The sequence below is a fragment of the Haliotis rufescens genome, unplaced genomic scaffold, assembly GCF_023055435.1.
Source record: "Haliotis rufescens isolate VD_foot unplaced genomic scaffold, xgHalRufe1.0.p SCAF_8, whole genome shotgun sequence".
In the NCBI taxonomy this organism is placed as follows: Eukaryota; Metazoa; Mollusca; class Gastropoda; order Lepetellida; family Haliotidae; genus Haliotis; species Haliotis rufescens.
In genome coordinates, this window is record NW_025964372.1 from 34,516,788 (window position 1) to 34,588,876 (window position 72,089).

The following is a 72,089-nucleotide window of genomic DNA, read 5'->3' on the forward strand; positions in this document are numbered from 1 at the left end:
GTTGTTTAACACCGCATTCAACAATATTTAGCCATATGAAGTGGTCTGTACATAACCGAGCCTGGACCAGACAATCCAGTGACATCATGAGCATCGATCTTCGCAATTCGGATAAGATGAAATACACAAACCAAGTCAGGTTGCCTGACACCCGATTCCTTCTGTCGCCTCTTACGAAAAGCATGGGTTGCTGAAGACATATTCTAACCCGGATCTATGAAATATCCATTTTGCTGGTGATACATATCTTCATTCAGTTTTGATCACAATCCCGGTAGGAAATGACCGGTTTTAGAAATAATCTAGCAACATCACGTGGTTGACCCGTTGGCTTGTCACACACAACTAGTTATGTTATCCATGTCTTGAGTTAACTCTTGTACCCCGCCTTGATATTGGTGGAAGGCTGGTATTCAGGTACAACAGCCCACTGATCGGGTGGTTAGGTTCGCGGACTTGGTTGATGGATGTCACCGTATTCCAATTGCGTGGATCGATGCTCAAGCTGTCAATCACCGGATTTCCTGGTCCAGACTCGATGAATTACAGACTTATGGACTATCAGAATTTACTTAAATACTCACTCACTATACATGTTTACAGTTCTCTCCCCGCTTACAAAATACATCGAAATAGTTAAACATGCACTGAACTGTGTGAATCCCCAGTTCGATACGTTCAAAAGGAAAATAGTTTATTTTTATATGAAATTGGTGTGTGAAGAGTATTGTTTTTCAAACAATAGCCTGTTGACCACATGTACTACTGGGGACGGTGAATCTGTGGATTTCTGCAGGATTAAAGGACTATCAAAAAGTAAACTGTGAGTGTATGTTGAGTGTGATACGGGAAATGTTTGAATAGCTTGTTTGTTTGAATTGTGCTGAAATAGGTTCACAATTGTCTAACTGTAATTTTAAATGTTTCTATTAAGTATAAACTTTTGAAGATTTACAGATACGATTAATATGTTTCTATAGTAGGTGTTTGTATATTCTTGCAGAAGTAGATACGTGTGTATGTTGTGTACGTAATAGATGTACTCACCCTGGTGTTTTTATTGCCTGTTTTTACATATGTTAACGAAATTCTCCTTGCACTTCAGGTGTCGTTACGAAGGACCAAGTCGCGTTTCTAAGGAAAAGGCGACGATAGCCAGGTCATCGACCCCCGTCACAAGCCTCGGGTGCCGTCCACCCCCGGCTGCCATTGGTCTTACCATCAACAGGCCAGCAGTCAACAAATAATCCATCCTAGTGTTACCTCTCCAATGCAGTAAGTGAAACGTGAGTGTGAGTGAGTTGGGTTAAACGCCGCTTTAACAGTATTCCAGTTATATGGCGGCGTGTCAGCTTAATGTGGGAGGAAAGCCCGAAGTTATGCAGGTCTAAGACGTTTCCCACTTCGGTGAAACCCACGAGCACGGGTATGGTGCTGACAAACCTAGAAACATAATTGGGGCGAACTGTGATTCGAACCCACAATCATTGGATCGTCATATTTATTTATAAAATTGATTGAATAATTCTGAAATTAACACCAAAATATGTATTCTTAAGGTGTGGTGACAGTCTACATTCTCAACACCTCTGCCAATTACACCGCTTCATGTGCAGGAATTGATACCTTCTGATATAATATGATCTTATCACCTAAATTCTACAAAGTAATTTGCAAATATTAACATGTTAGTGTCATCTGGATCTGGAAATACGTTTAAACCTTGGCACAACGTCCTGATCTTGACACATTCGTCCATTTCAAGTCCCTGATGGTCTCCGTGTGTACTTCCCGATAACTCGGCAGCTCTGAGGTGTTGAGGGATGTTTTATGTTTCATGGTTCATATTCCAACCTGAAACACCCGCTAACACGTCCTAGTTGAACGGTGACTCGGTTTTATTCACAAACATCTTCTCGGTTACATTTATTTGGAGAAGTACCTCTGGTTAAAACTTCACCACAACAAAATATTTCATTTCGTCCTTGATATTTACGAGTTAAAGAGGAACGTTCCTGATCATGTGCGGTGCTATGGCAGGATGTTGGCAGAATCAGTCTACCATTCAACAGAACAGAGTGACAAGGTACGTTTCATACTGTTTGCTTAGTTGATGGTTAAAAGGGTATAGACTCACTACATTTCTTTGGTCTCCACTCTCAATATGTTTTAAAACACGGTACACAGTTGATAGTGGCATGTCTGTACTCTCTGTAATGACCTTTCAAAAGCTGTCATTTCCACAGTGGTCTTGTTTGCCGTCTGCTAGCTTGTTTACCAAGGGAGACAATTCTGGTTGTACTTTCTAAATGTGACACGCGAAGTTGTCTCCCTTGACTCAATGTACGAATAAGTTCTACTTACACCTTTGATATTATAAATATTAATGGTCAAAATGGTATGAAAAATGCACCATTAAATGTTTAGATGAAGATAGTGCAGATATATGTGCAGAGTTGCGTTCCTTGGGCACGCCAGAAACCTATGATTGTGGGTTAGAATCCCGGTTCGCCCCGATTATGTTCCTAGGTTGGTCAGCACCATACCCGTGCTCGTGGGTTTCACCGAAGTGGTAAACGTCTGAGACCTAGATTAATATAAATCTTATGCATTTTTCTCCAACAGGCATTTCCTAGGAATACCAATGGACGAGTTTGGACTCGCCAAACTTCTTTCATCCACGATGTATATGAACTCTCAATTATTGGAGTGACCGAAAAGCTATGCTGCTCCAACCTGTGATTGATAAGTTAAAACTGTCTTTTAGTTTTAGTACAACGTTATCCTTTCGTTAGATCATGGGTGGGTTCAATAGGACGCCAACCTTATTGTTACTGTATCGTAACGCCATCACCACATACCATGTAATCCGCTCAGGAACATTCATCATCCATATGACCCGGGTTGAGCCATGCTATCCTGGGTGTATACATTCGTCTGCCATTCTAAACAAGCATAGAGCAAGCGTTAATGTTTTGCCATAGTTTTGAAATCTAAAGCCACAAAGATCAAAGGTTATTGTTGGGGTACACACTGGTTTCCGTCATGCTTCAAATCCTGTCTGCATTTGTCATTCATTTTGAAACTTTATTTCGGCCTGTCAGAATGAATATATACAGATGTGGTTGAGCCATGCCGCTCTAAATCTGGGTGTATTCATTTGATGCAGGGGTACAAAACCATAAGTTCATTGTGTCTAAATGATTGTATACCTGATTGTAATAATATCATTGTTTACGCAAATCTGACTGTAAAATCTTGTAAGAACACGTGGCTGTGTAAATATGTGATTGGTGCTTTCAATCATAAGACTTGTAAATTTGATTTAAATAAAGTTTTAAAAATAGCTGTCATGATCTATCATGTTGTCAACTTGTTACCTGATGGCGCCGCAAATTGCTGTCATGTCCTTTGATTTGGCTGGATCCGCTGATTCGAGATTTCAGTTTGTAAGCACCACATCCGTGCTAACCGGGTTACATCAAGTGCACGCTTCATTCAATATAAGTCCCGTGAAGATTCCGTGTTAGAATTGGTCTTCAGCAGCCCATGCTTGTCGTAAGAGGCGACTTACGGGATCGGGTGGTCATGCTCGCTTACTTGGTTGATACATGTCATCGTATCCCTATTACGTGGATTGATGCTCATGTCAATCACTTGAATGTGTGGTCCAGACTCGATTATTTACAGAGCACCGTCATGTAGCTGGCATATTGCTGACTTGGTTGGTGCATATCATCGTATCCCAATTGTGTGGATCGGTGCGCATGATGTCAATCACTGGATTATTTGCAGACCGCCGTCATATACCTGGAATATTGCCGAGTGCGGCGTTAAACAACAAATCATTCAGTGTAACTATTCTAATAATCTCTTAGAAGGATTGCACAGACATTCAAACTCCAGAATGAACTCGGTCCATCTTCAGCTTCCTTGATATCCTCAAATCCTATTCCGGGGGCACGGGTGGCCTAGTCGTCTAAGGCGCTGCGATTCGCTGTGCAGGGTTGCGTCCCTTGGGCACGCCAGAAACCTATGATTGTGGGTTCGAATCCCGGTTAACCCCGATTATGTTTCTAGGTGTGTCATTACCATACCCGTACTCGTGGGTTTCACCGAATTGGTAAACGTCTGAAACCTGCATCACCTCGGGCTTTCCTCCCACATTAAGCTGACACGCCGCGATATAACTGGAATACTGTTAAAAGCGGCGTAAAACCCAACTCACTCACTCACTCAAATCCTATGCCAACACAGGGCACCTTGCCCAGCTGACACATGGAGACACGAAGTAAGAAAACAGCATGTGCACGCTCCATTCAGTGTAACTGTCTGGGCCCACAATTACAAATTTCGTATAAGGAAAAATAAACACTTAGAAGGATGACACAGACATTTAAATTCCAATATGAAATCGGTCCATCTTCATTGATGTCCTCAAATCCTTTTCCTAACACAAGGCACCTTGCCCAGTTGACCCATGGAGACAAGCTCCAACCACCAAGACGGACGAATACAGCATGTGATTGCTATCATCAAGCGGTTACCACTTAATCCACAACGTGTGAACCATTGAGGTGTAGACAATAACAACTGGATTCAAAACCAGTAATATAGAACCAAGAGCTACCAAAATGTATGACCGTGTGAAAACGTTAAATCTGTAACAGAAGACATCCACTTGATCACAACTAAATGCTTAGTACAATCTGAACATGCTGTATTGTCTGTGAAACCTGCAAAATGTTGTTCTACTAGCAATAAAACTGAGTGTTTGCTCCGCCGATTCAGTATGCTTACTCCGACGAGGGTAGTCGTTTGCACCCACTCTCAGCATACGCAGTTGCAAATTAATACCACCACCAAATTGTAACTAGATAAAACATACCTTTCTAAACGTATCTTGTGTGATGTCGATGCGAGGATATTGTTTATGAAAGATTTATGATAATAATAAAATAGTATGTATCTGTTAAACCCAAGCTGTAGTAATAAATACGGAAATTGTACTTGAAGAGCGAAAGTAAGGAAATTTGCACTCCAAGTAAAACTTGATTGTACAATATCTTCACGTTATTTGGTCGGAGATGCTCAGAAATGGGACCGCCTTCGTGGTCTAGTGGATAGAGCGTCTGCCCGGAGAGCGGAAGGTCGTCGCTTCGATCTCCGGCCGCGACAAACCAAAAGACGTTAAAATATGGTACTTGTTGTTACCCTGTCTGGCGCTCGGGATTAAGGGCTTAAAACAAGGACTTATCGGCTCGGAGTGTGTGTATACTGTGTCTGAATGGGGTATTCATGTTAAACTGTGGCATGGTATCTCTGTGGACTAGCACTATAAAGGGACCAGCTATAGTACAAGCAAGCAGGCTAACACACACAGAGAGCAGCTGATTCTGTGCTCAGAAATATTTCACCTATATGACGGATGATGCAGCAATAAGATGTGTTTTAGCTATATGACAGCTGATTCTGTGCTCAGAAATATTCCACCTTTATGACAGCTGATGCTGTGTTCAGAAATATTCCACCTATATGACAGCTGATGCTGTGTTCAGAAATATTCCACCTATATGACAGCTGATGCTGTGTTCAGAAATATTCCAACTATATGACGGCTGATTCTGCGTTCAGAAATATTCCACCTTTATGACAGCTGATGCTGTGTTCAGAAATATTCCACCTATATGACGGATGATGCAGCAATAAGATGTGTTTTAGCTATATGACAGCTGATTCTGTGCTCAGAAATATTCCACCTTTATGACAGCTGATGCTGTGTTCAGAAATATTCCACCTATATGACAGCTGATGCTGTGTTCAGAAATATTCCACCTATATGACAGCTGATGCTGTGTTCAGAAATATTCCAACTATATGACGGCTGATTCTGCGTTCAGAAATATTCCACCTTTATGACAGCTGATGCTGTGTTCAGAAATATTCCACCTCTATGACAGCTGATTCTGCGCTCAGAAATATTTCACCTACATGACGGATGATGCTGTACTCCGATATAGTCCACCTTTATGACAGCTGATGCTGCGTTCATAAATATTCCGGCACTCGTGAAGAGCAACCTCCCCGTGGTGAGTGCTGGGTAGCGCTCATCGCTCTTCCCCCGTGTGGAACCGGGGTAGAATATTTCCACAGCACCCCATTGCTGGTCGTAAAAGGCGACCAAAGTGGGCAGCCCGTTTGCCGTTGGTTGCGCCCCTGTGTCGGGGGAGGACGGTAGTCTGGTGGTTGAGGGCACTGGTTCCAGGAATAGCGTTCCTTTGCCCAATACACCACTTCGACCCTTACTTCGCCTAGACGGGTGGTAGAATGGGCCCGGTCCTATCAATCGGCTGGTCATGCCGAGCTCTGTGCATTAACGTTGTATTGCACAAATTTGGAAAAAACTTAAAATATATAAACATTTGCTTTGAATCTGTTTTTATCTTTGACAAATTCATTGAATTTGAAACGTTTCATTTACAATGTAAACGCAATTTGTTTTGCACAAATATGTTATATTGTATATTTTTGGGTCTTGGTCACTCACTCAATCATTGATATTCACTACCTGTTGAAATAAAATGATTAAAATTTATTGCCTAGACACAAATATGCCCAGAAGGCGGTGGCTCATGGGCCAATCTGGTAGATTAATTAATTTTCAATTAATTCTTCTCTTTATTATACCACCTCAGTATCCTGGAGGCCCACTGGTGTTAAGCATTGTCTTTATGACACTCCGTGGTGGGTGGGGAGCCAAATCAACATGGCACAAACCAAAAAAACCAACGTGCACTAGATGATTCCTCTGATGAGGAAAATACTTTTTTGAAGAATTCTTCGAGCAGCTGGTCTAGATTTTTAGTGGTTACTGCTGCTGATGGTACGCCATTGAAGCTTAACCCGTTTGCCATTTCTAAGGCGATGTACGGCATTGCAGGCGATGTTCAGGATTTGAAAAAAATTCGTTCAGGATTTCTACTAATTGACTGTAAACATGGTAAAAGTGCAAAACAATCTACTTTATTGCAAGCTGTCAAACATTTGGTTTCTGTTCCTGTGGTAATTTCCCCACACAAGACTCTCAATTACAGCAAAGGGATTGTAAGAGACAGGGAACGTTGTCTCTGCGATATGACAGAGACTGAAATTGCAGATGAGCTACATGATCAAGGAGTTACAAACGTCAAACGTTTCACGTATGAAAGAGATAATCAGATCTTCAAATCAAACACCTATCTCATGACTTTCTCAAAACCAGCTCCTCCTAAAAATATCAAAGCAGGATATTTCAACATCGAAGTGGACAAATTCATTCCCAACCCACTTCGATGTTACAAATGTCAGCAGTTTGGGCATGGTGCACAATCACGCAAAAATCGCAAACTATGCCATCAATGTGGAGAAAATGACCATGACACAGATGACAAATGTACGAAAACCCCTCACTGTGCAAATTGTTCTGGCGATCATGTAGCCTCTTCAAAGACATGTCCCAAGTTCCAACTTCAGCTTCAGATTGTTAAGCTGAAACACGAGAGAAACAATACCTTTCCTGAAGCGAAACGTTTGGTTCTACAATCTGCCTCGACTACCACAGCTGTGTCATACTCGGCAGCTGTGACTCGCACATCCCCTAGATCTGTCACGTCTGCCCATTGCCAGACAAATGTTACTTGGATTTCAGCAGAAAAGTATTCCCTGTTACGGTCAGGTACTTCTTCACAAACAAATGATGCACCACAATCAGCGCCTGTGTCAACATCGTCAATGGCAAGTGCAACAACTCCAACACCTTCCCCTGTTGTCAAAAATGCCAGCAAAAAAATTATTATTCAAAACAATCAGATCGTGTGCCAAAGGGTCACCGCGACCCCATACAGATTTATAATCGTTTTGACACATTGGAGGACATGGATGTCTCTCCTCATCCTGGGCGCAACAGAAGTAAGTCGCCGTGAAATGGGAGACGTAGATCTCCTGCTTATATGTAGAAGCTGATGAACCATCGTTGAAGCAGCGGCGTATCAAATTATTGCTTCAATATATTGCAAAATTACGTTCTAACCTGTTTAACCCTGCATATAACTGTATATTTCAACCCCTTTACGAAGACATTTTTCATAGTAAGCCTAAGCTGGTCCCACCACTAGGCATTCGGATTAAACCACACATTACAGCTGCACATATTGATTTAGATAATATTTCTCCTTTCAGGCTTCTGTCTTCCCCTCCTTGGCAGCTTATCAGACCGGAGATGGACTTCACTCTCACACAATTTAAAAAACAAGACACAAATCAATTAGTTTATCAGCAAGAATATTTACAAGTTAGAGCTAAATACGAATCCCACCGTTCCATTTTTACAGATGGATCCAAGGACGGCAGCACAGTCTTCAGTGCTGCTGTCATTGGATCCAAAACCGTCTCATCTCGCTTACCAGACCATAGCTCAATTTTCACCGCTGAAGCCAAAGCAATATTAACTGCTTTGGAATATATCCAAAAACAGTACAGTTGTAAACGGTTCATCATCTTTTCAGATTCATTATCGTGTCTACAGGCGATCAAATCTAGCTCTTTACATCATCCATTCATTTTACATATTTTAGAATTGTAAAATGACCTTGCTACTGGCCAATACGACATCGTCTTTTGCTGGTTGCCCAGTCATGTTGGAATCACGGGAACACTATGGCTGATGCTGCAGCAAAGGCAGCTCTCAACAAACCTGTGACACCACTTCTGATACCATACAGTGACTATAAACCTGTTATTAGATCCTATATCAAAGACCTAATGCAGAAGAAGTGGGACACTCAAGTGGGTATAAATAAATTACATGCAATTAAAGCAGATATCGGTTATACCTACTTGGGCTGTCAGTCCAGATTTGAAGAAGTCGTATTAAGACCATGTCGTATTGACCATTCTCGTTATACTCATGAATATTTGTAAAAAGGTGAAGATCCTCCATTCTGTATCCCTTGTGATGAAAGAATCACGGTCAAGCATGTCCTGCTTGACTGTTGATTTTTCCATCACAAGGGACAATTATTTCCAGGTTTCATCTATGAAGGATCTTTTTAAGGTATGTTCTCATTTAATTATTGCTTTTTTAAAATAAAGATAATTGATTGATAAATATTGGTGTATTGTAAAAAGTATGTGCTTTTAATTTGGTAAAATGATTATATAACTGTGATTGTTAGTGGCTGTACCTTCAAAGGGGGTTGAAGTAGCGTAAAATAATCGTCCCCTGAGAGGGTACATACGTCCTATTTCATTCAAAGTATTTTTCATTTTCAATGTTTTTAATCGTAGAATTCTTGTTGTTTTTAACTGATTTGGCTTAAACTTGCTGACAATCACCAGTAGCCAGAGCGATGGTGTAAATCCTGCTGGGTTACCAAGTAGGTACCTAGTATGGTGACCTACGTTTGGCTAATGGTGATCTATAGCCCATTTTTATTGTGTACTGTTATGAATTGTTACGAATTTTATTATGATATGCTAGTTTTACAATCTACATCTGTGATAGTCTAGTGTTTTTACTGTCCTTTGTCGACAGATTTTAATGTCTATATTTATGTATTATTAATGTCCAACTTGATTTAGTCACGATATGGCTGAAATATTGCCGATGTGACTATAAATCTTCACTCACTCACTCACTCATTCAGAATCGTCTGTGAACGATCACATTTCTTCTCTGTATCAAGTTTCTATTTTCTATCCCAGAATGCAATATATTTTTCCCCGGGGATGCTCAGTACTACGGGTGTGACGTCATTTTGTTTTTCTATATTAACAACAAGAGCTTTAATGTCGTTCCGCTTGTTTCCATTGTTCTCTCAGCTGTCATTACGACCCTCCATCCATCCCCATCTCCACCAAGGGGCTGGCTCGGAAGGGGCTTTGCAAGCCAATCATTCTGTAAACTATCATTATATGGCTTGCGGCCCCCAAAGCATTTTCATTTTCACTCATACCCGCAGGGTATCACCCTTTCTACATATTTTCATTTTATCTTTTTAGATCTACCCGCAGGGTTCTAAGTCATTTTCATATATATTTCAAAATTACTTATGCAACCCGCAGGGCTGCCTTTTTATACTACTTACCCGCAGCGTAAGTTACCTTTCCAACACCGAGTCAGCCCCCAAATCTTATGCCAAGTATTGTATATAATAAACATTTGATCGTACTCAATTGTTTTGTTGTCACTGCACAAATTCAATATTCACAGCAGAAGCGCACGCAATTTTAACAGCTCTAAAATATGTCAAGAACCAATCAAAATATAAACAAGTCATTTTTCAGATAAACTCTTGTGCCTTCAGGGTATTAAAAATGTCTTGTAAACATCCATTTTTTATTGAAATTCTTGAGATATTTAATGATCTTGCTACTGGCCAATATGACATCGTCTTTTGTTGGTTACCAAGCCATGTTGGGATCGATGGTAACACAATGGCTGCTGCTGCAAAGGCAGCACTCAACAAATCTGTGACACCACTTCTGATACCATACAGTGATTATGAACCTGTTATTAAATGTTTCATCAGAGATCTAATGCAGAAGACGTGGGGCACCCAAGTGGGTATAAATAAATTATATGCAATAAAAGCAAATATCGGTTATACCTGCTTTGGTTGTCAGTCCAGATTTGAAGAGGTCGTATTAAGACAATGTCGTATTGGCCATTCTCGGTATACTCATGAACATTTATTGAAAGGTGAGGATCCTCCATTCTGCATCCCTTGTGATGAAAGAATCACGGTCAAGCATGTCCTGCTTGACTGCATTGATTTCTCCGTCACAAGGGATCAATATTTTAAAGTTTCAGGAATCAAGGAATTTTTTTACACTGGTAAGTACTCGTTTAATTCTTGTTTTTTTAAAGGAAATTCAATTGATTAATAAATTTTGATTATGTTTTTTAAATAAATAAATTCATTTTTATAAATTGGTTGAATAAATCAGTAACTGAGATTGTTAGTGGCTATAGCCTCGAAGGGGGTTAAAGTAGTGTCCCCCTGAGAGGGTATGTAAGACCACGTCTTTCAAAGTATATTTATTTCTTCCACGTTTTTATTCGCAGCATATGTGTTATTTTAATGTTTGGCTAAATTTGTCAGCCATCGCCAACAGCTGAAGGGATGATGTAAATGTCAGATTTTGTTTCGTCACGATATGGCTGAAATATTGCCGATGTGACGTTAAATTTAACTCACACACTCACATAAGAAATTCCAGTTAATGTGACCAATTATTTTAAACTAGACCAGATCCACCAGATACAAGTTTAAAAATTATAAAAGGTGTTTTTTATTCATTTGGGAGTTAAAGTCAAATTATATTTGATACATGAGATAATGGTATAAAATGTCATAAAATACTGGCACTTCAACTCAAAGATATTATCTAAGATGATCATATAATTTTGGAGAAAGGCATGTAAGAAAGAATGCGTACAGGAATAATTTTAAAACTAGGTAATATGTGACAATTTGGACACTGGCTGGCATTACCTTACGTTTGAGTTTACGATTTTGAACATTTGTTCATGTAAAATTCACCTTCTAATTCGTAATCTTAAGAACAGTATCTTCTCAATACTCTATCCGTCTACGATCGACATGACACTGAAGAAATAAAGACGCGTTTCAGTGACTTGGGTCGTTTTCGTTTCTTTAAGTAACACGTGCGATAATGGGCATTACTGGGTCCCCATGCTGCATCTGGTTCTAAGGACGTCTTTATCCTCTGAAATACAATAATCAGTATTATGAATTTGCATGCATAAAATAAAAGACACTGCACTCGGTGGAAACCCAGTAGAGTAGATCTCCAGCACACTATAGCTTGTCGTAGGATGCGACTAAATTCCCCCACACATATATGGAGATTAAAATCTCGACGCGTGTTATATTGATTTTATGAAACGCGTGTCATATTGATTTTATGAAACGAGTGTCATAAAGATTATGATACGGTGCCATTACAATCAACTGCATGCACACTTGAATCTTCTGAATCTTTATCATTAGGTGTAGATAAATTGTAGATTATTATATTGAAACCCTGTCAAGAAGTTAACACTATCGAAATTACATCGATCATCATTTTTATGTCAGTATCAATGCCATTATGCTCGTGAAATGATTATTATAAGTGCTCTTTGTTTGGTTTTTATATCAACTATCTAGTATTCAACCATATTTGAGAAAACATAAAAACACGTTGTGAAAATACTGTGCTAGTTACCTGCCGAATGTCCCCCTTTCCCTGGGCAATAGCGACAACCATCATCAAGCAGACTGGCATCATTGGTATGGCTGCTATACACCAACCAATGGCTGAAGCGTAGTCCGGGAAGACATACTTCCCATATGTTGGAGGTTTGTACTGAGTCAAGGTGACAATTAGGGTTGTCTGAAAATATAAATAATTTCTTGAAATATAAGTTCTTCTGCTTTCATAATTTCAGGTATTACAGTATGCTTTAAATAATCAATGAGTCTGAGCTTGACTGTTAACATCGTTTGCAGAAAGAGACTTAGGACTAAGCTTAGGACTATGTGATACATGTGATGAAGGTAATCCTTCTCGTTGGTAATATTTCAGTCACAAACAATTTGCTAACAAGGACAAGGGTTTTTGTTCATGCTTCATTTATCATGTGGCATCATGACGTTATCAAACTGGCAAAATCTAACCAGGAGCATGGCTGGTGTAACATAACACCACGTGATCTTGAAGAACAGAGGCGCTGGTCTGCCAATCATCATCTGAATGTCATCGCTGAAGCGATCCACACCTTGAATATGAACCGTATATCATACACCCAGCTATCACGTCACACACGGTTTAGAAATGTTATGAATATTACATCTGTGCCTGGAAATTTAGACTAAGAGATTAGACATGGAGAAGGGTCATATTAAGCTGATCTGGTTGTAATGAACATATGCAGAGATGCCTCTTTAAATCAACAATGATAGGGAATCTTTCATATCACGGAATATCCTTTAGAAGGGGTCTTAACGTAGCTTTAAAACTATGTGTTGGTTGCAAACCAGTGTTCGTTATATTCATAAATAAAGTGTGTATTGTTACATTAGACATTAATGCAATTTTCTAGATGTTTCAGTTCATAATGTTTGAGGAACGCGTTACCAGCGGTGCACTGAAGGCGAGAGTCTGACAGTATCGCTGTCTAGAGATGGCATATATTAAGCATTGATGAATTCATTTTACATACTTTTAAGTCCGCAGCACTTACCATAGATCCAGGAAACTACTACACACTCCATAAAACCACAGAATATGAGGAAAATAGAGAAGAGGTACCAGTCTAATAACTGAAAAACGTATACACCTCCCTGAAAGTAAGGGAAAAAGAACCATGACAATAGTGTACCATCTCATGAAAGTTATCATATATCAAATAAAGGGCTTCAGACATTGTATTCATGTCTCAAGTAAAGTGTTTGAAGTAACATTTAAGTTAAGCTACCCAACCGCCCCAAAAATTAAAGGTAGGTTTTCCCCTCAATTGATCATATTAAGTAGAATATATCATACCATGCGTCGTTAGCGTAAACATTCAGATAGGTTTGTATACTATACTAGTAACAAACCTCAGTCGTCAAAACAAGGCCAGCTAGGAAGGACACTGAACAATAGACGGCTGTCACCAACATTCTCCACTTCAACAAGAAACGGAACTCATCTACGATAGCGGTTATCACAGTTTCAGCTGCAGAGAACTGGAAATAAGATAACATGCGATATAAGACTGGTGACATCTGGAATCCCAAAACGCCATGATACAATGCTTCCGTGATATTGACCCCGTCTGGTAAATATAATGAGGAAAAAGAGAACTCAGCCGTCAATATTTAATTGGTGTGGTGTCAATGTCACGAATTTTTAAGTTTGGGATTGACATAAAAATGATATGCATCAAGACATTTCCGGGATCCAGCCCAATTACAAATGCCAATCAGATTGCAGAGCACAGTTACTTTACAATGCAGTTTAGTAATAGTTGAAATGTCAGTCTCAGACAACTGGTATCGAAGCCATGGTTTTGAGTCTAGGCTTAGTGGGTATTTTTGTAATTCTGTCTATTTGGAAACTTCCTTGGATTGAGTATATACCTGCTAACACAGTTCTGGTCAATGTTTGCAATATCACAACAAAAGGAAACATATCTATTCTCGTCAATTATGTGCACAAGACTCTCTTTACTTTTCCCTAAACTAGAGCTAGCAAAACTACGCTCCTAGCACAGCATAAAAAGTATGTCTAGTGATTATAACAAAAATACTCACAATGGAATCCAGTGCCAGCATGATGAGCATGATAAAGAAGATGAAACTCCACAGCTGAGGAAGCGGGAGTTGTGCAAGGACTTCTGGGTAGATCACAAAGCCCAATCCAGGTCCTAGAACATGCAACATGTTTTAGCGTGGATAACCTTGCTATTCCACCACTGCATAATTCTTGATTCTGATTGGTCAAAATACAGTCTAAATGAGTTATCTAATTCCAACAGATAACTTAAAAGTCACACAAAACCATTGCGTATGAATACATAAATGTATAAATGTAAATAGCCTATCACACTATGCTACGGCAGTATTCATGGGTGGTTTGTTTGTTTGTTTGTTGTTTTACGCCGCACTCAGCAATATTCCAGCTCTATGACGGCGGTCTGTAGATTAGAGTGAGTGAGTGAGTTAAGATTTAACGTCACAACGGCAATATTTCAGCCATAAAGTGACGAGATCAATTTATACATCAATAATAAAGACATTTTGACAATATATAAACCTGTCAACAAAGGACAGTAAAACAAACTAGACTATCACAGATATAAAAAGATGTAACGATACACAATACATGATAAAAACAGGCCATTGATCGCTAATTGCAACCACTGAAGGTAGATCACCACGCTAGGGTCCATGGGGACTTTACAGTACTTTTGCTACCTGCATGGGCCCTAGCAGGATTTACACCATCCCTTCAGCTGCTAGCGATTGTATGCAGGTTTAGCCATAAATTAAATCTAACAAATATACTACGATTAAAATCATGGTAGGCCTAAATCTACTTTGAATGATGTGAAACTTACTTATCCTCTCAGGGAGACAATAATTTACAGTACCTTAACCCCCTACAAGGATACTGCCACTAACAATTACAGTTGCTAATTTAATCTACCAAGTTTAAAACATTCATATCTTTTTACATAAGAAGCACATTTTTTCAAACAACTCAATTTCCTTTAAAAAATCAATAATTACAGGGGCGCAACCGACGGCAAACAGGTTGCCCAATGTAGTCGCCGCGCAGTACATTATAGAGTCTGGGCGAGACAATCCAGTGATTGATATCATGAGCATCGACCTTCGCAATTGGGATCGATGACATGCTTCAACCAGGTCAGCGAACCTGACCACCTGATCCCGTTAGTCGCCTCACACGACAAGCATAGTCGCTTTTATGGCAAGCATGGGTTGATGAAGACCTCGTTGGCAATGTTTCAGTTTCAGTTTCATGTTGTTTACCGTCGCACTCAGCAATATTACAGCTATATGACGACGGTCTGTAAATAGTCGAGTCTGGACTAGACAGTCCAGTGCTTGACATCATCAGCATCGAACCACGCAGTTGAGATACGATGACGTGCATCAACCAAGTCAGCAAGCTTACGACTAGCATAGTCGTCTTTTACGACAAGCATGGGTTGCTGGAGACCTATTCTACACCGGATCTTCACGGGTCTCGTTGGCAATGAGGTTGTGTCAGCGGGTCCATTTTCAATAGACAACCGCGAGGTTAAAGCTGAACACAATTACAAATCGGGGTCGTCCTATGGATACATTTATTCGAAAATAGGATCGTTGTGTATCTAGTAAACTAGTTACACAAATATTCTAGAGCATCGTTGTATAAGCATCAGTGGAGGGGACAGAGAATGTAACATATACTCTGACGAACTGGAAGTCAGTGTAGTGAGTGAGTGAGTGAGTGAGTGAGTGAGTGAGTGAGTTGGTTTTAACGCCGCTTTTAACAGTATTACGGTTATATAACAGCGTGTCAGCAAAATGTCGGAAGAAAGCTCGAAGTGATGCAAGTCTCAGACGTTTACCTCTTCAGGTGAAACCCACGAACACGGGTATGGTGCTGACAAACCTAGAAACAGGACCCACGATCCTAGGTTTCTGGCGTGCCCCAGTGAAGCAACTCTGCACAGCGAAACACGGCCCCTTAGACGACTGTGCCACCCGTGCCACCGGAAGCCAGTGTAAGTAGTAAAGGACTGGGGTGATGTGATGATACTTGCTACAGTATGAGACAATCCTAGCAGCTGTGTTTTGAACAAGATTGTTTATATAATTGATTAGAGTGCACCAGTCAGGAGGGTATTTCACTACTCTATCAGCTGAAATGTACTGGACAGGAAAAATGACCATAAAAAATCAAAGTGACATATCAGACACGGACCTGCCTAGAGCATGATCATGCATACCAAAATCCTCAAGGATTCAGAAGTTTGTTGTGGTCAGTAGCATCAAATGCAGAGCTACGTTATCATAACCAACACCAGACCTTAAATAGTCGAGGACCGAAAGCAATAGCAGTGCTGAGGGCGAAGGTGCTGTATAAGTTGTGTGGTCTAAGAAACCATGGAACGCATTGTCAATAATAGATTAACATAATTTAATCACAAATATTCAATGTGGATTCCGTAAAAATCGCAGTACCATTGACCATTTAGTTAGATTGGAGTCATTCGTTAAGAATGCCATTGTGAACAAACAACATTCAGCATTCTTTTTCGATTTAAAAAAAGCATATGACACCACATGGAAGCATAGTATTTTAAAAGATTTACATGACTTTGGATTGCGAGGCCGTTTGCCTTAATAAATAACCAATCTAAACATAAACAATTCATTATCTTTCAGATTATCATGTGTCTTATAAACATCCACTTTTTATCCAAATTCTCGAATTAATTAATGATCTTGCTACTGGCCAATATGACATCATCTTTTGTTGGTTATTAAGCCATGTTGGTATCACTGGTAGCAACACAAATCTGTGACACCACTTCTACTACCATACAGTGACTATAAACCTGTTATTAGATCCTATATCAAAGACCTAATGCAGAAGAAGTGGTGAGATAAACACATGAGTATTTATTAAAAGGTGAGGCTCCTCCGTTTTGTATCCCTTGTGATGAAAGAATCACGGTCAAGCATGTCCTGCTTGACTTATTGATTTTTCCATCACAAGGGATAAATATTTCAGCGCAAAAACGGTCAAGGACCTTTATAGTAAAGTTAGTTCTCATTTAATGCTATGTTTGTTAAAGTGAGTTAGTGAGTATTGTTTTACGCCGCTTTTAGCAATATTCCAGCAATATCACGGCGGGGGACACCAGAAATGGGCTTTACACATTGTACCCATGTCGGGAATCGAACCCGGGTCTTCGGCGTGACGAGCGAACGCTTTATGATTGTTAAAAGAAATAGAACTTATTCATAAATTGTGATGTATTTACTGTATTGTTTTAAAAATTGGTAGTGCTAATTAATAACTTAGATTGTTAGTGGCGGTACTCTCGGGGGAGGTTGAAGTAGCGTAAAATAATTGTCCCCATAAGAGGGTATGTAAGTTCCACATCAGTCGAAGTATTTTTATGCAGTTCCTAGACGTTTATCTCTTAGGTGAAACGCACGATCATATGGTGCTGACAAACCAACACATTGTTCGAGCTGATCTAGGATTCGAACCCAGATCATAGGTTCCTGACACGCTTAAGGACGCAATTTTGCCCAGCGTATGGCGGTGCCATAGACGACTTGGACAGCCGTTCCCCCAAAATATCAACCGGATAGTGTATATGGTGATAGCGGAGGCTTGATAGAGAGAGCATTATTAGAGTGGATTCATCATTATGTTGTATTTATGATATCTTGGTGAAGAGGTATATATACTGAACCGCAAAAGAAACGTCACCATGGATGGAGAAATGAGAAACCTCATTTGTCCAAACACTGAAAACATACTTTGAGACATATTAAAAAGATTAAACTTGGCAAAACTGATCATAAAGGTTGAAATTAAAGTGTCAAATGTTCTTAAAGTTAAACACTAGTCTCTGAGAAAATGGCATCACAAGTCAGTATTTCGTGTGTTCGCCATGTGCATTGATGATTGCCGGGCAACGTCGATACATTGAATGGATGAGGCGTTTGATTAAGGCCGTAGGTACTTGAGCCCACACTCTGAGGAACGCCTGACGCAGTTCAGCTGCAGTTGTCGGCCTTGGTCGGACTTCATTCAGCCTTCTTTGAATCTCGTCCCACAGGTGCTCAATGGAACTAAAATCGGGACTAAATGGTTCTGATGCCATTCTGCTTGAGGAAGTCTCTTGTTGCTCTCGCAGTGTGGGCACGGGCGTTATCATGCTGAAACTCGTGGTTGCGGCGACGTGCCAAATGAGGTATGGCGTGTGGTCTCAAGACTTGATTAATGTACCGAGCTGCTGTGACACCATTGCCTCTCCCTGGACCGATGTTCTGGAAGACCACAGGGACGAACCTCTGTGCAAGACCAATTTCACCCCATACCATGATGCTCGGACCACCCCACAAGTCTCTTTCAACAACACAAGCATCCGAATAACGTTCCCAACGGCGTCTCTGCCATCTGCTGTTGAGATTCAGTAACGGCTCTCGTCTCCACTGCGGGTCTCGTCAAAGCTGGTACTGTGTTGCCCACTGAAGACGGTCCCGGCGATGACGTGGTGTCAGAATGGGTGGCCTGTGACAGTGGAGGTGTCTGCTCGTCAATGGTCGACGCACGGTGTCCGCACTAATGTGTTGCTGGTGTGTCCCCATGGTCTGTAGAGCAGTTTCCGCAGCATTAACAAAGCGATCTTGAAGGTGCCGTCTTATTATCTGACGATCCTGACGTCGGGTGGTGACCCTTGATCTTGAAGGTGCTGTCTTATTATCTGACGATCCTGACGTCGGGTGGTGACCCTTGATCTTCCACTACGTGGTCGGTCATCTTTAGTGTTGGTGGCCTGGTACCGTTGCTGGAGTCTGTATATGGTCCTTACGTGGACTTGAAATGCAATGGCTACTTGCCGGGCGGTTTGTCCAGGTTGCAATCATCCAAGGGCTTGGTGTCGCTGATTTCTTGGCAATCTTGGTATGTGGTAGCAATTCAATAACGAATGAATGTTATCCGATCGGGGTGGATTTTTATAGGGCAAGAAATGGGGCAACGCATGTGCATTTCAATTTGCACGGAACTCACGTGCATCGGGTTACTATGGCCATTGCCGTGATGCGTTTGGGCGATCGGTTTTATTGCCATCTGCGTTGTTTTTTATCATCATATTTCATTTCTACGGACAAGGTAATGTTAATTTTTAGAAACTTTGACCAAAATTACCCAGATATTTAAATGACTACTTTTCATACAATGTTACTTGGGGTGACGTTTCTTTTGCGGGTCAGTATATATTCCGCAGACTGCAATCGGAAGGTGCTCGGGGCGGGTCAGTATCTCGGATTAGTTTCACAGCTGAGTGCACCCTCAATGGTTCACTCAGTCTGTAATTCAGCCTATCAATTCCGGAAAAAAATAACGATTAAACCTCGAGTTGCACGAAGCATGAAAACGTAATTGGTTCATTGTAGCTTGATCCTTGGTAAACATAAACTGAGTGTTTATAAAAGATTATGTACTAAATATACATACTAAACTTCAAGTAAACGTCATCACTTAAGAATACGAAGTCAATACAACAATTGAGTGTTTATTGAAGGTTGCGCTTTTGTTGTTGTCATATTACACAGAGTGGATTTGCTCAAGGGACCATGAATGTCGGAATACGGAACAGACATTTCAGATGATATCATGAGGGGCTGTGCAGGACCAAACGTTTGGTCGGATTAGACAGATGTCGGATCACACAGTGTCTACTGTATTTACATACTGCATTCCAACATGTTATGGCAGGACGAATGAATATTATAACCTTATGTGTAACACTGACAATTCTATGGGATATTTGTTCCAGAAAATAATCTTTCCTTTAGATTTACACACAACCAAGAACTCCCGAAAATAATTGTTTGTCTTGAAGCACAAACTATTTAATGGCCGGCAAATAAATAAAGATTTTAAAATATGTTATCATTTATTAAAGTCAAAGAAAGGGAAATGATGATAAATTCTAAACTATCAATCTTTGACAATATAAAGACTTGCAATTAGTTACTATTGGTAGGTAAATACGTCAGTCATTATATAGCGTTAGAGTATGCGTACCTGATGAAACGACATCCATTATCGGTACATCAGCTTCATGTGCCATGAATCCAAGAATTGAGAAGATTACAAGACCAGCAAACATGCTGGTTCCTTCACACACAAATGTGCAAAGTACAGCATTCCTGAATTCACAAACATACCATCACATAAATTGCTTGATAAAAAAGACAATTGGAACAAGTAAAATGTCCATTCATCTATGTAACATATAGGGATTGAGTATTTAGGCAAGCAATAGCCATCCCATGGGCACCAATCGGGATCCCTCCTTGCTGATCTATTTCTTTTATGCACACGAGTCAGAATTTCTGCTCAGATTGGCAAAACCCAAACAAGAGCATTTTTGTGTTTAATTTACACCAGGAATACGTGATTCTGTGGCTTGATTGGTCATCGTACCCCGACAGCGAGTGAGGCTGCTCATAATATCAATCACTGGTTTGTCTGACTCCAGTGTCATTGCGGAGTGGGGTGGGAAACAACAAAACAATAAAACAAAAAGGTTTTAACAAAGAAGCTGTTGCCGAAGTTTACTTTTTACTTATTAGATATGCATATGGAAATGTCATGTTCAACGCGTGCAATCATTCCATAAACCATAACTGCAACGATTAATTAGCGTATACTCTTGAAACCCCAAGAAGGGTTACAGTTTGTTCTCAGTGAGACGTGAAACAACAAACTTACAAAGGATCGCGATTACGAGTGTGAGTATATCACTGGCGCAAAACGTTTTTCACTTACCTGAGACAGTTTGTATTGAATTTGTTGTAACTCGACATGGTTATGATACAACCCCAGGCCGGACCCAGGGAGTAGAACACCTGGAGACACGCCTCAAGCCACACCTGATGAATAAGAGAACACTATGTGAAATAGAAACATTTGTGATAATGTCATTATATGTTCCACCATCTGCTTATACTTTCTGCTGATTTATTGATATCTTGTGACCTGCATAAGTTTTAATTCCAAGCTTCGGATATCTCCTGCCATAAGTCAACATTTACGCAATTCGTATATCCGTTTTTATAGCGTCGTATGCGCTTTAACATCTTTGAACCACACGCCTTTTGGATGTAATTGCTTATCGTCGTACCTGTATGTCCAGAAGTTTACTGAAGTTTGGAGTGATGTAAAAGAGAGCTCCATCTGTTCCTCCAGGGAGAGTCAGGCCACGTACCAACAGAACAATCAGGATGACGTAGGGCAATGTAGCTGTCACATAGACAGCCTAAAACGAGGGCAAGAGCCACATGATTCAGCCGTGGGTGACGTCAGATATCATCATATAACAGTAAATTTTAACTATTTCAAATATAAAACTTTAATTTAGACTAAATACACCGTTCTTCTTAAATTCAAGTATCACGATCCGAACGGATATGAAGTTTTACTTTGTAACTTGTAGATTTCGTTCGTAACTTCTAAGCAAAATGTTCCAACCTTTCCAACAGACCGAACACCTTTGACAATGCATAGAAAGACGACAACCCACGACGCAAGTAGACAAAGTGCTAACTCCATTTTGATTGGGCCGAGATACTCCAGACCCCTCGTTATGGCAAGCGCTTTGTATCTACAAGAAATACATACAAATGAATTAATTATAATTTGAAAGGTGGAATATGTCACCAACGCTTCGTACTAGACTTGTTGACTTGAATTCTGAGGTACCATAGACTACCAGCAATTCATACTACTCAACTCTCATTCTGATGGTATGTAAGACCACCTCTTTCAAAGTTTTATATCTACCTCCATTTTAACTGCAGAATATTTGTTGATTTTAATCTCTGGCTAAACTTGCAACAATCACCAGTAACTTGGGTAAAGGTGTAAATCCTGCTGGGGAACCATGCAGGTAGCAGAGGTACCGTAAGTCCCCTTGGTCACTAGTATGGTGACTTTAACCTTGTTGCTGGTGATCTATAGCCCCATTTTTATATTGTGTCGTATCCAACTGATCAAATAGTTTTAATGTTCTACAACTAGTTTTACGTCAATCTGTGATATATTGCTAGTTATTCTCTTGTCTTTCGTCGACAGTTTTTTATTAATCTTGTCCAACTCGTTCAAGTCACATTATGGCTGAAATATTGCCGACGTGACTTTAATTAAACCCACTCACTCACTCACTCACTCACTCACTCACTCACTCATTCATTCTGATGGGGGAGAATTTCCCAAAAGCTTTTGTTTGGCTGACATTCTAAAGTGAAATATATAGGGACATATATAGCAAACACTTAATAAATCCACATACTGCCAAAATTCTTCTGCTGCAGTAACAGATCCGTTTTTCCAACCTTCAATGACAAAGGATGTGTTGGAGATGGTATTGTTGTCCGATTGACTGAACTGGCTGGATGTGTTTGCAACTGTGGAGATGAGAAATACAGATTACCAGTTGATATCGCTAATAGAGGCAGGCATGAAGCTGAGGGATGTCATACCAGTTGAGACACGTACATTTCGCTTCATTCCAATTTACTGATTCACTAATGTCGCTTGGGGACGTTATAAGCACCTAATCCACCTGAGCTATGCCATGTGACATCAGAAAATGGTACATGAACTTTCTTCTAGGCACACAAAGGTATTCTGTTAACAGCTAAACACACTAAAAATCATAACATAGCGACAGAGTTCATGCACGTCTGGATATTAGTATTGTCCCCCTGACAGTGGCACGTAATTTCATCTATGTTGAAGTTTATAATATCAACTAGTGTTTTAATGTATTGATTGTGCTTCCCTTTTTTAATATTGGTTTAGCATTACACTCACCAAAGTGATGGCATAAATCCTGCCGGGAATCACCCAGGAAGCAAATGCACTGTAAGTCCCCATGATTCCCAGTTAGGTGATCTAACTTTGGTTGCTAGTGGTCTATAGCCTGGTGTTAATTTATAGGAACTAATCTACGGAAAAATTCTATGTTTTATTATTGCTTGTGTTTGTTTTATACCTAAACTGTGTTATTTATCTGACTGGTTTACTGTTCTTCGTCGACAGGTCTTTAATTATGGTAACTACCTTGTTCTCATCGCGATATGACTGCAATATAGCCGATGCGATGTAAAATTTTAACTCACTCACTCACTTTTGATATAAGCTTTAGTTATTCTCAAAATATTGAAATAGCTTTCTGTATCCTGTATTCTGTATCCTACAGTGGTCTTACATTTCTTGTATTCTGTACAATATTCATTTTTGGGCATGGTGATGCGAGTAAAGGAGGGTCACCACTGGGATTCGTTCACTCGGTGGTTTGACAAGGCATTAAACTTTTGCTATATCCTTGACATTCCAATGCCACTATATTTTATTTCGTTTGGTTGGTTGTTGTTTAAGGCCGCCCTCAGCAGTAATCCAGCTATATGACGGTGGTCTGTAAATAATCGAGTCTGGACTAGACAGTCCAGTGATGGACAACACGAGCATCGATCTACGCAATGGGGATATGACATGCATCAACCAAGTCAGCGAGCCTGACCACCCGATCCAGTTAGTCGCCTCTTACGACAAGCATAGTCTCCTTTTACGGCAAGCATTGGTTGCTGAATATCTATTCTACCCCGGATATTCACGGGTGTAATGACACCATTTGTTGTAATTGATAAATATTTATTTCAGTGAAATTCACGGGTGTTTTTCATGTTTCACTGTTTCATCTGAATTTTCAAGGTTAAGTGAAATTGGGTTTGGCGTCGTGTTCAGGATTATCTCACTTATATAGCGACGTGCACGTGTTCCCCGACCTTCCGCTCTCCGGGCAGGCGCTCTATCCACAAGACCACTGAATTTTCACAGAAAACCATTCACGTTCAAAACATATTTTCTTTGTATGTCACTTGTTTACAAAATACAAAAGTTGAGGGTACTTGCAGAGGAACTGTGCCCCAAGTGTTCAATCGTAGAAAGTCCGAAGGTCCGAGTCATTTAAGTAGCCACTTGTCCTGCTGTCTTCATCATTCATTATTAATAAGCTATTATGTTCTACTTGTTACCGGATGTGGGATATATATTATGGCCTTTGAAGTAACAAAAAACACATTCGTCGTGGGGTTCAACTTTTTCTTCGTATAGTCATGTAATTTGTCAATTAACCGGACTTCTTGAAAGTTCAAAACATTTATTGATACCTAAGTCTGATGGTTGCACACTGACTGTAACATTTACATAGATTTACAAAGGGTATTGATCATGGCTGCATTACATTTACTGTGACCTACACACTGTTATTTTTTATTTGTAATCTGGCTTTGAGGGACACATCCATATAAATAATCGCCATTACTAGCGGTAAGATTGCGTAAGGAATCACTCACTCACACTTCCCTCAGAAACCAACACCTCCACATTCTCCTACCTCCACTGAATACTTGGTTCAGGTGTTTCACACTTGTCACACATGCGTCGGTGTTCCACGGGTTGGTACAGGACGTCCATGGTAGGACAGTCCTCAGGGAGTAGAATGCATAGTACAAAGACCATGCACAGATGACTGTGGAGTAAATCAAAAACCCGGAACAGAAGATCAGCATCCCACCACCAAGCCCTGTGGAGGAATATGTGAGCTTAATGTCACAGGACCCTAGAAGCAAAATTGACCATCTTTTGTAATCTAATCTGGAAATGTGGTCATTCTGTTCTCAAGTTTGCTGGTTATCAGTTCCAGCATTATTATATTGAAGTTTGTGCATTATCGTTACATGATGACCTGCATTATTTTAAGCAAGGGGACAATGGTTAATGTACACAACCCGCCCTACAGCCAAACTTAATGAACATTGATAATAGTCATTGCCAGTACTTAGAGACTCTTACCTTTCACCAGAGGGCAGAGACTCCATACATGTGTTGCACTACTTCCTGAAAACTGTCCCAGAGCCACCTCAAGGAAGTACAGAGGCAGACCACACAACACTAGACACACGACGAAGGGAATCAAGAACGCCCCTAAAATAGATATGACATATATGATACAGGTTCTGGCAGAACCGTCGTTTTATGCGCTCCATGTCGCCGTGCCATGATCCGATGATTGTGGGTTCGAACCCTAGATGTTTCCTTGTTATGGTTCAAGGTTTGTCAGTACCATGACGGTGCTCATGGATTTCACAAAAGTGGTAAAGGTCTGAGACCTGCATAAGTTTAAGGTTTTCCTACCATATTATGGTGACATGTCTTGACATTCGAGATCAATCCAACTCAACCACTCTGGTTTTGTTGGTTTGTTGTTCAACGCCAGACTCTGTACGGAGGTCTATAAATAATCGAGTCTGGAGCAGACAATGAAGTGATTGACATCATGAGCCTCGATCAACGATGACATGCAACAACCAAGTCAGCAAGTCTGACCACTCGATGCAGCTAGTCGTCTCTTTTGGCAAGCATTGGTTGCTGAAGAACTAATCTCTACCCGGATCTACCCATAAAGCTGCCGCCCCCGAATCGATCTTCTTCCATGAAACAATGATTGACGTAACGTTCACCTCGACGTCGGTACACTTGAATCCGTCCATCGCTGTAGCTGCGGTGAAAACGAGACTCGTCAGTGAATAGAACTTGTCCCAAATGCATGGCCGTCAAGCGTAGACGCTGTCTGCACCACTGTAGACGTGCTTGACGGTGGTTTCCTGTCAAAGTGGGACGTCTGGCGGGTCTTCTGGTGACAATCCCTGCAAATCTGAGGCGGCGACGTACGGTTTGTGAAGATATTCGTCGAAGGCCAGGGATGCTTCTTTTGCAGTCACTGTTCCTGGCTGGAATCGATTTCGTAGGTGTGTTGTTCGAATCCAGTTGTCGTGTCGATTATTGGTTACGCGTGGCCTGCCACACCGAGAATGGTCTCTGATTGCATTCGTCTGTTGCCAACGTTGCCATAAACACCAAATGATGTTTCTGTGGACGTTAAATGTTCTTGCAACATCACGTTGACTCGATCCTGCTTCAAGCATACCAATAGCTCGCAGACGCTCATTTTCGGACAGGCGTGGCATTTCGTAATGTTGAATAATTGCGTCATTTTGATGTTTTTCTGAGTGGTTGTTGTCAGCACGATGCCAAACAATGCATATGGAATCCCGTTAACGCACATGTTTTATACCCATTCTTTGGTAGTGAAATCAATGGGGCTTACATAAAAGTCAACTTTTGCATGGAATGCATGCTGTTCTGTAGCAGTTGCGTTTTTGTGACTCGATTCCATATATGTACTACAAAATTGAAAACCAAACTTTACTTGTTTGAAAAATACACTAAAATGTTGGTGTCACGGGAACCTTTGTTGTTGAGTATACATGACGTTCCATGCGTCTAGCTTGATTGTCTAACTGATAAATATAAAAAATGACACCTGCTGCAAAAGACGCATTCTCTCTAACATTCCTTTGCTGTGATAATCTAGTTGTTTTACTGTCCTTCGTCGACAGAATTTTTTACAGTTTAGATATATATATTGTTAAAGTCAAATTTTATCTCGTCACGATATGGCTGCAATATTGCCGATGTGACGTTAAATATTAACTCACTCACTCACTCACTAACATTCCTTTGGGGTACGAGGACACACAATCAACAAAATCACCCGGCCTGTGACGCCAATGCATTTAGCCTCTTAATTATGACACTGCTAAAACACTTAGATGGTAGACAATGCTTCACGACCAGGACCACATTCTTGGCTAGTGTTGGCGTTGGTCAGGCTTTGGAAAAGCTCAGTGTCTTTGGGGGGTAAACGGTTGACTTGCCTGTGTGTGCTTTTGGCGGGTTTGCCGGTGAGGCGGGATGCGTTAGCCTCTTCGCGAGCGCCCTGCGTCGTCACTGTTTGGTGGTGTTTCATATACACATGCTTGTGGTGTGGTCGGAATCATGCAGTGGACTTTGCTTTTTCGCGAAGATACTTTGTGGTTGTGGATAGGGTTTTGTCTCTTTTTATTATCCCCCCGGCATATAGCGCGTGGTGATACAGTCGACGCCTCGTCTGTCTGTCCGTCCGTCCGTAATCATTTCGTTTCTGGAGCATAACTCGAAAACCGTTCAGTATTTTTCAACCAAAAATTGCTGAAGATTTGCTTTTTGCTATTTATGGATTTTTGTCATTTTTCCTTTTCTTGATTTCCATGGAAACAATTTATACTTGGTCTCATGAGGGGCGGATTTCGTTTTCGGAGCACAATTCAAAAACCTTTCAATATATTTCAACAAAACTTTTTAGATATATGAAATCGATGCTAAAGTGGTGCCTTATGCTATTTGCGGATTTTTGGCATTTTTATTTTTCTCAATCTAGTGATTGACATCATGAGCAATTGGGATACGATGACATTCATCGCCCAAGTCAGCGAGCCTGAGCACCCGATCCCGATAGTCGCCTCTTACGGCAAGCATAGGTTGCTGAAGACCTATTCTACCCCGGATCTTCACGGGTATATTCACTGGTGAACCGGATCAAGATTTGATTTTTCACATGCCACCACAATATAGCAGTAACTTTGTTGATTGCAGTGTGACTCAACACTACCTCCCTCAATCTACAGTGTACTTACCTCCTCCGTTCCTGTTGCAGATATAGGGGAATCGCCACACGTTACCAAGGGCAACACAGAAACCGATCATGGAGAGAAGGTACTCTATTTGCGAAGCCCAGTGTTCTTTCTCTCCTCTCTCTTTATCGTTGTTTTTGTTTGATTCCATCAGTTCTTCTGAGTCTTGATCGCTCTCATGATGGTCTTTATCGGACTCCATTTCTGAGACAAACTGTGAATCCTAACATCAAAGGAATAGATACAATATACGGAGGACAAAGCGAATAATATGAACATTGGTCATGTAGCAGCCTAAATGAGGCGAAACTATGTTTACAGTCCTCAATTTATAGTCAAAACCCCACGATGTCACTCTGGATTTGAAGTGGTCATTCTACGACGACGCCATACTGATCATTCCAAATGATATTTATTAACAAGTGAGGATCCTCAAATGAGCATCCCTTGTGATTGGGTTTTCATCGCATGGGATAACCTATTCAGTATCTCATCTCTGAAGGATCTACTAGTATTTGGCGCTATATATTTGCATTTAATAAATGATATTTTATATAAACTCCATTTAACAACTTCGGGTCGGGCGCAATAATATTTATTGAACTAAACTATACAAACTACATCCTTGTTTAATAACAGTTGGATGCTGATACATTCTAATTTAATAACAGTTGGATGCTGATGCAAGGCAAACTATCTTTGCAGCATGAAATGTCATAGATAAGCATGATAAACTCCCAACCTAAAATCTTGTCGTGGTAAGGAAACAATTTAACATGTTTTAGATTATTGATGGTATAGGAAACTTTGCAAAAGATCATACTGTCCTTCAGCTGGCATTTTGAGATAAGCAAACCCTGAGTCTGATCGCCAATCACCGAGGACTTTAATGGTCTCAAGTGGAACTCCACGTCGTACCCCCTTCGCGAAGGCTATGAGCACTATAATTGTGCACAGAGAGTCCTTGTGCGGTTAAGGCACGTCGCAGACGTGAGCGAATACAGTTTGCTGAGAACGTTGTCAATTGTCCCTCTGCCGACATAGTGAAAATTGGAGCTGAGAGGCACTGATCCGGCAATCCGAAAGAAACGCATAAGTGCCGTGGTTGGACACAGGGGATGCCCTGGATACAGGGGTCGCGTCACAAAATTGCATCTGGCACGCGCAGAACCGCCCCCTTTGTAGTGAACGTCACATCTGATTGGCACACTGATTTTACGTACTTCGCAGATACAGATCCCGCAGTAACATTGCCGATTCTCAATAGGCCAAAGCCTGGCTTGGTTGAGGAACCTGTACGTTGAACTTGCAGTAGCATGTTTAGAGTGAAAGGCAATTCGTAGTTAGGGGCGGATCCTTCGGTCCTCTTGATGCCCTTCAACATCGATGTTAAGAGAAAATTGGCCGTCAAGGGGTTGGTGAACCCAAACATCTGATGCAGTATGCGAGTTAAGTTCAAATACTTGGGAATCGAACTATAAGCATGGGTGCGTCCTAAATATGCAGCATAGCGACATATCGTCTGAGGTGTCGCTGGTCGCTGGTACAGGACACAGAGTCAGTGAGTTGGACTTAACGCCGCTTTTAACAGTATTCCAACCTGAGTTATATCGCAGCGTGTCAGCTTAATGTGGGAGGAAAGCCGGAAGTGATGCAGGTCTCAGACGTTTACCACTTCGGTGAAACCCACGAGCACGGGTATGGTACTGACAAACCTAGAAATATAATCGGGGCGAACCGGGATTCGAACCCAGAATCATAGGTTTCTGGCGGGACGCAACTCTGCACAGCGAATCGCGGCGCCTAGACGACTGGGCCACCCATGCCCCCGTAAGAACACACAAATTTAGGAACATCCTCGCATGACGACAGTATTTTGATAGGAGCAAAACGTTCCTGCAGCCACTGCGAAATTTCTTTGTCCGGGTTGCCTGCGACGTGTGGTAGGGCAACCAGTAACCAGGATCCGCAGTACACACCAAGACACAAAAGCACGAAGCAAGCATTCGAACTGTGAAGGGATATATAACCTTGATATGGCATCAGCTATCAAATTCTCGCCTGTGGTCGGATGGTAACAATAGCCTCTGTCTTGCGGGGAGACTAACATGACCACAAGGAGGTCAGGAGCTTATTTAACCTTCAAGGCAATGTGAGACATGAGCTGGAATGAATATCCTTGCTCTGGACGTACTGACCTTAGTATGACCAGAAACAATGGCATCGCTATTTTGTCTCATGTAGTGGTTAACTGATTGTATGAACATGTTTGTCCTTGGAAGTAGGATGATCAAGTCACCATTATTTACAAATCTAATATACGTACACTTACTTCATATCAGTTGGTAATTATTAGGGAGACGGACACCTTACATAGGAAATGCATGCACGTTTAACTATATCCCTATCAAAGTTAGTAGGCACAGTTTGGTGACCCAAGATTCCTATACACCACTACATTGTAGAGATGTAGTTTGATAGCTAATACTTGATGCCATTCCTTTAAAAATAATGCATATTCATATCAAACATTATGTTCAGAGAAATACCATGAGGCCTACGGTTCATTTCACATTTACAATGAGTTGATTAATAAACTATCTAAGAACAAAAATGTCTTTTATCCATTTGAATAGTCCCCGTTCTGTAAATATCGTAAAAATAGTTGTCTTGTTTCCATCCAATAATTGCATTAATTATGTCTTATTTATCATTACTTTGAATGAGACCTTGTCATGACAAGGCCTATGCCATTGCTGGGACAGGTTACAGCCTCTGGTGCAATAAACAATGACCAGTGTTAAAACTGTAGTTCGTTGTGTTTAAAGCCTCAAAGCAGTGTCATGAAGGAAATTCAATGGAAAGTAAAATATATATGAATCATTTTTGTTTTAGGGTCAGATATGGATCTATGACACCATGTTTATTATTACTTGCCCGTGAAGAGATCATCCGTTTAATAAACATACAACGGTATTACACATTGTGTAATACCAAAACGTGTGCTTATGTACTCGAACAAATATTGAAAGCTCTCAACATCCCTTGGCTTATTCAACGACATTGCGTATGAAGTTGATAGATCACTGAGAGGAGCTTATGCACACTCGATGATCCCAGCAACCTTGTTGCTACGCTGACGTCACATGGCATTGTTTCGCCGATGGATCATGCAACAAAATTCCACAATTTACGTCATCGGGTATTGTGACGTGATTGTAAACTTTGAGGTGCAAGGCCCGTTCCACAAGGCGATCGTATATTGTAGCGCAACGACAAACGTTAGTCTGTTAAAGTATGTGAGTTGCGATTAGCCCTACGATAATTTTGTGGAACGGACGCCTGATTTCTAAAGGTGGACCGTTGTATGGTATTAAATTCATACGTTTCAACTTTTGACGTGTTTGAAGTATTATTCTGTTAAACTCAATTGGACTATGCCGTGGATCGTGTAGGTGTCAGCCTATTCATACTCAACAGTATAATTCTAAAAACGTTATAAATGGCAAGTAATAAATGAAATACTAAACTCGCTCCCTTGTAAAACCAATTTTATGAAACTCGTGAATAGTTGTGGTATCTAACTCGCTTTCGCTCGTCAGATACCACAACTATTCACTCGTTTCATAAAATTGTTATTACACGGGAGCCAGTTTAGTATTCTATATTTATGCTACTGTTATAAACGTTCTTTCATATTGAAAACGGGGGCACGGGTGGCCCAGTCGTCTGTGGCGCCGCGATTCGCTGTGCAGAGTTGCGTCCTTTGGGCACGCCAGAAACCTATGATTGTGGGTTCGAATCTCGGTTCGCCCCAATTATGTTTCTAGGTTTGTCAGCACCATACCCGTGCTCGTGGGTTTCACCGAAGTAGTAAACGTCTAAGACCTGCATCACTTCGGGCTTTCCTACCACATGAAGCTGACACGCCGCGATATGACTGGAATAATGTTAAAAGCGGCGTTAAACCGAACTCACTCGTATTGAAAACTGTATGGTTGTTGATATATCTAAGTTAACGTTTGGATTTTGAACATTTTTCTTTCAATAATAACTGTCTCCTGAGGTTTTAAATAAAGTATTCAATAGCGAAGGAGAAAAAATCTCATAAATAATTAATTATTGGAATATATTTTGTGTCATTTTTCTGCAACAAATACTTGTTTGTGGCATTTTTATCACCAGGTAAAGATGAAATATCCTTTATTCAAAAGCGTTTGTTACACCAATTGTTTGATGAAGAAGCCAAACATGGCTTTTATTGTAGTCACCCCAGTACATAATGTTTCAATTACACATCCAGTCGGACCCAGTTATCTCGAGATTCATCATCTTGAAAGTACCGATATCTTGAACCCTTTCCGGTTCTGACTTAACAGTAGAATTTACTCTTTAGTATCTTTATCTCGAAGTTGACATTAGCCACATCTGTGAGAAGTTCTCCCAGATATGCTGTGTAATCCTGAATGAAGTTAAAAACAGAGATCACTCGTAACAATGTCTAACTTAGTGTCATTAACAGAAGTCAATGGCAAAAAAACATTTATCCTGACTTTTTTCGTTAAAAAACATATTCAACGTTGTATAATTACCAAGACCACGTGCAACTCACTCATATGTTGCCAACCCTGCATGTACTAAATGTGCTCATGTACATTTGCATATTTTTTGTATAAATTTTTGCTTGCGAAAAACATTTAAATATCCAATTAGTCATCATCATTGACGCATAGGAAACGGAAATGGCAACAGCACTGTAAGATTTGATTAATGAATCTTGAATTAGGCATTGTACAAAACTTTTGTGAAACATTCATTTGCCCGAGTTGGCACCAACATGCTTTTACGTTGCTAAAGTTGTAATTACAATATTTAACTGCATTAAGTACTTGGTATTGATTTGCTCAACACAAATATCGATATTGTAACCGTATATGTTTTGATATTATCACTAATGAGTGATGAAATCATACTACATAAACAAGGAAGTAATAGAGAAATCGATGGCCTCATGTAACATGTAAATTAGTCCTTAGATTTCAGTATTCACCTGATTGTCCAAGAGTATTTTGACGCATAAGTCGTGTTACTGAGGTTTTAAAGCTGTTTGCTCACACTTTTTAGTCTTGGTTGGGGATTCACAAGAATAAGTCTTCGAGATATTACCGGGTCTAGGACTGAACTCGTTCAAAAAAACATGATTGACAAATTTTTAGCATTTTTAAATAACCACCAAGAGTCATCTTCATAAGCCTTGAAGGGGTCCAGATTGTAGTTCACTCACTAGGATATTTATGCCTTATAATTTACATCTAATAAGCTTGACGTGTAGTTTCAAGAAACTGCAATTGGAACACTTAAAGACTCTTTCATAACAAAATGTACTTTATGGATTCATATCCTGCACTCGATGAAGTATCTGGAAAGATGGACTCTGCAAATGGATTTCGATTACAACAAATACATGAAATTAAATTGCAACTTGAGAAGGAGCGTGATTTACGAATTGAGTTGCATAAAAAGTATCATAGAGCTGTGAATGCTCTTGATAGAGTTAAGACTGTGCTTTTAGTAACCAGCATGGGTCTTGGTTTAGGCGGTGTTGGTTTATCATCAACTGTAATCGCTGCGCCTAATCTACTTGGTATGGAAGTAGCGGCGGGAGTGTCTGGAGTGGCAGGAATAGCGCTTAAATTTATTTCCCGACGGAAGCAAAAGAAAGCATTAAAACATGATAGTAACCATGTGCTTGCTGAAGTAAAGTTATATAGCATTGAGGATCATATCTCAACAGCTCTAGGTAATGGTAAGATATCCGAGGAAGAGTTTCGTTTAGTGTTGTCAGAACTCACCAAATATAACACAATGAAGCAAGAGATTCATCAGAATCAAAATCCAGTATGGCCCAAACTAAATACGATATCCACAACGGCTAACAAGGTTTGATGTATACTGTATAGAGACAGTTCTCAGAAAGTGTGGAAGCATTTTATTCAGTAGATTCAGAGGAGCAGAAGTTTGAGTTTGAGGTGAGGTAAAATGAGGTTTTGACGTCATATAATGGGTAGGTTTCTCGGCAGGATAAAGCCAACGGATAAAATCGATAACCGGTGGGGTCATATGCGGATAGAGATGGTTGGTTGGTTGGTTGGTTGGTTGTTTTACGCCGCACTAGCAATATTCCAGCTATATAACGGCGGTCTGTAAATAATCGAGTCTGGACCAGACAATCCAGGGATTTACATCATGAGCATCGATCCACGCAATTGAGATCGATGACATGCATCAACCAAGTCAGCAAACCTGACCACCCGATCCCGTTAGTCGCCTTTTACGACAAGCATAGTCGCCTTTTACGGCAAGCATGGGTTGCTGAAGACCTATTCTACCCCGGATCTTCACGGGTCCTATGCGGATAGAGATGCAAATATCACTTTCTGTGTTTATAAACAAACATGGCGTCGCCCTTGTCATTCGGCGATCGAGTCAGAATTAACCATCGGGAATCTGGAGAAACTACAGGGATAACTGCTATCAATATCAAAAGAACAGTCTAATATACTAAAATCAGTGTCTAACTGTGACGTAGCTAAGGCATTTTATAAGTTTTGGCAACTTTGGAGATATAAATTTCGAAACAATTTTGCGAGGGCACTAGGCCTAGCCAAGCGGGATCAGTAGCGGCTTGAAACCTTTTCGACAAACTAAAATATATAGTTGGATTTGGCCGAAATATGTTTGAATTGTTACCTTGTTTCGTTTCGTCGCTGTGTGTACATCTGACTGCACTTCTTAACGTTATGACAGGAGAGGCCGACTACCAACAACGTCTGAACGTGGCCGTGACGTCTCATAGACTAGGGTTAGAGTAGCTTCCCTTTGACAAAGGACAGTTACTCAAGCGGACAGATAGATGGACTGCCGCGAAAGGCAATTAAAAACAATTGTTGTTTTGCGTATTTGTTGCTTCGTCACTGTATAAGAAACAGATTTCAGTTTGAACTATATTGGCTACTGTCACTGTCCGAGTGACACATCACTTACCCTATGACGTAATAAATATTAATTCGCGCATTCTAGGAAAACTCGCAATGTTTCGGTAATGTTTGTGAGAGAGGGAAAGCGATTTTCAAGCACAGAATTAAAGAATGACATTATATGATCAAGAGGTTATCACGCTTGTGTGTTTGGGGATGGTAAATATTCTGTATCAAAGGCTCACTGAATACAATGTTAATTCTGTGTGTGTGTGTGTGTGTGTGTGTGTGTGTATAAATGTGAGAAAAGTGGAGAGCTTATCAGATGGACAGAACAAAGGCAGTTATTTCTAATACCTTACTGACCCTCTTTCACTATGATCCCCTCCTCAGCTATAGCTCTGTCGCTCTGTGTGTGCGTGTGTGTGCGCGTGCGTACGTGCGTGTGTGTACGTGCGTGTGTGGCTGCTTGTACCGAGTTTATAGTGCTAGCCCGCTGAGATACAATGCCGCAGTTTAACACAAATACCCACAAATACCCACTCAGACACAGCATACTCCGAGCCGCCGACCACACCTTGTTTTAGCCCCTTAATGCTGAGGAAACGTTAATTTACATATCTAACCATAATTATACAAAAACGAATACATTTATTATCTCAATTCATGATGAAAGCATGGTACAATAATCCACTTTTGGCAGCGGTGATGTTGAAAGTATGCCTTATGCCTACCTCCCTGCAAATTACCATGTGTGTGACAAATTCAGAAATCTCTGACAATATATGCACAATGTAGTGAAAATATTGTAAATTACGAAAATTCAATATTCTTACAAGTTTGAGTTGTTCCTTAGGTAAATCTGTAGGGATAGAAAATAAAGCAATATATCATCCTTTTGTATCTGAGAAGATCAATGATTTTTTCCAGTAACTGTATGCTTGGTCTTTTAAGCCAACAGTTTTATGTATTAGGTGACATGCATCATGACGTGTTTAAAAGAATATATGATTCTACCGCCCAGTCGATGCTGTTCTATTGTTCTGATCTGTGGGGAGTTTGGAAATACAGGGAAGTGTTCGCCATACACAATAAAGCAAAGTCCGTTTCTGAGTACCCCGTAACACTGCAAACCTAGAAGCCCGGGGAGATATGGGCTGGCTGGACCCCCAATTACGACTACACATAGAAACGGCGCGACTGTGGTGTCGACGTCACAGCACGTCTCGTCACCGTCTGTTGTTTAAAGTGCACAAACGGTCTCTCGCCTGTGGAAAATTGTGGGAAAAGAAGTTACAGCGAATATTTAACGACTATGGTTTATCTAATGTAATTAACGACACAGAAAAATCTGTTACTGCAATTCTACCTGAACTCCGGGTACAACTCTTTTCCTTACATAAAAGTAATTGGGCCTCGGTTGTACATGCGTTACCTAAACTGAGAACCTATCTCCATTTCAAATCGGAACTATGTACAGAAAGTTACCTAAAGACATCCCGCAACCAAAGATCTATCCTTGCGTCCTCCGATGTGGATCATTGAGACTTGAAATAGAAACTGCAAGATACGCGAACCCGCCGACCCCTGCAGCACAACGATACTGTAAACTCTGTCACGACACTCATGTCGAAGATGAAAGTCATTTCCTACTATACTGTCATTTTTATGATGACATCAGAAACCAATTTTGTCCAGCTTCATCCCAGAACTCCGTGACCAGTGCGACCTACCATGTCTTCTTCAAGATCACACCCTCATTCCTACCCTTGGCAAGATGTGTGTAAAAATGTATGCCCGCAGGAAGTTGTTCTGTATGTAAATGCGCGCATAAGCTTGTTTGATGATATTACGCTACCATGCGCGCGCACGCGAGCATTTTATTACGCACACCTGTGTGTGCATTTGGTCTGTGCCTGTGTATGCTTTTTGTGTGTGTGTGTGTGTTTGTGTGTGTGTGTGTCTGTGCGTGTGTGTGTGTGTTTGTGTGTGTGTGCGTGCGTGTGTGTGTGTATGCGTGTGTGTGTGCGTGCGTGTCTTTTAGTATGTATTGTGTTGTGTATATTTTTGTTCATGCCTTACGATTTGTATTTTAATGTTCATGTCTTATAAGCCCATGAAGGCTGGAAGTTGACATTATTTTTATGTCTTGGTTGTTTTTATATGTATATGCCATCTTAAGACAAATAAACAATTTACACTGTATTTGATTTTAATTATACAGAAGATTAGGGGGATTTCATTTGGACAACAGGTAAATCTCAAATGTTTTGACAAGCCATCTCTACCCCACTTTCTAACAGCTGGGGTATCTGACAAATGGAGTATGACCTCCTTACTGTAATGCTATAGCCCTCGATGAAGCAAGTCAAGATTTTCCACAGGTTCTGAATCTCCCATGTCAAGGTGTGTATATTTAGTTCATCCGTCATGGGAGAGACTTTCTGGTGAAATGTAAATGTCAATACACTTTCTGTAGGCTTGCATTGTTCAAGCATTTCAATGTGCGTTCTTACTGTTAGGTGGATTAAAGGCATACGATAAACTTGATGTGCTATTCACATGGGACGAACCTTTTCAAGTGTAATTGAAAAGATATAAATAACGTATTTCAATCACATATCAATATGAGTGGGTGAGTATGGTTTTAATCTGCTTTTGGAAATATTCCAACAATATCACGTCGGGCGACACCAGAACCGTGCTTCACACAATTGTATCCACAAGGGGAATCGCACCCGGGTCCTCGGCGTGACGAGCGAACTCTTTAACCATAAGGCTAATGCACCGCCCTCTTATCAATTTGATAAAAGAAATCTTATCCATACAAGGCCAGAAATTCTATTAATTCTAAAACTCACAATATATAGCTATACCCTACTCACACACATGAGTCACAATGAGGGACAGGTCATCCGAAATTGCTAATGCAGAAGGCTGCCTTTTGAAACGCAGAAGGTATTCCCATCGCGAGCTGATTTGTTTTTCAGCCAGACGCCCGGCGATGACATCAGTATTATTTGGGTTGACAAAGGAGAACACATCGAAGTTATTGTGAAAGTTCACTCTTTCAAATCCAGCATGTTGGCAACTTTACACATGCTAATACCATTCAAAAGATTCATAATAGCAGATACACGCGAGACCTTGACTAGTTGACAACTCCAACCAATAAAAACGACATAGTCGTATATCTCACATGGCAACAGACCTTAGTGTGCGTCTGCGTTTGTGCGTGAGGCTACTCGTGTGAAATCAAATCGTCAGCACGTTTTTTTCCTTCAGGGTAATATCGGAATATGACGGAAACGAAATATAACGAATACTGTCTGTCCCCTATGGTGTTGTGCATGACACTGACAATGCGTAAACATAAAAGAGTGAGAAAGAATTAAAAAGTGTGGAACCGTTGTCAGACACATGGGACAAGATCCAGTAGTGACCCGGTCGACTACGTATCACTACCAGAGCACAGGACAGATTCATACGACGACGTCACTTACGTGAATCAACTATCACGGCCACCTCCTCAACAACGGCAATACCGGGATTGCGTAGGATATCAGCCCTGGCAGTGAGGAACCGTTTACGTGCTGAAGGTAATCGCGCTATACGACCAGTTCCAGGTGTCATTTTGACGGACCTGCATCGTCGGCTGTGACGTCAATGGTGTCAAGGTCACAGAGTATGGCCACAACTGTGATGGAGACAAGTTTGGTTTTATGACGAGTCACGTTTTATGCTTCACCGTGCGGGTGGTAAAAGTCGTGTTTAGAGGCGTAACGGGGAACGTTGGGCACGAAACTGCATACTGGAAGTGGACAGATTTCACTGCAAACACGAAAACGTCGTGTTTTTCCGTATATGGTCATTGGACGGAAAAACGACGTTATTTGGACGTTTTCAAACCATCGTTTTTCCGTCCAAATAACGTCGTTATTTGACATCGGAATTTACTGGGAGAGAACGATAGCGTTAAGCTCCTCCCTTTCTTGATTGACATTGTCAATCAAGCAACAGCGTCTACCGGTATTTCTACTTCTCAGATTTCATTGGTCAGTCCCCGCGTGTAGATTACAGGCCCGCGTTTGACGCCGCACTCGAAGCGCTTAGCGGAAGTACTGAAATCAATCGTTCTGCGCATGTGGATTACTTAATGCCTTGACCAAATTTTCCGTTCTGTGCATGCGCGATTTCGCGTATTGTTTCCTAGATTTAATGTCACCACTATTTGACAATGGTTCATAAACACAGTCACGTGAAGGTTCGGAGTAACGAGTAACTCCATTTAAATTGAAGAGGATCCCCAGTGATATGGGAGATTCCAAGATGAAACTATTCTATGGCTATCTAGGCTGCCACCCAAACCGATCTAAACGGGACCCGATAGCTCATTGTATGCTTTATAGTCATATGGAAGTGGACAAGAACTATACATTGTATTCCGGCCGATTGTTCTTGCATTTACTTATAAGTCAGGAAAATGGACTTAAAAGGGGAGTTGTTGAATGTAATTATTTTAATTATTAAATGTTGCCTATACACTAATCTGGACGAACTTCTCATTGTTCTGTTTATGTCATCCTATATACTATTAGTATGTTACCGTTCTAAAGTCAACCTCTCACATAACATTATATTGTTCATAGTATCAAAGTTTAATCAACAATATCAAGAGCAGCGATTTAAACCACTGAAACACCCAAACACTAGGCTGTAATCAAGCGCTAGTGCAGACGTGATGCATCGTAAAAACTGTATCGTGATGTCTTCAGAAATACAATTATACTACGAGATAGTACGGCTAACGCTGACTCACCGGTGGAACAAAGACAATATCGCTAATACAGATATAACGTATTTGAATGTTAATACTAAAGACAAACAATCATTATTTTTGCAGTGACGATATAACACGTATACACGTTTATTGTTAACTTTCATCAGTTTTGCTCTTCATTTTAATAACTTTGTTTTCACATATATATGTAGCAATACCCGACAAGCATGTCATACATAATTATTGGGCAGTGTTCAATAATGTACTGACTTACTCTGGAGTTAATGAGCGAAGTTTATTGGCTTGTGTGTAAAACCCCGTTTCTCTGGTAATCCTATTATTACTTAGTTTATTTCTATCTAATGACACCCTGTTCTCTGGATCATGGCTCCGTGACTATCCATAACAATTAAGATAAACATTCAGTTCAAGTAAATGAATGAGTTTGTTTTGACGCTACAGTCAGTCAAAAAACCAATGCTGTGAGGTTTGATAACACACTTCTACCAGGTCGAACATCGTGGATCCTCATTTTCTGCCTAAAGAGAATCATAGTTCATATGCTAATCCATCTGCGAATACCCTCCCACTCAAGATGACCTTACTTGTTGCTAAATCTATCATCTGTCCCCCCAATCTCACCCCCAACGCCCCCTCCCCCCCTCCCCCCCCCCCCCCCCCCCCCACGCACGCACGCACGCACGCACACACACAAACAACTGACCTAAATAACCTGGACAGGAAATACTGCTGATAGCCTCTGGTCAACTCAGCCGCGCCACCGCAGAATGTTCGTCCAACTCTGCAGGGGGCATTCTCAGTGGCTTCAATCGCGCTGAAATGTTTTCGCCTTGCATCCAAGATGGTGGACAAGTGAAATCGTATGAAATTTTGCTATTTTAGGTCCTATCTCTTTTTTGATTGCCCAATAAAGTCAATTCATAGTTACACGGTTGTGAAGAAGCTTACAACTTTATAAGACTTATTCATCTCATTCCAAAAAAGCTACTCGCGCTCACATAAAGTTGTAGTTATTATGTCACTGTTTTATTTCTTTAAAAATATATTACATGTTCAACAATAACAATTAAGATGAACATTCCATTTCCGATATAAGTAAATGAATAAGTGTGTTTTACGCCACAATCAGTCAAAGACCAACGTTGTCCGGTCTGATTACACACAATCTACCAGGTAGCACATTGTGTACACCCTATCCTCATTGAAGTCTCCACTGTGGGTATTCCTGGGGACGTAAAGGCCCCATGTACCTATGAATTTCATCAATACATTCATGCGCGGCATTCTCTGCCTAAAGAAGATCATATAGTTAACATGCTAATCCAACTCGAACTACCATCCCGCTCAAGATGAATGTTTTATGTAACATCCAAAAGGCCCACATTTACGCACGCACGCACGCACGCACGCACGCACGCACGCACGCGCACACTCATATTTGGATTTACCAATCCCTGAATTGAGAAGACGTGCGTTACGAAGCTCCTCCAAGTCATCATCAATATCCGTATATATCTGTGATATCATTACCCATCCAAAGCCGAATATACATTAATTGTGTTTTCTTGACAACAAATGTTATAATTGGGATAACACTTTCTGAGTAAAGTACAGATTATCGTACTTTCTTGGGTTGAGTCCCGTCCGGGATTTGAACCCACACTGTGAGTGAGGCACCCAATCGCCAGAACACAAAGTTGGCGATCTAACCCAGCCACCGAACCAAAAATGTTAGTCCAGATGACATATACTTTGTGTACTCCTCTGACAAGAGAAAAATGGCACGGCTTCTATGACCGAAAGCTTTGAACCAACAATGCCTTTAAGAAAGTGGTCAACAGTAACACACATTATATTTGGATACCACTTTCTCAGTAAACTACATATTTTTAGGGTGGAGATAATAGATGTTGATGGTTGAATTCAATGGACAAATTAAAGCCAAAACTTAACTTATGAATGATTGGTAATGGGAAATGGACAATGGGCAAACGGGAGGCGGGGTAATCAGCGCCATGCCAGTTATCTGTTGGCTTCCCTTGTTGCGTTCCCTTCTTTGCTATCTTTTTACTTTTGTTGTTCTTACAGGTACAAATATATGTTCTCTGCCTCATGGCATTTAATAATATGCACCTGATGAAGGAGAAAGTATATATTCCGAAACGCAGTGTTCCTCCGTTGACATCCATAAATATTTTTCCTTGTGTGTATCAGTTCTTAATGCCCTTCAAAGACTCAATCTAGCTTTGTTTTTAAATGTGGTGATATTTGCGTAGAATTTATATGGTCATGCCTATACACATGTGGGTCTTTGTCTACATAAGCATTTAGACATACAATTTAGAGCTAAGGACATTGCTAATTCTGCAGGCATGAAGTACACGTCATAGCAAGCTGTGATCTTTATTCATACTTTAGATATTCGTAATGGAGATCTGTAACTGAAGTTTACCGTCATCTTCCGCAACTCTCACCTCCTGACCAGTTGAACGTCTTAGTGCATTCAGATGCCATTGTAAAATTCCAGGCTGCCCCTCTTTCTGTGATGTTTTGACTGATGAAATCTATTGCGTTATAATAATCTCTGTTTGCTGATATATAATATGTACATGTTGTAAAATATTTACGATATGTTAACCGTGTAATTCGATGCATATGCAGTGCAATGTGAATATAAGTGCGGATGCACGAAGGCGGTTATATTCATAGTTATACTGCGATGGATGTAGGGGAATGGTAGAGTGGTGTATGTATGTATGAGAGCACGAATACCGATACATGAGGGCGGATATAGTTATAGTTCGATGGATGTTGGGGAATGGTGGGAGGATGGATTATGTATGAAAGCATGCGCATGTGTGTGTGTGTGTGTGTGTGTGTGTGTGTGTGTGTGTGTGTGTGTGTGTGTGTGTGTGTGTGTGTGTGTGTGTGTGTGTGTGTGTGTGCGTGCGTGCATGCGTGCATGCGTTGTGATACGAGGGTTGGCGAACATGTTGTCAGATGATTGTGTGAGTAAGTTAAGTGGTTGAGGATGTGGCAGGTATGAGTATTGATACATGCAGACTTAGGGGACTGGGTGTGCCTGTACGTCTTTTGTTTCACTCACTTATAGTGTTTTCTTTCACTCAAATACTGTTTTACGCATTTTAATGACTGAAACTGTAGTGACTCAAAGGTCATACTGGCCGGACATTCAACATATCTACCCCAACTACATACGTAGCCATTTTTATGGTGTACAATTCTTCTTCTACCTCGCGCACGCACGCACACGCACACACACACACACACACACACACACACACACGCGCGCGCATTAATTGTTTTATTAAATGTATCTTCGAGGGTCAGTAAGAAACTAGAAATAACTGCCTTTGTTCTGTAAACCTCACCAAGTTTCAGCTTTCGCCTCTTCCTTTGTGGACTGAGGTTTCACATTTGTAAAATGATCTCTCTTATCTGTCTGTACCATCAACTTAACTGCCCTCACCCCCTGCAGTTTTCCCGTCCCATATTGCCAAGCAGGTGACCAACAAGGAGGAATACCGCCCTCCCTCAGTCCAGTGATACTGTGCCTAGCACAATATGTTGGGGATACGTAGCCTTGCTGTGGGCAAACATTTTATAACAATTTGGCAAACTTTGATATGTAAACAGCAAATATTGTTCAGTTTTATTTCAACAAAAACGGAAAAAATCGGATCCTACTTATTTTGTGGATACCATAACAATAACTCAAGCCAATAGATCGTTTGAGCTGGCATGAATATAAAAAATAATTAGCAAGTCGTTAGTCATAATTCCCTCTGTTGGTCCCACGTGAAATGTTCTTCATGAATAGAATAGATGGCTGATAGACGTTCGACCGAATAATATCATTTGCTAACTTCAACTGTTCATCTAATTTCCATGAATGTATGTTACATAGTTCATATGTTCATGGGCTTCTTCACTGAATGTATAGTGTGGAGGACTATTTCACTTGAGGATAAGTAACATAAATAATGATGATAATTATGATAGTATTGCCATTATTATTCCTTCAGATTATTAAAAAAAAGTTATTATGTTTCATAGAGAGAAAGAGGTATGGAGATTGTGAGATTATTTTTAGCATCGGAATTGTTAACATAATTCTAAAGATATTATGTTTTGTTTGTTTGTTGTTAAATGCTGCACTCAGCAACGTAAGGATATTAAAACATTACATTTAGGTTCAGTTGTATTTTTATATTTGTATCATTTTGCAAATGTTACAGCGACCTGAAAAGGGATATATAATAATGTATAGTCGCTATTCTTAAAGTAAGAATATGTTAGATTTATCAACCAGAAATATTGCACACAAGAGGATAATCATATTTCATGACACTATTCAACGTCGAAGTCAACGATATTTGTGTATGTTATTGCTACATGACACATTATTGGTATCTGTGATGCTGGTACCGTTTTGTTGCCATTGTGTAGCTTTTGTGGAGTTATTATGAATATCAAATACATGCCTTGAAATATGGACTTGTGAAAGAACTCATCATTGAATCATTTGCATTTAAATTAATGCATATACCATTTACTTGGCGTGTATGGACAAATTATCCATCTACTTATACACACTTATTATGGACATATACAGAATTTCATTGTACCTTATTATTTAAAAAAATACCCGTGAAGATCCGGGTTAGAATAGGCATTCAACAACCCATGCTTGTACGAAGGCGACTTGGCTCGCCAACTTGGTTGATGCATGTCATCGTATCCCAAATGCTTAGATCGGTGCTCTTGATGATAATGACTAAATTGTTTGGTCCAGACTGGATTATTTACGAACCACCGTCATATAGCTGGTATATTGCTGAGTGCGGCGTTAAACAACAAACAATCAAACAAAATCTATATAATTATTAAACACCTTCCAACAATGAGAAATTAAACCTATATTTTCTAAATATTCTGTTATATTTATAACATAATTTGATTCATAATTTAATTATTGCGTTGCTTTCTTCCCTATCATTCAATGTGCATGTTTAAACCCCTAAACTTTTAATATTTCATTTTTCATAAATGGCTACGTTAGTGCGTTGCCTAGATCTCTCGTTACCTACTCACAAGAATAGATTAAAATAAATTTCTGTTTATCTAATTCATTATACGAAATTGATAATTCATTTATAATAGTATAGATCATATTCGTGTATATCACTATCTGATGCTAAGGTTTTATTTCAGAATATATAATTAATTCAAAATGTAGAAAGATACACAATTTGCCATTATTTGACTTTTAAACTGTACATAGTATGATATAATGATCAGAATGCCTGTAACGGGTAGTATTTAAGAAAGAAATATTTGTCGAGAAGTCCCATTTTTCAGATATGCCCTTCAGTAGTATTATTGCATATCTCCAGAGAGAGGTTTACATTGTAGTTCTCATTATTTGTGGATAATTCAAAAAGCAACATAGAAAATATATATGCTACCATGACGAAAGAATACAGAGTATACATAACTCGCAATTCTATATGTTCAGCAAACAGCCCAAAACCGAAACTCCACAACATATCCGATTACACTGATTAAGGCTGTCCCAGTTCTCCATGCGATACTGACGCCTGTTCGTCTCCCAGACCATACAGAATAAATTTAAAAGGAATCCAGCTCAAGTCTAGAACGATTTGGCAAGCCTAGATTGCCTTAATTCTATTCATGAAAGTAAGCATTAATAAAAAATATTGTTCTTGTCTGCTTCAGATTATATTTTGTAGATACTTATTTTAACTAGGAAAATTGTACTGACGCCGGCGCTGTCCCTATTGAAGCTATCCATAAGAATTTCGAATTGCCGTCCATTGTTCGATGTCAATACATCGATGACAAGTGAGGATATCATAAAGTAATCGTTGATGCCGCGCTACACTTTGATAAAAATTATAATCAAGTTGACTGGTGTGTACATTACTACAGTGAACATGTACATGATCATGCCCTAATAATCAAATGCCGTAATGTCAAATACTAATTTATTATTGTGTGATGAATTTAACTGGATCAGTGGTAACATGTGATATTAATATTCCATCAATTTCTTTCCTGGTTGGTCCATCCATGTCTACAAAATGAAAATAATACAATTAAAATGGAGCATAGAACAATTCTTAATTTCAGACTAGAGCTGTGGAAATCTAGACTTTCCCAATCATTATAGACTTGAGTTGGTCTCATGTTTTACATTATTCTCTTGGGTCAACGTCACAGCTCATACCATACACTAACAAGACCAGCTTGCCCCCCCGCCGGAGCTCCCGGATTTTGGTTATATCATCTAACATGGCCAACTCTGCTCTTAAGTAAACAAGAACCTAATCAGCGAGGGTCCTTTATCATCCCTATGTGGCTGCTTATAAAAATCTGATATCTTTTCCCCAAGACCTGGTTAATAATATATTTTCTGCTGAATATTCGAAACAAATAGAGTGAGTTGGTACTACATGTACATATGTATACGGTTCTATTTTAAATGACTGCAGCGCTCCATTATGAAAACAATTTGTTTTAACGCCGCTCTCAGCAGTATTCCAGTGATATATGACGGCGGTCTGTTGTATATGAGATATATGCAAATTGAATCTTGAATCTTGAAAGTTGTAACATTTCCGCAAATAAGTATCACATGCAGTATACAGTATATCAACTGCAATATACTGTATACATCAGTATACAGTGTGTCGCGAGCTCTGCGCTGGGCTGGAGCACACATTTCCTACACCTCTCCCTTCGGCAAACACATCACGAGGGTTGCAACGAGGTCACAGGACAGGCGTGCACTCGTCAGTTGTCTAATACGGTCAAGAGTAAGATCTTCCGGAAGACCACTGCACTGGAGGTATGTGGATTATTGAGGAGGTACTACGTGTTTGGAACTGGGAGTTGAACACTAAGCACTTTTAGAGAAGAGCTCACAATAAAAAGTTATGGATTCGCGGACGGACTTGTGTTTTCATTTCAAGACGTACATTTATCAGGTTGAACTTCCTAACTGTAACAATAACTGAACTTTACGCCTTTTTTACACATTTGTGATGGGGCGACAATGCGACAACGAGACATATTTTGACCTTGAAAATGTCGCGTTACGGCATCGTCGCCCTTTTGTAAAATAAAGAAAAGGATAATCAAAGAGCGACAATGCGAACACGCGACAATGCGACAAATGGCCAATTGTCGCGCTTTTGTTAATTTTGACGCGTTTTGCTTGTTTTTGTAAAGGCGTCAATGCGACAATGCGACAACGAGGCAATGTCCCTTCCATAGTAATCCGTGCAAATAAAACTGAGTAATGAAATAGAAGTCTGACATGCCAGTTAAAAGATAGAGAGTTGCAGTTTCTGATTTCATAGATCTTCAAGAAGGGTTATCAATAATGGGATGGGTGATGAGTTCAACTGCATACGCTGTGATAAACAATAATGCTCCGAGTCAATACACTTTGTCAAATGTATGACATGTATTACGTGAATGAACATATTGTTTATACTCGTCCATGTTTTTGACGGATCAAATAATTTACATGCTCGGTAAAACTGAGGACGGGCATCATTGTGTGTTTCCGTGCTTTGTTCAGGTGAACAGTTGACTTGTCCTTGCATGTGTTTGTGACGGGTGCCACTTGTGTGGCAGGATACGCTCACCTTTTCCCGAACACCCATTGGATGACCTGAACCACTTCGGATTTTTAGCCCACATCAGTCTGATACACCATGATATAACTGAAATACTGAAATACTGTACAGTTGAAAATGATGTTTAATGCGATTACCGTAGTGTGTTACTGCAACTGTTCATATTTTGTGCAGTGATGTTATGTAATATGTAAAAGAAAGCATATTCAATTATCCAATTGATTTGAATAGAATATACTTGCGTCAGTGTATTTTATTAACGCCCCAAATCGTAATTTAAACACATAAAATAACAGATCACCCATGGTGCCTTGACTTACTACTCGATTTAATGGGCCACCCCGGAATAAAATAGTTCCCCCCAAAGCGAGGAACATATGTTTTAGTATGTTTACAAGAAATGTATTCCAAACAATATCCTCATTAGATGAGAAGATCTTTTACAGAATTACCTCAGTAAGTCAATTACAATGACAGAGCGTTGTAATACATTTACATCAAGTACAATACGTCAAAATGGCCGACACGATAAACGTGACGGGAGATATTTTCGAAGTTGTTAATTAACCTCTGGCTATTTCAACCCTTTGGCATCACTGATCAATTGGCCGATCATTGAAAGGTGATTGTGAAGATGTGTCAAAAAGATACTAAGGTAAATTCATAGATTTCTGTAAATTGTCACTGCGACAGTTTGGATTTTTTTTCGTGTTTTTTCTCTCTGGGATGGGTTGTAGCGAGGGTATCCTTAAATGGGCTTGCAACCACGCTTCTGTATGAATTCGTACCAGGGAATTCCATGGGTTTTCCCCAGGAATGTGGAATTAGTCAGTGTTTACGCCTTTTCAAGAATACAGTCACGTGAAGAACGTCATGTGACCGACCTCGCGTCCAAGTCGTTTATCTTGTAAACTTCACATTAAAAAATTAGTTATTGTTATAACCAAATGAAACACAACCCATTATCCGATAGGGGTAACTGTACATAGCCGTTACCACAATAAACTTAGTAACATTGTTTGGTTTGACTTCTTGGCGCGTGTCTGAATTCCATTAACATGTAACATATCCTAAAACTAGCTTATCAGCAAATCTCGCTGCACTGCGCGCGACAGATACTAGAGCAAGGCATGCCAGAAATACGAAACCTAAAGCTTCCGAAAGGAAGCCTTGGACATCACGTGCGTCGGGGGACCAGCGCCATCTGATTGGCCGTTAACAGTTGTACAAGGCGGAGCAAAAAGCATCGTTTTTCCGTCCATTTTACGCTTGAAAAACTCGACCCTTTTCTGGACACTTTCTAGACGCTGACCAATTAATCAATTTTAATGAATTTTTAGTCGTTTTTCCATCCAATGACCATATACGGAAAAAAACGACGTTTTCGTGTTTGCAGTGTTTGGTGATGATAGTGTAATGATGTGGGCAGCCATTTCCTACACTGATAGAACAGACATGGTGCACGTATGAGATTCTTTGGCAACGCTTCCTTCCCAATATGCATCAAGCGAACGTTAATTTAGGAGTCGCAATATATCCCGCTCCTGTATATAAACCCAATCGAACAGTTATGTGATGCGCTGGATCAACGAATGCGAACGCGACGGCAACAACCACAGAACCTCCGACAGTTGGCACAAGCAATGCAGACAGAGTGGATGAACATTCCACAGACCACGATTCGGGATCTGATTGCTTCCATGGGCCGATTATGCCAGTCAAATGTGTACTCCTATGATGGCCATGCCACATATTGAGAACAGATTACCTTCAATCTACTGTACCTTGTGTGGCATTTGGAACCTGGGCCAATGACATTTATGTGAACAATTGCGCAAAACCGATTACATCCAAAATCGACAGCGACGCTTGCGTTGGTGCCATACCTTACAGTCTTGGAATTTGTGAAAGTGGAGACGAGTGTGGTTCAGCGATGAATCACGATTTCTTCTTCACCGGCGAGATGGAAGACAACGTGTTTGTCGTCGTCGAAATGAGCGTTTTGCCCCACATCGTGTACGTGAAGTCGACAATTTCGGTGGCGGTAGTGTCATGGTGTAGGGGAGGGGGACAAATCCTACACCACGAGATCTGACTTCGTTGCGGTTCAGGGAAATTTGACAGCAAATCACCACATGAATCAAATTCTTCTACCTCACCTTCTTCCAATCATTGACCGCCCGAAGGAGCTGCTTCAACAGGATAACGCTCCACCGCGCACAGTTCGTGTCACAGTAGACTACCTGCCTAATGCCACCATCAATGTCTTGCCCTGGCCGTCGAGATCTCAAGATCTCAACCCAATCGAACACCTCTGGGATGAACTCGATTGACGTGTACGTCAGCGTCAGAACACGCCGCAGACACTCCCACAACTGGCCAACGCGTTACAAGCGGAATGGCGCAGAATTCCGCAGGAATGATGCACAGGCGTGATTGGTGCACGGGGCGGTCACACGAGATACTGAGTTCAGCGCAACCTTGTGGCCTTATGTAACATGACAATGAACAGTTTTCAACGCCTTTGTACATGTGACTATCGAGCTCCAAACTTTCATATTTGTATTTATAATATTAAATTAAATATGTTGACTTTATTAGGTACAACAAATTTACTAAAATTCAACCTGTGCGTTTCTTTTTCTGAAGAGTGCATTTTGAATACCATATATAGTATGAACAGAAATTATTGAGAATTTTAGGGATATGTTTAAGTGGATATATGTATTTACTATGGGGTAAATACGGTAACGAATGTGATTTGAAGAAGGCTGTGCACGTGAAAGCGGTGGCGTCACGTGCTTAAGGTGCAGAGGAGAGGGCAAGAAACACCACTCGAGGCCTTCGCGTCACACAGGCGAGCTGTTGTCTTCTTTGTTCGGAATGGATTCACCACAGCAGGAAAATCTTGACTCCGTTGAAGAACTACACATTCCTGGTCAACCTAACAAAGCACAGGATTCTGTTGAAGGGTACGAAACGTTTCAACTTTTTAAGCAATATATGGACTGTAAGTTGAAAACTTTCAAAAGTGAAATTATTGATGAAACTGAGCAGAGGTCGTATTCTGTCATTAAGAGAGCTAGAAAAGACTTTGACTCTCCACAGTTTAGATTCAAAGGGAATCAGTTACAATATAAGTTCAACATTGGTATTTTGGATCAGGTTGACTCTGCTATTCGGTTTATCAATCGGGATAACACAGTCGATTGTGTGCATGTCTTGAGAGAAATTAGCTCTAACATCAGTAAAAGAAACAAGCACATTAGACTTGCAGACAGATCTACAGCCGGTTGGGCAGTAGTCTCGGAGTTGGAAGGGGATGAGTTGGCTTCAAACTCGGATGAAGAGAGACGTTTCGAGAGAGCAGAAAGTAAGGCACAGCGCAGAAAGCGCCCTACTTCTTTCAATTCCCGTGGTAGAGGTTATAGTCCTTATCCTTCTGCAACTTTCCCCAATCCTAACAGCGAATTACCCAAACAGGCCCCTCAGGTTCAGCAGAACCAGCCCTTTCGTTTTCAACCCAGGAAAACACCACTTCCAAACCAACAATGCTACTTTTGCGGAGCCTTTGGGCACTGGAGAGCCACATGTCCCCTTGCAGCCGCCCAGAGGTCATCACAGTCAAGTAATTTCAACCCACCACAAGGACTTCAGCCTACAGAGGCCTGCAAAAAGCAGTGATTATTCAGGTAAATCAAAACCACTTTTGAGATATGACATATATATTTGAGTGGCTAATGCGTTACTATCTTGATTGAGATCGTATTACATATGTTTCAGGGGATCAGAACTCAAGCAGAAGTATTAAAAGAAAAACTAACATGGATTTGCCACAGGTCTCCCGTTCAATATCAGAACAGCCTAGTAGTAGGTCACAGCTTGATGTTTCACCCATAGACAAAGTCAAACCTGAAACCAGAGGTAGTAGTACTGATTTTGTACCTGTACCTAATTATCTTGACAGAACAGATACGTCAGCGAGTAAGCATAACATTAAGGAAAATCTTAAGAGGCACATCTCATTTTGGAAGGATATAGAAGCTCCAGAATTCATCATTAGAACTATTATGGAAGGTTACATCATCCCCTTTGTGGAGTCGCCTCCCTTGTCTATTAGTAAGAACAACGCTTCTGCTGTAAAACATAGCGACTTTGTCTCTGAGGCTATCCAGGATCTCCTGTTAAACAACTGTATTGTTGAAGTCGTAGACTTACCTCAGGTTGTAAATCCCCTATCAGTTTCTATTAATAGCTCTGGTAAGAAAAGGTTGATTTTAGACCTAAGAGTGGTAAACAAATATGTTTGGAAAGAAAAGATAGTCTTTGAGGATTACAAGATTGCTTTGGATTTCGTTAGACCTTGCGGATACATGTACAAGTTTGATCTTAAGTCTGGGTATCACCACATAGATATTCACCCTAGTCAACACACGTTTTTGGGCTTTTCTTGGTCAGTTAAAGGTGTACAGCGTTTTTATTGTTTCACAGTTTTACCTTTTGGTCTAACCTCGGCCCCTTATATATTTACTAAGTGTTTTAGGCCATTAGTTAGATACTGGAGAAAACATTCTGTAGATGTTGTAGTTTACTTAGATGATGGATTTGGGTTTGCTTCGTCTGAAGCCTTAGGCATGGAGCGATCTAGTTTTGTTAAATCTTCTTTGTGCAGAGCAGGCTTTGTTTGTAACGATCAGAAGTCAGTTTGGGAACCCACAAGACACCTTGAATGGCTCGGGCTGAATTGGAATCTTGACATAGGTGTGATATCTATTCCTTCTAGGAGATTAGATAATGTGAGAAACACATGCGCAGGAGTTTTGGCAGGTTTACCGCAATTCACAGCACGTAACCTGGCTAGTTTAACAGGACAAATTATCTCTCTTTCACCAGTTTATGGGGATGTCTGCAGACTTTTGACTAGACGCATGTATTCAGTAATACAAAGAGCTTCAAGTTGGGATAGAAAGCAAAGTCTAGTTGACCCCCTGTGTGTATTTGAACTTATATTCTGGAGAGATAATGTTTACACTTTTAATAGCAGAAGATTTTATGAAACTTTTGCCCCTGTTTTGACCGTTTTCTCAGATGCTAGTTCCAAGGGCTGTGCTGCTTATATACAGAATTCTGACCGGGTATTTCAGTGTTTATGGGATGAGGATCAAGTGGGCAAGAGTTCAACTTGGCGGGAATTGAAGGCTGTTGAATTATCTTTGAACGTTTTCAGAGAGGTTCTGTCAAATCAGACTGTTAAGTGGTTCTCAGATAGCAAGGCTTGCTGTCAAATTGTTTCTTTTGGTAGTTTCAATTCATCCTTACAGGAGCTTGCTATGTCCGTGTTCACCGTGGTTAGGATGTATAACATCAGGATAAAGTTTAGCTGGATTCCACGTTCAGAGAACGACAGAGCAGATGCGTTAAGTAAATTTAAAGATGCTGATGACTGGATTGTTACTGATGCTGTCTTCAAGTTGCTAAACCAGAAGTGGGGTCCACATACTGTTGATAGATTTGCTAGTCATTATAATGCTAAGTTGTGTAGATTCAATTCCAGATCTTGGTGCCCTGGCACAGAAGCAGTAGATGCTTTTACACAGTCATGGCAATATGATAACAACTGGGTTGTCCCCCCTGTGCATTTGGTAACAAAGGCTATTAGATATGCTCTTCAAAGTGAAGCTAGCATAACTTTAGTAGTGCCTAGGTGGCAATCAGCTGTGTTCTGGACTTCACTTTTTGATGACGGAAAGTTCAAACATTATATCGCTGATAGTTTGCAATTAAATGGAAGTATTGCATTTTCAGGCGGCAGCAAGAAATCCTTGTTTGACAAATTCGATGGCTACGCATTAGCAGTTAGAATTATTCCATGAGATCAATGTTGTTGTTTCAGACATGTTCTCCTCCGGTATCTGGAAGCTGAAGAACAATTTAGTTCATACAGACCTTATTGATCTAGCAGGACATATGCCAGATTTAGTTCTCAAGTCTAAGGCCCCAGCGACAGTCTATAAGTATGAAAGATCTTATAATAGTTGGAAAAAATGGAGTTCAAAATTTAAGGAGATTACATGTTTGCCTGCTCATCCATTTCATGTTGCTTTGTATCTTACATCACTTGTTCAGGGAGGTAAGAAAGCTCCATCTGTCATGGAAGCTATTTACGGTATTAGTTGGGCGCACAAGCTTGCATGTCTGCCAGATCCTTGTAAACATGATTTGATTGTGAACATCAGAGAAGCGGCATTAAGAACGTGTAGTACTCCAGTCAAGAAAAAAGAACCTGTTACTTGTGACACGTTAAAGAAATTGGTTAGTATATCTGGGAAAACTCCCTCTCTACTTGATTTAAGGTTTTTAACAATGTCACTTTTATCTTTTGCTGGGTTTTTCAGATTTTCTGAAGTAGTGAATATCAGACGGTCAAACATTAAATTCAAGGATGGCTTCATGAGTATTTTTGTTGAGAACAGTAAAACTGACGTTTATAGGGATGGGCGTCATGTTTTGATCGCTGCTACAGGCTCAGATCTATGTCCAGTAAATATGCTAAACAGGTACCTGATTGCTGGAAATGTTGCTGAAACTTCCAATGAATATATTTTTCGTCAACTTTCCTTCTGTAAATCTGTACAAAAGTATGTACTTAAAGGTCAGAAACCTTTATCATATACCAGAGCGAGGGAAATCTTTATTGAGAAATTCAAACTAATTGGTGAAGATGTCAAAAAAGTGGGTCTTCACAGTTTTCGGTCAGGAGGGGCGACTGCTGCAGCTAACGCCGGAGTAACAGACAGACTGTTCAAGAGACACGGACGCTGGGCGTCAGATAAGGCCAAAGACGGTTATATCAAAGACAATGTTTCTGAACTGTTGAGTGTGTCATCAATGTTGGGATTGTAAATAAGTCGAAATAAATCTGCTGCAGGGACCCGTTCTTTTAATTCGAGCAGCGGTAGGCATTACCCATGAGTGGAGTATGTTGTCATAGTAAATGTTTTATGTTCGGTTGAACATAGTGAATTAGAACATAAATGTATTTACTATGGGGTAAATACGGTAACGAATGTGATTTGAAGAAGGCTGTGCACGTGAAAGCGGTGGCGTCACGTGCTTAAGGTTCAGAGGAGAGGGCAAGAAACACCACTCGAGGCCTTCGCGTCACACAGGCGAGCTGTTGTCTTCTTTGTTTGTTAAAAATATACACATAAAGGTAATCAGATGTTTAGTGTAATGCTTGTCTGTGTTGGACGGCCTGTTAGTGCAGTGTTGCCGAATGGCAGGTAAAACCGTATGGGAAAAATTGCCGCAGGGCATTGAGTGCTGTTTAGCACGGAGAAGGGTGTTGCTTTCTTTCAGTGAGTGATCCCACAGAGAGGTGATTCAGGAGTCCGGACATGGATTTGTATACACAAGAAGACCCACCGTCCAGATAAGTTATCTTTATATTTTCAAAAAGTTAATTTCGCAGTAATTTATAAAGTGTTCAAGCGCGATATTACAAGGATATTGCAGTATTTCGTAACGGTTTTATGTGCCAAAAATATTAAAATGTACGTTTTTGTTACAGAAAGAATACCTTAGAGAATATGGAGTGTCGGTGTTTGGAATGGAATATAACACGACAGTCGCGTGTCTACATGTATGATTTTGTAAATAAACCCGCTCGCCTGTTAACAGCGGTAGGCATTACCCATGAGTGGAGTATGTTGTCATAGTAAATGTTTTATGTTCGGTTGAACATAGTGAATTAGAACATAACTAGTATAAAAAACACTGACCAGCTATCAAGTGCTTGGTTTCATTCAAGAGGGACAACTCAGTTAATCCTATTTCATTAGTTTGTCAAGAGTTATCCCCCTTTTTTACTTGCTAGCAGACGTCATTTTCAGTGATCCTCAGTATTGATGATTTAGAGAAGCGGAAGTTGATTTTAGAGAATTATACAAGGATATCAGATCAGCTAAAGTGATTTCAAGTAGAACAGGCATCCCTTTGTCCACTGTTCATCGTATTTTGAAAAATATTGAAAGTGGAGATGGCATTGAGCACAAGAGAGGCGCAGGTAGGCCCAGAAAATTGACAGTCGGTAACAGGTATTCTTGTTTCTAAAAACAAACGGAGGAGTTTAGAAAACTTAAGACTGGATATGATTGATAGAGGAACTGTGGCTGTCTGTAAGGAGACAATTAGAACTGAGCTGCATGCAATGGGTTGGGAGAAAAGTCGAGTAATTCCATCACCGATCATGAAACCTGAACAAAAGGAGTGAAGGTTGAACTGGTGCTTAGAGCAAAGGAATTTTAACTGGGACAATGTGATTTTCTCCGATGAAAGTTCTGTGTGGCTGTTTCCTAATACACTAACATTCTGGACCAAACAAACTGAAACACCTTTGTATCAGCGCCCAAAGTACAGTCCAAAATTTCACGTATGGGGTGGCATATCTGTGTAAGGGGCAACGCCCCTGTGTGTATTTGAAGGGAATATGATCAGTGAGCGGTACACAGATATTCTCGAGGGAAATTCTTGGATGTTCCAGCAAGACAACGACCCAAAACATCGTTCAAAGCATTCTCAGACCTGGTTTCGGACCCAAAATATGACATTATTAGATTGGCCAAGCTACAGCCCTGGCCTAAATCGAATAGAAAATGTTTGGGGGCTTATGAAGGAAAGTGTCAATAAAAAAAATCTGACAAATATTGCTGAAATGAAAGAAGAGGTTGTCCGATATTGGGACAGCATGAACCACGACTTTCTAACTTCTTTGATCAGTAGTATGCCCCGCCGCCTTGAAGCCTGCATTGCTGCCCATGGTGACTTGACAAAACACTAAGTGTTCACCTGTCTTTGAAGCTGGAGTTACGTTGTACAAGATTCGATAGTTACAGTAAATACAAATTTTCATTAAATGCTGAACCATATGTGTATTGCAAAACATATTTAATGCATAGAAGATACTTAGCTCTTTTAAGAACTGGAGGTGCAAAAATTTACATAAATGTTGGAAGATGGAAAAATGTTGAAAAAAGTAAACACATCTGTCAGAATTGTAATTTAAATGAGCTAGAGGATGAATTCCACATAATAATGAAATGCCCATGTTTAATGATTTGAGAAATCATTTTGTACCAAAGAAATATTTAAGGAAATGCACATCCAAATGTTTTGTTAATTTAATGAATGATTATGATCCAGCTATAGTAGAAAACTTGCTAAAATTCTGTAAAGCTTCACTTGTGAGGAGAGCATGTTATCATTAATTACTCTACACTATGTTATCATTAAATATATAAGTATGATGAACCGCCATCACCTTGATGGAAAATTTGTATTCGTGTATACTTTGTATATGGGCCTGAGGCCTCAAGTACAAATAAACAGATTGATATTGGGACAGCATGAACCACGACTTTCTAACTTCTTTGATCAGTAGTATGCCCCGGCGCCTTGAAGCCTGCATTGCTGCCCATGGTGACTTGACAAAGTACTAAGTGTTGACCTGTCTTTGAAGCTGGAGTTACGTTGTAGTAATATTCACATTTAACATTTAGTTATGAGTGAAAAAAATTAATAAATTACAATTTTTAAATTCTCAATAATTTCTTGACATACTTTACATGTGTCGAAACATGGGCTGTTAAAAGTTGTCATTATCTCTGGTTACGTACCCACGCGAACACTTACGCTTATACAAAATGCCGGAGATGAAAATGATTTGTTTGTGACATCTGTTCTCATTTCAGTTTATTTAATTCATAATAAGAAATTGATAAATCATAATTAAAATCAGTTTATGACACTATGTGGTGTTGACTTTTATTGCTGATAATGACAGAGATTTAGAAATGTCGAAATATGTATTGTGTTCTACATTATTTGCCATTATTTGAATACAACATTTTTAAAACATACATACTATATAATAATAATTCAAGTTTCTGTAACAGACCGATTTAGAAGGAGATATTTATCATGTTATATTTGGACTCATTCAACAGATAAGCGAAGCAGTTGTGTTATTGTATATCTCCATGAAGATGTTTACGTAAACTAACAAAGTATAAAATTTTGAAAGACAAGCAACTCCATTAAATTAAAATGGGACCCAAGTGTGATGGGAACTTCTCTCCACTGTTCACCAGTTAAACAAAAACTTTGTCACTGAAGATATACAATGTTTTAAAATAAGCTAAAATCTTACAGTAAGGGCTAGGCGGAAGGGAAATAATATAAAGTTCAGGGACTGTTGGAGCAAACTTCTGTGTTAATTATATCATGGTTGGTGGTTAACTCTAAGACGCCATCTGTTTTTCATTAAAGAAACAAATTGTAATAGTTCCAATTAAGGAAAACTATTTCAGTTCGATCGCGACGACAAAATAGTGATTGTTCATTTGTTGGGGAATACAGACATATCACATACCTTGCTCCTGTGTCTCCCGGCTAGCAAATATCAGCATAGGCCTGTTTCTAGGTGGGTATACACTATATACATATATATATATGTATCCATTACACAGCTTGTTTACTGCTTATACCGTCAGGGAGGTAATGGTAACGTTCACTTGTGTTGAAAACAGCTCTCGTGGCTGCGAGAAATATGAATATGCCAAGTCAAGTCAGGTCAAGTCAAGTTTAAGGTGTCAGCCACGTAAGGTATTAGTGATTGTGCAGGTTGACTGGAATGTTTACTCCTGTTATGCCAAATCGTAGCAGTTGCGTGCCTCATAGGGAGCATCCAAGGCCTATGCTGGTACCAATGCGATATTTAGAATGAGAATGTAACAAAGATGACGGCCAAAACATGTGCATAAGACTAATGACATAAATAGTAAACACCTAAATCATCCCCCAAATACCTATGCCATTCGTTGTGCGGACATAAAACTAGAAACTGTTCAGTAAGCAATTTTTGTTTAAGGAAACACATTCAGGCCATTGGTATATTTGACTTATGTTCAGCACCTATGTTATGGCTGGAGAGGATCAAAGCACAAAAAGTTGTATCCAGATGCAAATTTTCTTCATGTCTTGTTTCTAGTAAATAATGTAAGCCTGGGCATATCAGTTAATATTCTGTGTCACTTTAGTTGTAAATATCCTCCTAAAGCTGAGATCACTTTCTAACAGCTGGGGTGTCTAACAAATGGGGTATGACCTCCTTACTATCATGCTATAGCCCTAAATGAAGCAAGTCAAGATTTTCCAAAGGTTCTGAATCTCCCATGTCAAGGTGTGTATATTTAGTTTATCCGTCATGGGAGAGATGATGAAATTTAAATGTCAATACACTTTCTGTATGCTCGAATTGTTCAAGCATTTCGATGTTCACTCTTACTATTAGGTGGATAGTAGGCATACAATAAACTTGAGGAGCTATTCACATGGGACGAACCTTTTCAAGTGTAATTGAAAAGATATATATAACGAACTTCAACCACTTAACATCACATATCAATATGAGTGAGTGAGAAAGGTTTTATGCTGCTTTTGTGCAATATTTGTGTGAAGAGAACATGTACCCATGTGGGGAATCGCACCCGGGTCCTCGGCGTGACGAGCGAAGTCTTTAACCACAAGAATACCGCACCGCCCTCCTACAGAACAGAGATTTGTTGAATTCAAAAACTCACAATATATATCTATACCCTACTCACACACATGAGTCACAATGAGGGTCAGGTCATCCGAAATTGCTAATGCAGAAGGCTGCCTTTTGAAACGCAGAAGGTATTCCGATCGCGAGCTGATTTGTTTTTCAGACAGACGCCCGACGATGACATCAGTATTATTTGGGTTGACAAAGGAGAACACATCGAGGTTATTGTGAAAGTTCTCTCTTTCAAATGCAGCATGTTGGCAACTTTACACATGCTCCTACCATTCAAAAGATTCATAGACCCGTGAAGATCCGGGGTAGAATAGGTCTTCAGCAACCCATGCTTGCCATAAAAGGCGACTAACGGGATCGGGTGGTCAGGCTCGCTGACTTGGTTAATGCATGTCATCGATCCCAATTGCGTGTGGATCTATGCTCATGATATCAATCACTGGATTGTCTGGTCCAGACTCGATTATTTACAGACCGCCGTCATATAGCTGGAATATTGCTGAATTAGGCGTTAAACAACAAACCAACCAACCAACCAAAAGATTCATAATAGCAGATACACGTCAATCCTTGACTAGTTTATTTTCGTCTTTTCCAAACACTCGCTGCTTACGTGTTGTGCTGTGACAACTCCAACCCATTCAAACGACAAAGTCGTATATCTAACACGGCAACATGCCTTACTGTACGGTTGCGCTTGTGCGTGCTGCTACTTGTGTGAAATCAAAACGTCAGCACTTTTTTTCCTTCAGGGTTATATCGGAATATGACGAAAACCTTCTGAAATACAACGGATACTGACTGTCCTTTATCGTATTGTGCATGACAAGGACACTGCGTAAAAATAACATATTCACTCGCCCATTGACTCACTCACAAGTATACTCAGCCAAAGAAAACCCGCCAAAGTAGTAAAATATGACAGAGTGTGGCCAACATCCATATAAAACTTATACCATTATTGAATTTCTCCATGGATTGGGATTGATTTGTGTGGAAAGAATGAGGTACTGCCGACATTTGGTGAAAAGGTGCCAAAATATAAAAACACGTGAGAGCCTGGCACCGATACACACGGACATAACATGTAAGTGCAACATCACTTGCACTTGTTTTTAAAAAAACGTTGGGTGTCAATTGCATGCATCTTACAGCAAGTGAACAAGAAAACATGCCACGACTGACGGAAGTCCAACGCAACAACGCCATCGGGCGACTGTAAACATGTAGCACCAAGCACCATTACAAGACTGCTGAACCGTTGTGAGAGATCCAGTAGTCCCAATATGCATCAATATGGGGACAATATAGTCCCATATGAGAACGTCATTGCCTGACCCCACACAAGACTGACGACAGCCTTTTTGGGGAGTCACAATATCCAGGCCCTGCATATAATTCCAATCGAACAGTTCTGTGATGCACTGGATCAACGACTGCGAACGCGTCAGCAACAACCACAGAACCTCCGACAGTTGGCACAAGCAATACAAGCAGAGTGGGTGAATATTACAATGACAATGATGTGAGGAATTGCGAACAATCGATTACATCTCAAATCACATGTGCGTTTCTTTTGTACAGAGTATGTAAGTCCCTCACTTAATATAAATTGTCAGTGCGCGAGAATAAACAGTCTAGAAAATCTGCCGAAACATTGATATCTGGCACAAAGGGCAAAACAGCTGTGCAACCTATATGAAGGGACCACTAAAAACCAGTGATGACACCAGGTGTCCGCGAAAAGCGTAAGCACCCACCATTCACACAATTAACATATTTATCATTATTGCCTAACCACTGAAACCGGGTCTTCGGCGTGACGAGGGGGCACGGGTGGCCCAGTCGTCTGTGGCGCCGCGATTCGCTGTGCAGAGTTGCGTCCCTTGACACGCCAGAAACCTATGATTGTGGGTTCGAATCCCGGTTCGCCCCGATTAGGTGTGAATAATCTACCACCATATCTCTATTTATATAAGCAATATTCGTCAAAATTGGTTTTTAGGGGGTGGGATAACATTGTATACAATATCTCAGCCCCTATTTAATATATTTTCATTTTGTTTTCTGTATAGGATAGCACAATTGTTAAGGCGGATTGTGATATGCAGTTATAGTGGTTTTATTACCAAAATTCAATGGAATTAGTGTCTTACCTAATCATAAGATTTGCAAATGAAGTAAAAAACATGATTTTTATCAATGTTTTCACTGACAATTAGAATTACAGTTAAATGAAACAAACTGTTTGCCAAATTAATATAACAGCATATAATAGTTTAATGACTTAATAAAAATGTCAAATGATGTATTTTTCCATCACTTTATGCAATTTTGACCCCGTGAAAATTCACGCACAAACTTGCAAGCTTACTACGCAATGAAAAGTGTATCCAGATACCTCCTTTATTCAATAGAAAAGGTATACAGGAAAATGTGGGAACGAAAATCTTAACTTTTCCGCTGGTGGCCAACTGACTATCATGCTTGCCGTAAGAAGCGACTATGCTTGTCGTAAGAGGCCTAACCTGGTCGGGTGGTCAGGCTAGCTGACTTGGTTGATGCATGTCATCGTATTCCATTTGCGTAGATTGATGCTGATGTCAATCACTGGATTGTCTGCTCCAGACTAGATTATTTACAGACCCCCGTCATACAACTGGAATATTGCTGTGTGCGGCGTTCAACAACAAACAAATGAACATCATCCATATTGTATTTCCACTCCTAAACCGTCAGATGAAATTTGGCATAGACGCTATCGGGAGGATGAACATATACAGGTGTAGTTGCTGTCCTGGATGTATACATGTGACTGCCATTCTTAAAAAGCATATAGGTTGGGAATCTACAACAAAGATCAAAGGTTTGTTGTTGGTTTTTTTTGTTGGGGTACACATTTGTTTCCGTCATGCTTCAAATCCTGTCTGCATTTGTCATATTAATTTTGAAACTATTTCGGCCTGTCAGAATTAATATATACAGATGTGGTTGTGCCATGCTGCTCTGGATGTATTCATTTGATACCTTCTTAATAATCCCATTGATTTACTAATGAGTGCATACAGGGGTATCAAACCTTAACTAAACTGTACAGACTGTTTCAATCGTGGGTCACATTTTGCCGCTTTCATTGTAAATTCCAGTGATGTTTTTCGCGATAAAGGTGTTCCATATCTACAGACAAACATTCACACATGCATTAAGTATTGTATAAGAATATACGTTTTCCTTCAGGTATCATAGTGGTTAGAGTGTTTGCTGGGTTGGGTTCGATTGCTGGCATGGTCACAATGTTGTCTGCTGATCTGATATTATTGAATACTGCTGAACACGGCCAATATCCACAAACACGTGACAAACATAAATATAGTTTGTCATTTTGCCTTCACTGTGTCTGAATGATTGTATAATACCATTGTAAACATAAATCAGATTGTAAAATCTTGTAAGAATACATGGCTGTGTAAAATTTGTGATTACTTGGTGCTTTCCATCATAACACTTGTAAATGTGTTTTGAATAAAGTTTTAAACTTCCCTGTCATGGCTCTATCATGTTGTCAACTTGTCACCTGATGCCGTCGTAATTTGCTGTCACGTCCTTTTCGTGCCTGGATTCGAAATTTCAATTTGTAAGCACCACACCCGTGCAGACTGGTTTTACTAGTCTTAGGCGGGTACGCCCTGCATCAATTTGGTATTTCCTACAACATGCAGGTGACACGCCGTCATTATGACTGAAATAATGTTCAACACGGCGTTAACCACGTCACCGGGGTCCCTGACTATCCTGCTGTGGTTTTCATTTTGACAGCAAATATTGTTATGTTGGGATCAGAACATTCTTTCACAAATGTCGAAATAATAATCCCTCTAGTGTATATTACTGATTAAATCCGTTGTAGATATATTTTATTTGAGTGAGTGAGTGAGTATGGTTTTACGCCGCTTTTAGCAATATTCCAGCAATATCACGGCGGGGGACACCAGAAATGGGCTTCACACATTGTGCCCATGTCGGGAATCGAACCCGGGTCTTCGGCGTGACGAGCGAACGCTTTAACCACTAGGCTACCCGACCGCCCCTATTTTATTTGATGCATACCGTATTGCTTTATTGGCATGCTTCCCATATGTCCTGTGGATCGCAATAATCTACACCCTTATTGCTCTAAACATTAACTCTTTCAACACCAATAAACCAGAAGCTTTTACTGCTACAACATAGTTCACAGCTGACACATTGGTTACGGGCAGATTAAGCACCAAAGAAGCGGAAATTGTGGCGATTTTCGGCAATTGTTAGAGTTCATTATATCCTCTTAACCTACTTTTTGCTTTTCATTGTTTAGGTAATCGGAAAATTAGTTTAAAAAGAATTGTAACTTACTGCCATCACCTATTTCCGAATACTGTGGATTTCCTCCCGGTAACATGAGAAAATACTGGGAAATACCTCCGTTGTCGAAGCTTTGGATGAATAACACGTGCGACGATTTTATTCAATGTTATCGTTAAAAAGCTCTGAGATCGATAACATTACACTAATCTTCCCTGGAGTATTTTCGTCCTTGTAACATGCGATTTTATTGAATAGAAATGGGCTTAAAATTACCAATAAAAGTGTCAATTTTTCATCTATAAGACGGATGATGAAGCAATAAGATGTGTTTTAGTTTTATGACAGCTGATTCTGCGCTCAGAAATATTTCACCTTTATGACAGGTGATGAAGCAATAAGATGTGTTTTAGCTATATGACAGCTGATTCTGCGCTAAGAAATAGTTCACCTACATGACGGATGATGAAGCAATAAGATGTGTTTTAGCTATATGACAGCTGATTCTGCGCTTAGAAATAGTTCACTTTTATGACGGATGATGAAGCAATAAGATGTGTTTTAGCTTGTGATAAGCGGATTCTGCGCTCAGAAATAGTTCACCTATATGACGGATGATGAAGCCATAAGATGTGTTTTAGTTATGTGACAGCTGATTCTGCGCTCAGAAATAGTTCACCTATATGACGGATGATGAAGCAATAAGATGTGTTTTAGTTATATGACAGCTGATTCTGCGCTCAGAAATAGTTCACCTATATGACGGATGATGAAGCCATAAGATGTGTTTTAGTTATGTGACAGCTGATTCTGCGCTCAGAAATAGTTCACCTATATGACGGGTGATGAAGCAATAAGATGTGTTATAGCCAAATGACACCTGATTCTGCGCTCAGAAATATTTCACCTATATGACGAATGATGAAGCAATAAGATGTGTTTTAGCTATATGACAGCTGATTCTGCGCTCAGAAATAGTTAACCTATATGACTGATGATGAAGCAATAAGATGTGTTTTAGTTATATGACAGCTGATTCTGCGCTCAGAAATATTTCACCTATATGACGAATGATGAAGCAATAAGATGTGTTTTAGCCATATGACACCTTATTCTGCGCTCAGAAATAGTTCACCTATATGACGGATGATGAAGCAATAAGATGTGTTTTAGTTATGTGACAGCTGATTCTGCGCTCAGAAATAGTTCACCTATATGACGGGTGATGAAGCAATAAGATGTGTTTTAGCTATATGACAGCTGATTCTGCGCTCAGAAATAGTTCACCTATATGACAGGTGATGAAGCAATAAGATGTGTTTTAGCTATATGACAGCTGATTCTGCGCTCAGAAATAGTTCACCTATATGACGGATGATGAAGCAATAAGATGTGTTTTAGTTATGTGACAGCTGATTCTGCGCTCAGAAATAGTTCACCTATATGACGGATGATGAAGCAATAAGATGTGTTTTAGTTATATGACAGCTGATTCTGCGCTCAGTAATAGTTCACCTTTATGACGAATGATGAAGCAATAAGATGTGTTTTAGCTATATGACAGCCGATTCTGCGCTCAGAAATAGTTCACCTATATGACTGATGATGAAGCAATAAGATGTGTTATAGCCAAATGACACCTGATTCTGCGCTCAGAAATAGTTCACCTATATGACGAATGATGAAGCAATAAGATGTGTTTTAGCCATATGACACCTGATTCTGCGCTCAGAAATAGTTCACCTATATGACGGATGATGAAACAATAAGATGTGTTTTAGTTATATGACAGCTGATTCTGCGCTCAGGAATATTTAACCTTTATGACGGGTGATGAAGCAATAAGATGTGTTTTAGTTATGTGACAGCTGATTCTGCGCTCAGAAATAGTTCACCTATATGACGGGTGATGAAGCAATAAGATGTGTTTTAGCTATATGACAGCTGATTCTGCGCTCAGAAATAGTTCACCTATATGACGAATGATGAAGCAATAAGATGTGTTTTAGCTATATGACAGCTGATTCTGCGCTCAGAAATAGTTCACCTATATGACTGATGATGAAGCAATAAGATGTGTTTTAGTTATATGACAGCTGATTCTGCGCTCAGAAATAGTTCACCTATATGACGGATGATGAAGCAATAAGATGTGTTTTAGTTATGTGACAGCTGATTCTGCGCTCAGAAATAGTTCACCTATATGACGGGTGATGAAGCAATAAGATGTGTTTTAGTTATATGACAGCTGATTCTGCGCTCAGTAATAGTTCACCTTTATGACGAATGATGAAGCAATAAGATGTATTTTAGTTATGTGACAGCTGATTCTGCGCTCAGAAATATTTCACCAATATGACGGATGATGAAGCAATAAGATGTGTTTTAGTTATGTGACAGCTGATTCTGCGCTCAGGAATATTTAATTTTATTATTAATTAATAAAATGCATTATTTTGGTAATCTTACATTATTCCAATTCAAGGGACGTTCTCCCCATGCATTTGTGCTCCACGGTCAAAGGGAAGCTACTCTTCCTTGTTTAATAGTGCAAGGCACCTTATCAGTGTATTATTCAGGAATTGTTCTTCACAGGCTCTAAACAAAGGGAAGTAACCCTTGTTGCAGCTGTATTTAGTTGCTACATCCTCTTTTCATCCACACAACCACACCGGTAACACGGTTTTTTAAATGGCGGAAACACTTACGTTAGAAGAAACATTTCTAATTCTCGTTTTTGTGGCGTTAGTTATTATTGTGGTGAACGTTATAGCTATTTATCCTCATGGAAAAGTATTTCAAACAAAGGACAATTTTGTTTCGGGGATGGAATCAAGATTTTCAGTAACTGCAGCTGTGAGTGAGTGAGTGAGTGAGTTAATATTTAACGTCACATCGGCAGTATTTCAGCCATATCGTGACGAGAACTGACATAAAATACAAATATATAAATGGAATAAATATCTGTCATCGAAGGACAGTAAAAATAACTAGACTATCACAGTTTTGATTTTAAAACTAGTTGAGAACATTAAAAAGCATATATTTTCAATCAACATTACAACATAAAAATGGGCTATATAGATCAACCAAAGTTAGGCCACCTGACTGGGGACCGTGGGGACTTACAATACTTTTGCTACCTGCACGACTCCCCAGCAGGATTTACACCATCCCTTCAGTCGCTGGTGATTATATGCAATTTAGCCAACACTTAAAATAAACAAATATTCTACGTCTAAAACTGTGGCAAGAATAAATGTACTTTGAATGATGTGGTCTGACATATCCTCTCAGGGGGCAATAATTTTACGTTACTTCAACCCCCTTCGAGGATACAGCCACTAACAATCTCAGTCATCAACTTTATTTTACCAATTATAAAAACTATATTTTATACAAAACATATCAATCAAAATTTATGTAACAATTCAATTTCCTTTAAAAAGGCAATAATTAAACGAGCATTAATACTAAAAAGATCCTTTAAGGATGAAACTTTGAAATATTTATCCCTTGTGATGGAAAAATCAACACAATCAAGCAGGACATGCTTGACGGTGATTCTCTCATCACAAGGGATGCAGAATGGAGGATCCTCACCATTTAAAATATATTCGTGGGTATACCTACTATGGCCAATACGACAACGTCGCATAATGACCTCTTCAAATCTGGACTGACAACCCAAGTAGGTGTAACCGATATTTGGTTTAAGTTCATGTAATTTATTGATACCTACTTGGTGTCCCACTTCTTTTGCATTAGATCTCGGATGTACGATCTAATCAAGGGTTTAAGATCACTGTAGGGGAGTAGAAGTGGTGTCACAGATTTGTTGAGTGCTGCTTTTGCAGCAGCATCAGCCATTGTATTACCAACAATTCCGACATGGCTGGGTAACCAACAAAAGACGATGTCGTATTGGCCAGTAGCAAGATTATTATGTAACTCAATAATGTTAAGTAAAATTGGATGTTAACACGAAGTATTTTTTATTGCCTGAAGACAGGATAAGGAGTCCGAAAAAATAACTAAATCCTTATGTTTAGATTGTGTATTTATATATTCTAGAGCAGTTAAAATGGCTTTTGATTCAGCTGTAAAAATTGAAGAGTCATCTGGTAATCTAGTTGATATAGTTCTGGATCCAATAACGGTGGCGCTGGCAACAGCCCCTCCATCCTTGGATCCATCTGTAAATATTGATTTGTAAGTGTTATATTCGCTTCGTAACTGATTATATTCTTGTTGATATTGTAGTTGGTTGGTTTCAGATTTCTTTAGTTTAGATAAGGTAAGTCCACATGTAGTTTTAGCAATTGCCAAGGAGGAGAAGAAAGCAGACGGAAAGGAGATATATTCTGGAGCTCAATTCCTGCAGCAGAAACGAAAGGTTTCATAATGATTCCTAGTGGTGGAATAAGGGATGACTTTTTATTGAACAGATCCTAAAAACGCAGTTGTAAGCTGGATTGGACTGGTTTGAATATAATTTAGTTATGTATTGTAATGATAGCTTTACACGGCGCTGTTTAAGAGAAGGTTCATCAGCTTCAATGTATAAACTGTGAATAGGAGATGTTCTAAAAGATCCAAGACAGAGTCTTAGACCTTGATGGTGGATGGAATCTAAAAGTTTGAGATTGCTTTTACAGGCTCCACCATAAATGATTGAGCCATAGTCAAGTTTAGAACGAACAAGTGATCTATATAAGTGAAGGAGGGTTGTCTGATCTCCCCTGCAGCTATGAGAGTGCGTTTCATTGAGACAGGGAAAATAGCGGCAGCAGCGTGGCGGCCGCAGCGTGGCCGAAGCAGAGGTCCACGTGGTCCCAGAGGCTATCGACGATAACGCCTGTTACCACTACTCCGTCAGGTGAGTCGATGCAAATTGTTTTTTATCCCAATAGGCCTAATGCATATAACCCTTTAGTTAACTCACAAATGTATGCTCCCGGAATTTGAAAATCTTGTCCCTCAATCCCAGTATCATAACAATGCTCCTAGCATGGTTAGTAACCCAATTGCCCATCATAATTCACAAGTAATTCCCATGTTTAAAAATGTTGACATGTTAAATATGCCACCACCTACAACAACAGAAAGTGTGTATCATCACCTCGGTTGTAATGTTCCTGTCAGCATTAAAATGTTCGCACTTTTGCTTAACCAGACAGGGATTTGATGGATTATATACAACTTCGGCAGTATTCATCCGTGGAGTTGAGGCCAAAGTCTCAAGGCAAGAGAATCAGAACATTTTTGATTGGACAATAGCTTTCACAACTTACATGAGTATTTATGTCCAGCGCAGGATGGACATGGTACAAGGTTCACTCAAAAACATGAATACTGTCCGTTTAGCAGCGTCTAGTCATACTGGTTTGGGATGGAGAACCCATGATGAACAATATCGTCTTTGCCAGGCTCGTGACCAGTCTCTACCATGGGAAATTGTGGATGTTGTTTGTACAGACACTTACCATCAACAGTTCAGTTCTGGGTTTTTCTGGCTCGGTCGAACACCAGTCAAGACACAGGTGATGGAACGAATTGCAAAGCATTGTCCGGATCAGGCTCAGTTTCTCGTTAATGGTAATATGGCTTCAAGCTAGGATAGGATGATACAGTGGTAGGTTCTGGCAAGAAATGGCAAGAAATCTCAAATTTGTTAAAAAAAATCATCTTATGTCACATTTAAAAAAAGAAAAAAAGAGTTGCGCTCAGAAATATTTCACCTATATGACGAATAATGAAGCAAAAAAGATGTGTTTTAGCCAAATGACAGCTGATTCTGCGCTCAGAAATAGTTCACCTATATGACGGGTGATGAAGCAATAAGATGTATTTTAGTTATATGACAGCTGATTCTGTGCTCAGAAATATTTCACCTATTTGACGGATGATGAAGCAATAAGATGTGTTTTAGCTATGGGACAGCTGATTCTGCGCTCAGAAATAGTTCACCTATATGACGGATGATGAAGCAATAAGATGTGTTTTAGTTATATGACAGCTGATTCTGTGCTCAGAAATATTTCACCTATTTGACGGATGATGAAGCAATAAGATGTGTTTTAGTTATATGACAGCTGATTCTGTGCTCAGAAATATTTCACCTATTTGACGGATGATGAAGCAATAAGATGTGTTTTAGCTATGGGACAGCTGATTCTGCGCTCAGAAATATTTCACCTATATGACGGATGATGAAGCAATAAGATGTGTTTTAGTTATATGACAGCTGATTCTGTGCTCAGAAATATTTCACCTATATGACGGGTGATGAAGCAATAAGATGTGTTTTAGTTATATGACAGCTGATTCTGTGCTCAGAAATATTTCACCTATTTGACGGATGATGAAGCAATAAGATGTGTTTTAGCTATGTGACAGCTGATTCTGCGCTCAGAAATATTTCACCTATATGACGGGTGATGAAGCAATAAGATGTATTTTAGTTATATGACAGCTGATTCTGCGCTCAGAAATATTTCACCTATATGACGAATGATGAAGCAATAAGATGTGTTTTAGTTATATGACAGCTGATTCTGCGCTCAGAAATATTTCGCCTTTATGACGGATGATGAAGCATTAAGATGTGTTTTAGCCAAATGACAGCTGATTCTGAGCTTAGAAATAGTTCACCTATATGACGGATGATGAAGCAATAAGATGTGTTTTAGCCAAATGACAGCTGATTCTGTGCTCAGAAATATTTCACTTTTATGACGGGTGATGAAGCAATAAGATGTGTTTTAGCTATGTGACAGCTGATTCTGCGCTCAGAAATAGTTCACATATGACGGGTGATGAAGCAATAAGATGTGTTTTAGCTATATGACAGCTGATTCTGCGCTCAGAAATAGTTCACCTTTTTGACGGATGGTGAAGCAATAAGATGTGCTTTAGCTATATGACACCTGATTCTGCGCTCAGAAATATTTCACCTATATGACGAATAATGAAGCAATAAGATGTGTTTTAGCTATGTGACAGCTGATTCTGCGCTCAGAAATAGTTCACCTATATGACGGGTGATGAAGCAATAAGATGTGTTTTAGTTATGTGACAGCTGATTCTGCGCTCAGAAATATTTCACCTTTATGACGGGTGATGAATCAATAAGATGTGTTTTAGCTATATGACAGCTGATTCTGTGCTCAGAAATTTTTCACCTATATGACTGATGATGAAGCAATAAGACGTGTTTTAGCCAAATGACAGCTGATTCTGCGCACAGAAATAGTTCACCTATATGACGGATGATGAAGCAATAAGATGTGTTTTAGTTATGTGACAGCTGATTCTGCGCTCAGAAATAGTTCACCTATATGACGGAAGATGAAGCAATAAGATGTGTTTAAACTATGACACCTGGTGCTGCGCACAGAAATATTTCACCTATATGACGGATGATGCAGTAATAAGATTTGATTTAGCTATATGACAGCTGATACTGTTCTCAGAAATATTTCACCTATATGTATATGACGTATAGTGGGTGATTATGGCCATCGCCACATTGCCCTCACATATAAAGACGATATAGGTTCTACTACACCAAATCAGTACCAGTTTGGAGAGTGCGGTTTTCGTAGGGAGCCTTCAGTGCAGATCGAGAGATATCTGCAGGCTGTGATTGGAGGATATTCTGTAAGATTTTTATGTCTTTCAAATGTACATCCATCCAGTTATTAAAACTGACCATGTTTTTCTATATTTAGTACTGTCTTTTTCAACATGATGACTTATGCTGAATGTGACCACAGCTATTTTCAAGTAGGTGACATTTGGTGCGAAACTGGGGGTGGTGTGTTTAGCTTCCGGTACTCGGAAAAGGAGCTGGGTAAGCTAGTCATTTTTATTTTTTTTATTGCTGCTCTAAGGCCAAACTGTGCACACACGTACAGGTAATAGCTGTTGAATGCTTAGTTATTTAAAGAAAAATCATAACGTTACTATAGAAGTCTATGGGAAAACATTTGGTTGTGTGTAACCTGTAGGGTGAGTGCACATTTCAGTAATTCATACTTTACATGCTTTTCTGTTTATATTTCACCATGGATACACCATGGAGGCAAATTTAAAAATAATGACAGTGAAGTTGGGGACATTTTGGGTTGAATGGAGCATTTGGATGGGCTGGAAATGAATGTTGCTTCGTATTGTGGTCGAACTCAGCACGAACCCCCCAGGGTACCTCTGTCCAACAAGCCCTCCTCCTGCCTTCTGAATTTGTTGAAACTGATGAATTTGACAACAAATTAGGATAAAGTCACCACTGCCACAACAATTTCTGCCTTGTGTCAATCGCTTGCCAGTCAAGTTACGCGATGCCGTTATCTTGAATATGAAGCATGTACACTGCTGACAGCAGAATATGTCAAACATCCCCTTATTTATAGTAAACAATGTAGCATACCAATATGTCTTTCTGTTAGGTGCTCTTGTGTGAATGAATGATGCTATTTTTCTATTAAGTTTCTTAAAACAGACTTATTTTTCACTCATATAACTTTCAAATAATTATTTTGTCCCCTCAAGAACTGACTCCTGGCTGTTATATCCAAACTGGTTTGCCATTTGATATTGTCTGAACACTTTTTTCAGCTTTTCACATGCCTGATGTTGACTGGGGAGGTATATGTGCACTCATGCAGAAGAAGTAGGAGTTTCGACATCGAATTTGGCATTTGGAGAAGCTGATCCGAAGTCCGGTGTTGG

The 72,089-nt window shown here is 39.9% G+C and overlaps 2 protein-coding genes across 2 annotated transcripts; one reads left to right on the forward strand and one right to left on the reverse strand.

Annotated features, from left to right (window-relative positions):
* Window positions 1–11,334: 11,334 nt before the first annotated feature.
* On the reverse strand, window positions 11,335–57,941 carry LOC124141837 (sodium- and chloride-dependent glycine transporter 2-like). The gene is made up of 15 exons (XM_046509986.2): window positions 57,828–57,941; window positions 27,936–28,155; window positions 25,213–25,344; window positions 24,755–24,943; window positions 22,646–22,760; window positions 21,826–21,958; window positions 21,479–21,613; window positions 21,124–21,227; window positions 20,377–20,501; window positions 14,343–14,455; window positions 13,647–13,775; window positions 13,289–13,388; window positions 12,723–12,823; window positions 12,271–12,438; window positions 11,335–11,769 (listed from the first exon to the last, which is right to left on the reverse strand). Exons 2-15 carry the CDS (start codon window positions 28,132–28,134, stop codon window positions 11,632–11,634), a joined length of 1,881 nt encoding a protein of 626 aa, XP_046365942.1. The 5' UTR covers window positions 28,135–28,155; window positions 57,828–57,941; the 3' UTR covers window positions 11,335–11,631.
* On the forward strand, window positions 50,127–54,316 carry LOC125376937. Its single transcript, XM_048389532.1, has 4 exons — window positions 50,127–50,370; window positions 50,668–51,090; window positions 51,182–51,322; window positions 53,292–54,316. The coding sequence occupies exons 2-4, from the start codon at window positions 50,721–50,723 to the stop codon at window positions 54,299–54,301; spliced, it is 1,521 nt and encodes a 506-aa protein (XP_048245489.1). The 5' UTR covers window positions 50,127–50,370; window positions 50,668–50,720; the 3' UTR covers window positions 54,302–54,316.
* Window positions 57,942–72,089: the final 14,148 nt, after the last annotated feature.

Coding starts and splice junctions, on each gene's coding strand:
- LOC124141837 (XM_046509986.2), bottom strand. CDS start 28,134: ATGGAGTCCGATAAAGACCATCATGAGAGCGATCAAGACTCAGAAGAA. Junction 21,959..22,645: donor GCAGCAGAAGAATTTTGGCA/GTATGTGGATTT, acceptor TATTTCTTGTAG/ATACAAAGCGCTTGCCATAA. Junction 13,776..14,342: donor TGCTGGCACTGGATTCCATT/GTGAGTATTTTT, acceptor TCTTATTTCCAG/TTCTCTGCAGCTGAAACTGT.
- LOC125376937 (XM_048389532.1), top strand. CDS start 50,721: ATGAGTTGGCTTCAAACTCGGATGAAGAGAGACGTTTCGAGAGAGCAG. Junction 51,091..51,181: donor AAAAAGCAGTGATTATTCAG/GTAAATCAAAAC, acceptor CATATGTTTCAG/GGGATCAGAACTCAAGCAGA. Junction 51,323..53,291: donor AGTCAAACCTGAAACCAGAG/GTAGTAGTACTG, acceptor TTGTTGTTTCAG/ACATGTTCTCCTCCGGTATC.